Source organism: Lepisma saccharinum, chromosome 8 (assembly GCF_977018435.1).
Source record: "Lepisma saccharinum chromosome 8, izLepSacc3.1, whole genome shotgun sequence".
Classification (NCBI taxonomy): Eukaryota; Metazoa; Arthropoda; class Insecta; order Zygentoma; family Lepismatidae; genus Lepisma; species Lepisma saccharinum.
In genome coordinates this window covers 35,121,641-35,172,643 of record NC_139236.1, presented here as the reverse complement: position 1 = coordinate 35,172,643, position 51,003 = coordinate 35,121,641, and the positions used below count along the sequence as shown (strand labels likewise).

At 39.1% G+C, this 51,003-nt stretch overlaps 1 protein-coding gene across 2 annotated transcripts; it reads left to right on the top strand.

Annotated features, from left to right (window-relative positions):
• Positions 1–16,628: 16,628 nt before the first annotated feature.
• On the top strand, positions 16,629–50,577 carry LOC145990934 (metallophosphoesterase domain-containing protein 1-like). Of its 2 annotated transcripts, none has more exons than XM_083126476.1 (6): positions 16,629–16,870; positions 28,377–28,539; positions 34,378–34,522; positions 36,265–36,535; positions 44,767–44,993; positions 47,286–50,577. In XM_083126476.1, the coding sequence occupies exons 2-6, from the start codon at positions 28,417–28,419 to the stop codon at positions 47,411–47,413; spliced, it is 894 nt and encodes a 297-aa protein (XP_082982602.1). In that variant the 5' UTR covers positions 16,629–16,870; positions 28,377–28,416; the 3' UTR covers positions 47,414–50,577. The 2 variants fall into 2 exon arrangements, with proteins under 2 accessions (XP_082982602.1, XP_082982603.1); XM_083126477.1 differs by lacking the exon at positions 16,629–16,870 and adding an exon at positions 23,429–23,537.
• Positions 50,578–51,003: the final 426 nt, after the last annotated feature.

The following is a 51,003-nucleotide window of genomic DNA, read 5'->3' as shown; positions in this document are numbered from 1 at the left end:
CAAACTGCACATGAGTATTTTCATTAAATTTTTCTCTTGCACCCTGCGTGTTTTAAAGACCTGGATTTTTGCGTATGTTGGCAAGAAACCTGTCAACAGCTTTTTTGACGTTTTGTCTCAATTCTAAAGCATGGTGGCGGGCACTTTCCTGGTAATACTTATTCATCCCACTGTACAAAAGACTTCATTTTTTGTAACAAATCTTAGACGCTTGTTGTGATCACTCTATTTTATCGTTATATGTATTTTTTTTTCAAATTATATGAATTACCCTAGTGCTTTCAATATGCACATAAATTTTGATTTATTATCTTGTTATTGGTATTAATGTAAACACACATTATTAAATTAAAAGGAAGAACTTATGAGCATAATTTAGCTTTGGAAGTTGCCAAATTTTCCAATTGTACATGAATTTTGTTACTAGGCTAATCACTTTTGTAGTGATGAAAGAAACCAAGTGTTTATATCATTAGTACTTTGAGTCAGTTTGATGGAATAAAATATATTGTGCAAAATATGTGGTCATAAGAGAATTAGAATAGATGAGATAACATGAAAGCTCTTTCTGTACAGTGTAGCAATATAATGAAATGAATATTAAAATAGAATGACAGTAATGTTTAAATTATGTTTATGCAAGTATGCAATGTACTATATAATGTTTCAATTTCAGTTATTGTTAAAACTTTTGAACCCTGAATTTGATGTATTTTTAAAAATAGAAATGTTTCAAGTTTATCGTGTGTTAGAATAATACTTAACTTCACCAATTACATCAGTAGTGTCATTTATACATTACATATTTGCATTTACTGAATTTTACAATTATTTGCGTAAGACAAAAATGCATACATCAATGAGTATGTTCTAAGTCATGTCTCTGCGTATTTCAAAGATCCAGCAGGGTTGAGTTTTGGGAGTTCTTGATTACACAAAAAGTGATTGTTCTTAAGAATAAGATTTCAATATATTCATGAGATAGTAAAGAATATTGCTTTCTTTTGATTTTTGTAATTTAGCGTCGCTTTTCTTTCACTTTTGGCCAAACTCGACGATGAGGACGAGTGATGATGTGATGAAATTGATGAAGTTGATGAAGGCAGACTCACAAGAAACACCCATGCCCAGGTCGGAATTCGAACCCGGGACCCCTGGCGTCTTCGCGTGCTGTGTAAGGAATATTACTGCCTGGGTTGCTGTTTGTGTTGAATGAGCAACCCTACATCTTGTTACCTTACGCTCCGAATTCACATTCTGTTGTGGACATGAGTGTCACTTTATCAATGCCATCTATCCAAATCGCCTCAACGTAACACAAACACAAATAAAGAATATTGCGCAAGTAGTCGTAATTCGTAATCGACCTCCATGGCGTAGTGGTCCGTCGACTCACGTGGTGAAGTGGTTAACACAGCGTACTACGACTCCAGGGATCCCGGGTTCGAATCCTGGGTAAGACATGTATGTTTGTGTTTGTCTTCAATGTGAAAACGGAGAATAGAGTAAAAACTGATGCATACGAAAAAGAGAGGGATAACTACCGTAGAGCAGTTGTCCTTTGATTAAAAAAGAGGAGAAAAAGGAGTTTACCACATTGCGTTACGATGCCAGGTGTACCAGGTTCAAATCCCGGGTATGGGTCCTTTTCGTGAGTGTCCCTTCATCAATTCCATCACATCGTCACAATTAACCAAAAGTGGCGGAAAAGTGAAACAAAATAACCTAATCATTAAATAACAAGTTCCTAATTTATATCTAACTAGCTTTTGTTCCTGAATATTCTCTCGTGTGTTTTGTCCAACCAGTGTAAGAGGGGGGGGGGGGTACGGTTTCTGCCAAACTCCGGAAGCATCTCTGCACGGGTTGAATCAGGGCGATTACTTTCAAAACGGCCGAAAATATACACTTAACATCCCCAAATTTACACCCCCCAAAAAATTTTCAACACCCCCCCCCCCAAGTGAAAAATCCTGGATAAACCTCTGACGAGGAGATAGTTGGCGTCTGTGCTTTCAGTCAGCCTTGAAAAATTGGCTTAGGTGATTCCACGAAAATCTTTAAAAGTTGCCTAATGTAGCTCTTCTCCCACGCCACAAATATTCAAGTTTGCAATTTAAGTGTCGTAAAGTAACTGTTACTTGTAACTAGTTGTTTCCAATCAATGCTTCATATCGACGGAGTGTTTCTTTCAGGGTGCGACACTATTATGGGGGAATATTCCTCGATTACAATCCTTCCACGAAATATAAAACCTGCGTACGCCCATGATTATTGATTATTTGACTGAAAGCATACCCTTAGAATTACTTATATTAGAGTGGGTGGTTTAGGAGTGGTTATGTCCAGGACCCTTGACCGACAATACCCCTCGAGAATGAATTATGTCAAATTTTTAATCAATAGATTTCGATTGATTGATTTGATTTATTTATTTGGTGTTTTAAGTCCACTTTATGCACAGTAGCTAATCGGAACTGGACGTACAGTTTAAAGTGGGATCCGAACCACTATATGTGCCTCCACCGGGTTTCGAACTCGAGACAACTTGATTACAAGGCGATGACGCTACCACTGCGCCATCGAGAAGGCACTCAATAGATTTAGACTATGATGTAATACGTATAAAATGTGTTTCCGAGTGCAGAAATCACAAATAACAGGAGATATTGGATCCCAAAGTATGGACCGTGTAAGTTAAAATAAAAAGCTACCTCATAGTACTTTCACTACACAGAACCAGACAGTGTCGGCGGCAATTAGGGGGAGAGGGGGGCAGTTAACTCCCCCCCCATTTTTGATACTATTGCCCCCGCCACTATGCTAAACTTTCTCTACCAAGAGATAGTAAACTGTCCTTGCCCCTCTCAGTATTAGAACCTTGCCATCCATAGTTTTGGAATCCAATCGGGACCAGCAAAGCCATTCAATAGAGGAGAAATTGGGTTGAAGAATGCCACAAAATGGAAATATTTGTAATGTGCTCGAAACAGATTGACTATCTGAAACATCATTTTTAAAATGCTGCTACTGAAATTGTATGTAAGGGTGCCCTTACAATGTTGTTAAACCCCTCCCTATATCTCCGTGTGTATGGGGTGGGGGTTGTGGGTGGGAAGCTAGTTCTTCCCCCTCATCTATCAACTAGCATGGGTTAAAAATCGGTGCAATTGAACGAATTACATTAACAATATGCATAAATCACGTAATAAGCAGCATTAAAATATGCTGCAATTTAACCAAATATATGACTACAAACATAAGATAATAAACAGCATCACACGAGCCTCCCCAATGTCGTAGTAGTATCATTATTCCTATTATCCCATATGAGCATACAGCAACAAACAATATTCATCCCATAATATTCGTAAACTGTCATGGAATAGATTTTTGGAATATTCGTATGCAAAGAAATGAATGTGGATGGTCAAGGGAACTAAGTATTTTTGTCATAAAAGTCACCAAAGCTATTTAATCTACAACTTATAATGCAAAGTATATTCCTCATTAATTTCATTCCGTGTATTAAAAGTTAGAATATCAACTACTTTTTAAAATGTGTCTTTTTCATATTCCCCTGAAAGATACACTCTGTAGATATGAAGTTATCATGTCCCTGCAATACAATTTTAATAATATACACAAACGACTGTGAATGAAAGAAAAGGATGTGTGTGAACTGATTTGATTGATTTGGTGTCTTTAAGTCCACTTTATTCACAGTAAGGCTAATCGGGTCTGGACCTACAGTTTAAAGTGGAATCCGAACCACTATATGTCAGTGGCGTAGCATGGACATTTCGGGTGGCAACGCCAAGTCCGAAGGAAGAGTCGGCCCTTTCTTGCTTAATAATTTACTTATGGTATTAGTCGCCACAGGTATTATTTGCCTGAAGTAAGCTGGGTTTTCAATAAAACATCATCATTGCATGTTTTAGCTAGAAAATTAGATGCCTCACTATGCCACAGATGTTTTCAACTCTGGTGTTCTATACCTTTTTTATATCTTTATGCATGACGCAAGTCATTAAAAACCTACCTGAATCACAAGCGCCTCTGCACAACAGTAGACGTCATTGTTGTGGGCGATCCAACTACTGATTGATTTGGTTTATTTTACTTCGCTTTTCTACCACTTTTGATTAATTGCGAATATGAATATGAGTGATGATATTGAAGAAGGGACACCCCTGCTCACGCCGGGATTCGAATCAGGGACCTCTGTCGTCTTGGCGCACTGTGAAAAGCAGAGTGGATGATCCAAATATCGTACACTCTACTGACGTAACAGTGCCGATTAGTAATTCAGACCACTGTTTATTACATCTTGAGAATGCTGATAAACATTTTAAAATAATTTTCTCCAGAGACCATTCGATGTTAAGAGTTTTCAAATGAATGCTAAACATTTCCATTCACACAATATTAAGTAGTTAGATAATAACGAAAAAATACAATAAAAAAATAATAGTTTTGCGGGTTAAGTGGTAGAGCAGCCACAGGCTGAATTTCTATCACGAGGACTTCACCAACTTATTTGACAAAAACTGTGTTGATCTTTTAGTTTCTAATACACATCGCTGTTCGTGCGATAAATTATACAATGCAGTGGCCATTAAGAAGCAGTATATTTGGGATTGGTAAAGTTACGTCAGTCAATGTTGCGTATTGTAGCATCACACAACACGAGTTGCATGAGCGCGAAGAGCGAAGAACCGGGTAGGAATTCTGCCGCTGTCGTCTGCTTCAGAAGGCAGGAAGGGTCACATGAACCAATCACGGTAGACCTCTCGTACGCTGGCGTATGAGAGCCCATTTACGCGTGTGCTGTAGAAATGGAAGCTTTCCTTCCATAAAGGCAGCAAGGAATATAGGAGTCCTGTACGTCGAACCTGCTCGGCGTCCGGCCGGGAAAGGCATTGAAAAGAGATGGTAGAACGAGTGTTGAGAGTGGAGCGTTGCAAGCGGATCGCGAAAAATAGCCATTATAATGCCATGAAGGTCAAACATATATGAAATTAGTCACGTTTTACTTTATAATCACAGCATTTAAGCATTTTTGAAATTTTAAATCTGGGAACGCCGGGCGTACGGGCGTACTATAAGGCTACGCCACTGCTATATGTACCTCCACAGGGTATTGAATAGAAGGCAACGACGCTACCACTGCGCCATCGGAGAGATCTGAATGTGTGTGTGTGTGGTTGGCCTTCATTTTACAGGATGATTCTACCCAATGAGTACATGGAAAGGATTGTAACTCTCTTTCATCTCCAATAAGCTCATGTTTATATCCGTATAGGAACTGTAAATCTGGAGAGATGTATAATTAAAGGAAGGAACTAAATAGCAAAACTTCCAAGTGTCTACATAAATAATGTATTTTCTTGGTCAATGGGGGTAAAACCTACCACTAGAGCATGGTTTCTCAAAATATGGTATGCAGAACTGGTACACATACTATGTGTTCAGAAAGTAAATACTCGGTTCATGATGGCGTTGAGAGCGAAAATTAAAATATGAAATCAATTAAGACCAAATCGTATAATTTCACATGCCATTGCCACTTGAAGTTCTTGGAGGGACATATATACATTTCCTTTCCTGGAGTGTCTACATGTGTGCTAGAATGATTTCCGTAGGTAACAGAAAATAAAGCAATAACAGTCTTAAAATACGCACATCTGAAAGACAAAGAACGAGAATAAAAGTATTCGAGTGATAAGACATTCAAAGTAATTTATATGATTTGTTACCGCTGCCGCATAAAGTAGGAGCTGTATGTGAGTGATTAATGTTATCTATTGGATGTGTCTTTGAGCCCCCCCCCCCCCTCACGTAATGGAGTTTTTATTTAACCGCCATTTATAAAATGATGCCCGTACGATTCCAATAAAATCTGTTTTCATTTTCATCTTAAATCGAATTGATTTTTCCTAAATTTCCGAGGACAAATTTAGTACAAGAACTTTCACTTTTCCTCTTCATCTATTGTTTATAAGAATTAATGTGACAAAAGATGGACTTTTGTATGGCGTATTATGTACATAAAATCTTTGTCCAGTGTCACAGCACATGGCCGTATTTAGAGAGGGATTTTGGGTGTTCAAAGGTTCAACCCCCCCCCCCCCCGAAACTTCTGACATGTTGTATTAATGAACGTCCTGGAACCAAAATCAGTATCTCATTTTCAAAAATTTATTCGAAACCTTTCAAAATGCAAGAGGAGACAATGCTGAGACGATCGATGTACCTTTATCAATTTCATCATATCATCTTTCATCCTCATATTTGCAATCAGCTAAAAGTAACAGAAAGCGAAGTAAAGTAGGCCAAACCAATCAAATGATCGAGCTAGAATTTTCAAACATTTGCAATTCCCGAAACTTGTGCAAAACAGTTTTTTCTCGGATTCACAGCCCACCTCCATTGCTCCATTTTCACATCTGCTGTTGTCTTTCCAGTGTAGTTTTCTGGTTCTGACTGAAAAATGGGTTTGGGGCGTCCCAAAATTGCCTTTCCGACCTTTAAGTTCCCCCATTTGATAAGGTTTTAATCCTCCTTGACAGGAGTTCAAACCTAGGACCTCCAGCTTCGTAGCGCGTTACGTTCACCACCCTCCACCCAGCGGCCGATGTAGTGTATACATACAGTCCTATAAAACACAAACTTAGTGCATAGCGACTGTCGTCTATCGACTGTTTGGTAAGTATAAGAACAATTATGAGCATCGGGAGGAGAGGATCGAACCGAACCGATCCATGGACCCCCCGGAATTTGCATAGTTTATTTCAAGATACAAGACATTTTTATTATTAATAAGAGAAATAACAAAACAGTTTTATTATCAATAAGAGAAATAAAGTTAAGTTAGTACTCGAACAGAATAACAAAAGTAAAAGTTTCATTAGATCGAAAAAAAATAATGTACAGTAAAGAAACAGTTTTGAAAATTCCAATTTTTTTTTAAATAAAATGTCCAGCTGTCTCACTTTGCAAGCTTTTATTGACCAACTAATATAAAAGATATTAACAAAAAAGAATAACTACACATTTCGTGTACTCTAACTGTATTAAATGTAAAATATACAATGTAAAAACAGCTATGCTGTTCATCTGCTGGATCGAGAACGAAAGTCTTCTCACGGATATAATAACAGCAATAATAATAATAATAATAATAATAATAATAATAATAATAATAATAATAATAATAATGGAATTAAATTATATAAGTTTTATGGTATTTTGATTAACATTGTATAATAATATTTATTATTATTGTTATTTATATTATTGAAATTTGTTCAATGGTTTGATCCCTCCCAAAACTTTTTGTTGAACCCAGCCCATGTCTACGGTTATATCATAGAAGGAATTAAATTCCGCCACCAAACTGATTTGCCGGAACAGAGTTCTGTTGTATTCCTGGTCTGCTGCATATCTACTTATTTAATGAACTATTCACCATAAAGTGTAAATATTTATTCAATTTGTTCAGGTATCACTCAGGTACGGACACACGCACCGATTTACAAAGATAACGTATCACCAAATAATACATTCTGCTACTGTTTCAGGCACCTAGAAATGTGACTCATTCTTTTAGATGTCCCTGGTTGATGTGATGTGGGAGGAGTTTTTCTTGATCTTAGCATAAACAGTAGTTTCCAATAACTGGATGTTCTTGACCCATCCAACTAGAGCCCACAGGCCATATAGCACAGACTCGCGTACTTTCGACGTGGCATTTGGCCACGTCTTGTACGCTCTAAAGCGTGACCTTCGGCGACGTTGCGGGCGTAATAATATTATAGATGGGGTAAAATGTCTGCATGTTGTATTGGATGAAGGGGAACAATGTTAGCTAATTTGAAACGTTTAGAAAGTATGTATGGGCTCTAATAAGGTACAAACATTCAAAATAGTATTGTCTAATTTCTTAATAATAAACCGAGTAAGTAATAACCGTTTCAAGATAATTAGTTGGATGCTTTGCATATACGAATTCAATAGCGACACTAAATTGGAAATGCTTACATCTTTTGTCATTTTCACATTTTTAAACGTAATTGGAAAATAATTGTTTTCCGTCATTCCCCTCAAATTCCTATCTTGCCTCTGTAATAAATTCTGACGCCAGTATTTTGAAATACGAGAAGTCTAGTACAATTCACTTACAGTAGTTTTCGGGGTGTAAATTGGTTTGGTTTGAGTTGGTGTTTTAAGCCCACTTTATGCACAGTAAGGCTAATCGGGACTGGACCTACGGTTTAAAGTGGGATCCGAACCACTGTGCCATGTGCCTCCACCGGGTATCGAACCCGGGACCCCTTGACTACAAGGCGACGACGCTACCACTGCGCCATCGGGGAGGCCCGCTCGGGGTGTAAATAAACATTCTTTAAGTTCCCTAGCAACGTCTGTTTCCATGGTGTACAACAAGCACGGCAAACTCTTTAAATAATTTTTTTTTTGTTATATACCTCTAAACATTTAATTAAAACAACCACGATGTCAATATTTTTGCATTGAGTTTACCAATATATACGTAATTCTATCTGGACTGAAACTCCCTGATGTAGATGTCAGTCTTGTTCGAGGCACCTTTTCTAACCAGGAGTTGATTCAGCTGTGTGCTGTTGATCTGTGAGGAATAATATAGTTAGACAATTAAGAGTTGAAGGAAACAATGTGTGCTGCAAAAAATGCTCACGGCAACGGGTTGCTAAGGACATGCAAAAGGGCATTTTCACCCTTAAAAAAGGGCAAAGTGAGCGATTTCTTAATTTTCTCGGTCTTTTGGGACGATTTCATAGGGGGTCGTAATCGGGCATTTTTTGCCTCCGGGGCTTCCTTCATGGAGAGAGAACATTTCTGTCAGTGAGTGAGTGAGTGAATGAGTGAGTGGTGGTATTGGGGCTATATATATTGTACGCTCGCATGCGTGACGTTCGGCCACGTTGTGGACGCAATCACGTTATAGACGGGGTTCCTCAATGATCTTAATGACTTTGAAAATGTCTGCATGTTGTATTAGATGAAGGGGAACAAGTGTATAAGTTTGCTAATTTGAAAAGTTTAGAAAATAATTTTATGTGTGTACTCTAATATTGTACAAATATTCAACACATTATTGCCTATTTTCATAATAATAAACTGGGTAAATATTGTCCGTTTCAAAATAGTTAGATATTTCATATACACAAATTGAATAGCAACGCTAATTGGAAAAACAGTATTTACGTCATCTGTCATTTTCACATTTTTAAACGTAATTTTAAAATAATTGTTTTCCGTCATTCCATGAAATTCCTACCTCTCCTCTGTAATAAATTCTGATTCTCATGTTTTGAAATTCGAAAAAGTATAGCATAATTCCCTTACAGTAGTATTTGGGCTGAAAATAAACTTTCTTTAAGTGCCCTAGCAACGTCCGTTTCCATGGACAACTACAAGCACGGCAAGATCTAAAGAATTATTTGTTATTATACCTTTAAACATTTAGTTAAAACAACCACGATGTAAATATTTTCGCATTGAGTATAACAATATATACGTAATTGTATCTGGACTGAAACTCATAATTATGTAGATGTCGCCCTTGTTTGAGGCACCTTTTCAAAACCAGGAGTTCATTCATCTGTGTGTTATTGATCTGTGAGAAATAAAATGTAGCTCGACAATGAAGAATTGAAGGGAACAATGTGTGCAGCAAAAAAATGCCCGTGGAAACGGTTGCTAGGAACGTTAAAAAAGGGCATTTTCACTCTTAAAAGAGGGCTAATTGAGTGATTTTTAAATTTCCTCGGTCTTTTGGGACGATTTCATGAGGGGTCGTAATCGGGCGTTTTTCGCCTCCGGGGCTTCCTTCATGGAGAACAGTGAGTCAATGGTGGGATTGGGGCTATATATTGTATTGGATTAGAGTTAGTTCTTGAGTTAGTGTTTTAAGTCCACTCTATGCACAGTAAGGCTAATCGGGACTGGACCTACAGTTTAAAGTGGGATTCGAACCACTTGTGCCTCCACCGGGTATCGAACCCGGGACCCCTTGATTACAAGGCAATGACGCTACCACTGCGCCATGGGGGAGGCCCACGTATTGGATTAGACACACACGCAAAGTTGAAATGAACGATTGCATGGAAATTACTGCCAATACGGCAATAATAAGCACATTAAGCTCAAATATACACTAACACCTGTGATAGAAATCTAAAACGTTGCCAGAGTATCCCAAATCAAGATATATATATATATATATATATATATATATATATATATATATATATATATATATATATATGAATTAAACCGTTGAAAGCATATGAATTTTCCTCAGGTACAAATGCAAAAAGCCTATGCAAAAAATCCACCCACTAGTAATGACGTGAGAGTTGGTGGAGGGTGAGGGCAGATGGAGGGTAGTGGAGGGTGAGGGCAGATGGAGGGTCGTAGAGGATGAGGGCGGTGGAGGGCGAGGGCGATTGCGATTTCAGAGGGTGAGGGCGGTGGAGGGCGAAGGCGACTGCGATCTCGGAGGGTGAGGGCGGTGGAGGGCGAGGGCGAGGGCGATTGCGATCTCGGAGGGTGAGGGCGAAGGCGACTGCGATCTCGGAGGGTGAGGGCGGTGGAGGGCGAAGGTGACTGCGATCTCGGAGGGTGAGGACGGTAGAGGGCGAGGGCGAGAGCGATCTCGGAGGGTGAGGGCGGTGGAGGGCGAGGGCGAGGGCGATTGCGATCTCGGAGGGTGAGGGCGTTGGAGGGCGAGGGCGATTGCGATTTCGGATGGTGAGGGCGGTGGAGGGTGAGGGCGATTGCGATTTCGGAGGGTGAGAGCGGTGGAGGGTGAGGGAGATTGCGATCTCGGAGGGTGAGAGCGGTGGAGGGCGAGGGCGATAGCGATAGCGATCTCGGAGGGCGAGGGAGTTGGAGAGCGAGGGCGACTGCGATCTCGGAGGGTGAGGGCGGTGGAGGGCGAGGGCGAGAGCGATCTCGGAGGGTGAGGGTGAGGGGAGGTTGACTCAAAATGAACACCTATGCTCAGCACATGCCCCCTGCCCCCCTCCTGTTCTAGCTCTTTCAATACGACCGCTCTAGTAGGATAACTCTTTGTTTACATTACAACGCCTTGAATAACGTAGTGTGGAAAACGACCCAAGAAACTGGTTCCCCCGACGGATGAGAACATAGATGGCAGTGCGATCGACCCAGGTGCTAATTTTGTTACGAAAGTAATGCGGCTTTGTTAGTTTTTAGAAAATATTGTGTATATTTGTTTGTCTTGAAAGGCGGTACGTGAATTGATGGAAACAGTTATATTTGTGGAGTGATTTGCAGTCACGAAATGGCATTAATTTGGAAAGAAAAGTAAAATAAAATTAATAAATAAATAGCATGCGTGCGTAACACAAGAAAAAACATCGCAATGTGATTCCGGACGTCAGGTCTTGGACTGCGTATTAGAGTTTATTTTTCTATGTTATTAGAATATAAATAGTATCCTGAGAGATGTTTCATACCGAGGCGACAAACCACAAGTATCGATTGAAAGCGAGCAGTCGGTAATCAATGCAGCCTTTCGAACCGTAGGGACACAAGCTCTGACTGCGCCGTTTCCTCAAGGAGATTTTACACCAAAGCGACACGCGACAAACGATACGAGGATTTCACACCAAAGCGACACGGGTCATTCGGTCCAAGGCAACTTTCATACCGAAGTGACACATGTTGCTTGGAAAGGAGCCAATCAAGAGCAACATTTCACATCGTAGCGGCATGACGGGAAGCACAGGCCAGCGTTCGGTTGGTGAAATCCTCAAGCGATAAGTGTCGCGTGCCGCTTGTCGCTTTGGTGATCAATCTCACGAAAGCAAGACACTCATTGCATCGCGTATGCGCGAACAACAAACCACGGCAACATGTTGCAAGCTATTGAGGAAATGGACCAGTTTGAGCGACGCAGAAGCGACAAAGCGACACGTGTTGCTTATCGTGTCGCTTAGATCTGTTGTTGTAATGTGCGGTTTATCGTGTCGCCTATCTGTTGTTCGCAAGCAACGCTTGCTAATAGACTGAAGGCACCATGTCGCTTGTCACTTAGTTGGGAACTCCCCCTGTAGCGCGTCGCTTCGGTCTCAGCACCCTTCCTTTAAGGAGCTTTCCGACCGAAGTAACAAGTAGCACGCGAATACGCCATATGAACGTGTCGTTTGCTGTTTGGACCCTCATGTGCAATGAATGCTATTTTACAGTCTGGAAGTGTGTGTCACTAGTGTGACAGTGTGAACATCCCGTGTCGCTTGTCCCATTGGTTTGAAAGTTGCCTTACAATCATGTCGATGGCACTAAGAAAGTTTTGTGGGGTTCCCCTTGTCGTTTCATGCAATCATCATTATCATCATCGCCGCGATTAGTTTAAAGCGGAAGAAAAGAGACAGTAAATATCCAAAATACAAATGCTTCAGTGTGTATATATTTAAAAGAAATAATGATGATGATGGTAATAATAATGAACCTAATTCATACACAAAAATTTAGTTGCCAAGAGCATTCCACCCGTATTTTTCTCCCGTATTATTAACGAAAGTATGGCGATAACAGGACGTGGTCGACTGTCTAGAATGTTCGTTAATATCTTCGCGACCACTGTACCAAACATCATAGCAATTATCACATTCATAGAAATGCTTCATGTAAAAGAATCAGACGTTGCAGCGAAAACTCCATTTACTTCCATTATAAGCAGTCGAACACCAAGCACCGGGGTCAACACCAGGGCCTCTAGCGGATCATTTTCGAGTGGAACCAGCCACAGAGCGCAAAACCATGCCGTTTTCCACACTACGTTATTCTAGGCGCTGTAGTTTACATTCAGCAGTAGTACGAAACAGCAACGTGTTGTCATGGCTGCTATGGAGGAGAAACGTTTAAATTACGCGATATTTTTAAATATTGCGAATGCGATGTGAATTCCAGGAACTCTAACGAATGTGAAGCTGTGCTGAGAACGAAGCATTTAATTATGATAGGCAAAAATAACAGGGAAAACGCAGACGAAACTAATGTACAAGGGTTGATCAAATGAAAAGGTACAAAACGACACTGTCGGTGTAAATGAATACTTTATTCAAAGTATCCTCCATAGGCCTGAGCACATTGATCCCATTGATGAACGAGCCGAATGATTCCTTTTTCCCCAGAATTCCTTTGGCCGTGACGCGACTTCACAGCGTCCTTGAGTTCATCGTCCGAGGTCAAGCACTTTCCTTTGAGATGCTTTTTCAGGGGACCAAACACATGGAAGTCACAGGGGGATAAGTCCGGACTGTAGGGCGGATGGTCTAGCTGCTCCCACTTGAACCTGGCCAGTTCCGCGTGTGTGACCCTGGAGACGTGTGGACGTGCGTTATCATGGAGCAGAACAACACCCTCCGTGAGCAGCCCCGGTCGTTCGTCTTCCCCGTAAACGTTCACCATCCGGCGATGAATATCGGCCGGTTTAAGACCTTCCGCTGTCAGAAAACGGATAACGCCTCGCTGCTCCTCAACAGTCGAATTTGCCAATGTTAACGCCATCCTGTCCGAACACGCACTGCCGCGTCACTTGGACGGCGCTCTGTATCGAAGCCTCTGCTCTCTCCTGCGCATGCGCGTTCCCCTGCATGCTCCGATGCCGCGTGGCGACTCCAATCGCACCCCTACATATCACGCTACGTTCTCCCATCGCGGCATCGGTAGTATATAAACGATTCCGTTGTTACGACGTTTCGTACCTTTTCATTTGATCAACCCTTGTATACGCACTGGTTCTTCAAAGCAGTGCTGTATCATCTGCACCTCATGTCGTAACTGGGATTCTCGGAAATTATTTGAAAATAAAGAAATTGAAATTGACCTATACTTGAAAAGCACGCAGGAGAAAATTGCGAACATGTCGTTGCAGTTCTTTCTCGATAATATTCACGATTTCATGACCAGGCTATCCTCACTAAAAAAGGACATAGGACTGAATGAAACAGCAACATTGGCATGTCCATTTTCATTTTCTGGTTACATTTGATATTAATACATTCTCAAACTATTTTAATCTTCTCTCTTAATTGACTTGCACCTGTTCCAAATTTCACACATACATAATACATGAATGCATTGGGTAAGACGCTTCAGGACTTTTCGAAAAAGAAAAAAAGTTTTATTTATAAAGTACAATTTAAAACTTTACTTTCATGGCAATCTCTCGAAAAATAAAGTGAATAGACTCGTGCATTCTTTCGTAATTTCCTTGCCGACTTACAGTGTTATTCCCCATGCCAATCTTCTGTTAATCAATTACGTTTCCCCTGATTTATTTCCAAATTTCATTTTGTTGATTCCACGGGGTGGAAATACATGAAAACTTTTCATTTGTTCTGACTGTCAGGTTGTTGGCTACGCTGTCTGGCCGATAACTCTTCCATGTGTAGGTGTTTCCCTGGGTACAGCGCCTTGAATAACGTAGTGTGGAAAACGACCCAAGAAACTGGTTCCCCAAGACGATGACAAGTAGATGGCAGTGCGATCGACCCAGGTGCTAATTTTGTTATGAAAGTAATGCGGCTTTGTTAGTTTTTGGAATATATTATATAGATTTGTTTGTCTTGAAAGGCGATACGTGAATTGATGGAAACAGTTATATTTGTGGAGTGATTTGCAGTCACGAAATGGCAATTATTTGGAAAGAAAAGTAAAATAAAATTAATAAATAAATAGCATGCGTAACACAAGAAGAAACATCGCAAAGTGATTCCGGACGTCAGGTGTTGGATTGTGTACTAGAGTTTATTTTTCTATGTTATTAGAATATAAATAGTATCCTGAGAGATATTTCATACCGAGGCGACAAACCACAAGTGTCGCTTGGAAGCGAGCAGTCGGTAATCATCCAATGCAGCCTTTCGAACCGTAGGGACACAAGCTCTGACTGCACCGTTTCCTCAAGGAGATTTTACACCAAAGCGACACGCGACAAACGATACGAGGATTTCACACCAAAGCGACACGGTCTTTCGGTCCAAGGCAACTTTCACACCGAAGCGACACATGTTGCTTGGAAACAAGCCAATCAAGAGCAACATTTCACATCGTAGCGGCATGACGGGCAGCACAGGCCAGCGTTCGGTTGGTGAAATCCTCAAGCGATAAGTGTCGCGTGCCGCTTGTCGCTTTGGTGCGCAATCTCACTAAAGCAAGACACTCATTGCATCGCGTATGTGCGAACAACAAACAACGGCAACATGTTGCAAGCTATTGAGGAAATGGACCAGTTTGAGCGACGCAGAAGCGACAAAGCGACACGTGTTGCTTATCGTGTCGCCTAGATCTGTTGTTGTAATGTGCGGTTTATCGTGTCGCCTATCTGTTGTTCGCAAGCAACGCTTGCTAATAGACTGAAGGCACCATGTCGCTTGTCACTTAGTTGGGAACTCCCCCTGTAGCGCGTCGCTTCGGTCTCAGCACCCTTCCTTTAAGGAGCTTTCCGACCGAAGTAACAAGTAGCACGCGAATACGCCATATGAACGTGTCGTTTGCTGTTTGGACCCTCATGTGCAATGAATGCTATTTTACAGTCTGGAAGTGTGTGTCACTAGTGTGACAGTGTGAACATCCCGTGTCGCTTGTCCCATTGGTTTGAAAGTTGCCTTACAATCATGTCGATGGCACTAAGAAAGTTTTGTGGGGTTCTCCTTGTCGTTTCATGCAATCATCATTATCATCATCGCCGCGATTAGTTTAAAGCGGAAGAAAAGAGACAGTAAATATCAAAAATACAAATGCTTCAGTATGTATATATTTAAAAGAAATGATGATGATAATAATAACGAACCTAATTCATACACAAAAACTTAGTTGCCAAGAGCATTCCACCCGTATTTTTTTCTCCCGTATTATTAACGAAAGTATGACGATAAGAGGACGTGGTCGACTGTCTAGAATGTTAGTTAATATCTTCGCGACCACTGTACCAAATATCATAGCAATTATCACATTCATAGAAATGCTTCATGTAAAAGAATCAGACGTTGCAGCGAAAACTCCATTTACTTCCATTATAAGCAGTCGAACACCAAGCACCGGGGTCAACACCAGCGCCTCTAGCCACTCGAAAATGATCCGCTAGAGGCGCTGGTGTTGACCCCGGTGCTTGGTGTTCGACTGCTTATAATGGAAGTAAATGGAGTTTTCGCTGCAACGTCTGATTCTTTTACATGAAGCATTTCTATGAATGTGATAATTGCTATGATATTTGGTACAGTGGTCGCGAAGCATGCCGTTTTCCACACGACGTTATTCTAGGCGCTGTACCCTGGGTTCTCTCGTTGGGTCTCCCTTATCGTAGTACAACACATCGTTGTGTTCAGATAATAATAATAATAAATTTTCTTCCATTAACATAAATACACTGCAAATTTATTATTTATGTTAAAAAACTAAACCTAGCTAGCCTAACGTAACAACGTGGGCATTTAGTCTAAAAATAAAATAAGTGTCCAGTGATGTCAGAACGAGAGCGAAATTACAGGAGTGTTGTGCAATAAGGGAGAACCTCTGTATAATCTGTGCACTGTATGGTGTCGTTCGTCTGTCAAGTCTGATATAGTATACGGACTGTATTGTGGGATTTGTCTTTGTAAATAATTTATGTAAAACATATGAAAAAGTCTACAAAATTTGGAGCAAAACTTAAGGAGTAGTATGGATAGGTTTATTGTGCAGCATTTTCCGAACTGGATTGTATGATATTTAAAGTCGGCAGCTGTTTCTCCTCAAGAAGGTTGACCTCGTTCATTTTTTACATTTGACGAAAAAGAAAGTGAAATCTAAGGTAACATATCGTCCACTGAAAATGTAAATTTTGTGTGTCCAATTTTTCATTTTTCCAGGAGAGCCCTTTAAAGTTTGACATGATATATTTGGTGGACCTTTGTCACCATTAAGTTGAGAGTTTATATCATTTGATATATTGAAGCCCCTCTAAAAAGAAGTTATTGTTCGGTTAGGTATTTATGCTGTATTTAATAATTGAAACTTAAGATAGAAGAATTGTACACAACCCTAGCTATGATTTGAGAGTGCCATTTGCATTCTGGAAACCGACAAGGGGATGAAACAATTTCATTGTAAATTAAGTAGGAAAGTAAAATAAATTTTTACAGTTCAGATTATTTTATGATTTTTTTTTCAAATTCTCCTAGCAGGAAGATTAATTATCGTAGAATTTTGGCAAATCGTTGTCACACGAAATTTGAACTTTCCTTAACGTAATGAGCACTGTTTGGATTTCGAAAAAAAAATATTTGTGTTGAAAAAAACGGAACGAGTTTACAATACCGGACCACTCTCCAATTTCTATGAAATGTCGCCTACTCACTAATTGTGAACTCCTAAACACGAATCTGCATGTAATAATTGGCGGTCAAGTATGGAAATCGAGAAAAAAACGAAATAAACTAGGTTTTCTTAACGTAACGTAACCCTACCATAAGAACAATAGCTCCACGGAAGACACCATTTTCCCAACATGAAGAAATCAACAGGCAAGACAAGGTATAGTTCTCGTAGCTAAAATATTAAATTTTCTTTGTATTTATGCTAATGGAACCTAACCTAACCTCGTAGGCATTCCTCGTCTTACGTCAGCAAGATTGTTGTGCATAAAGGAAGACCATTAACGAATTGCGAAAGAAAGATGGTTCCGAATTGCTGTGTAGGGACAATCAGCGTGGTAAATCGCAAGGTTATTTTACAATGTCTAGACGTAAATGTACAATTTTAACAAGCGACCGCCAAATATGAACTACAGTTACGTCATCAGGACACCGAAATTAGTAAATAGGCGAAATTTTATAGAAATTGGAGAGTGGTCCGGTGTTGTAAACTCATGCCAAAAAAACAACTTAAAAATTACCTTACGCAAACGTGTACGCTTGCCATGGACAATATATGGTAAAATTTTCGTATCCCCAAAACGTATTTCTTCAATTTTACAGGAGAAAGTACTTACCGAAATGGGTTTATTTATACTTTAGGAAGGTCTTGGAAGTTTGCTTTCAACTCGTTGAAATTTTTTTGCCGATAAATCATGTAATTTTCGACATTAATGTCGCTCCGATGCACGAAAGCTGTTCCCTTGATGTCCGTCTACTACGTGAACCAAATATTTGCGAGCGTTTCATGACGTAACAACCGGTCAGTGTTTCCAAATGCGCGGTTTTGTAGCTGTGTAACAGTTCTAGAACGTAAATAAACGTGAGTTACTGTTCATCATTTCTGATTACGAACTTGCGACAACATGACGTGCACAGGATCAGTGGCGTGCTCAATGTGAGGTTGATGAGGGTGATAACCCCCCCCCCCCTTTTGCCCAGTATCTCTAAGGCTATTTATGAATGGTTTGTGGGGCTAACCGTGAATGGTTCGTGGGGCTATCCGTGAATGGTTCGTGGGGCTATCCGTCAATGGTTCGTGGAGCTATTTATGAATGGTTTGTGGGGCTATCCGTGAATGGTTCGTGGGGCTATTTATGAATGGTTAGTGGGGCTACATATGAATGGTTCGTGGGGCTATCCGTGAATGGTTCGTGGGGCTATCCGTGAATGGTTCGTAAAAAATTTCTAATTTTGAAAAACAAATTTAACTATGTTTCCTAACCTAACAGAACCTAACCTAACCTTGCCGTGCATGGTTGGTGGGGCTATTTATGAATGGTTCGTGGGGCTATCCGTGAATGGTTCATGGGGCTATTTATGAATGGTTTGTGGGGCTATCCGTGAATGGTTCGTGGGGCTATTTATGAATGGTTCGTGGGGATATCCGTGAATGGTTCGTGGGGCTATCCGTGAATGGTTTGTGGGGCTATTTATGAATGGTTCGTGGGGTTTTCGAACCCGAAAAAAAAATTAATTTTGAAAAACAAATTTAACTATGTTTCCTAACCTAACAGAACTTAACCTAACCTTGCCGTGCATGGTTCGTGGGTCTATCCGTGCATGGTTCGTGGAGTTTTCGAACCTGGAATAAAATACAAAATCAGTAACACGAAAGTAGGTATTTTTCTATGAAGGAGGTTGCAACACTGCATAACCACTGATCATGGACTACGCTAGTCAAGATTTCTTCGCCATATCGCGTGCAACGCAAGCGAAAGCGAACAAAATAAAAATACTCGATATTTCGAAAATTGAGATTATTTGCGTGCAAAAAACGAAACGAAAATAAGGGAATTAGAGACGTTTGGTGGTTACCGAAATTTTAATCAATATATTTTCCGGGTAGAATTTTGTTATCCGCAAAACTTATTTCTTCAATTTTACAGGAGAAAGTACGGTACTAATCTGATATTCCCAGGCCAGATTTCTTCATTTTTACAGAAGAAACTACTTACGGTAATAAGTTCCTGTAGCATTGTCTAACATCTGGAAGGTGTTTTGTGTGATGTAAAGGATTTCTTCAACTTTAAAAGTTTGGGGCTCATTTGGCGGCAGGTGACTCCGGCGAATTTCTAACGTGCCTTTAACAGGGACTCTATAGATAAAGCCGGGGAGCCGTAGCGGAGCGGAGGTGGGCCCACGTTAGCAGTTGGGGGCGGTAGGTCAATTACCCCAGGGGCGGAACCTGGAATCGGTGGGAAATTTGGACTCAAAAATTTGAAACAAATAATTTTTTAGTTTAAATTTCCCACCGATTCCGGTACGAAAAATGTGAATACACCTTAAAGAATGTTCCCCGAAGCAGATAGGTAAGTACAAATGTCAAAAATTGACAAAACAAAGAAGTTATAGGTGTCCGGGGGTTATCAGATTTTTACCGAAAGTACTTACCGAACTGACTTTCCGTATACTTTTAAAAGGTCGTGGAAGTGTTTTGCCGGTAAATTTGTCGTATCGGACAAACGGCTGAAATTTGCTAGCTCATTTAATTTGAATATTTGTACTTACGTATTCTGCATTGCTAAAGGTGGCATTTCGCTTATTTCACGGGAAATAAGCTCTATTTGCGACATATCGAGTAAGTTTTCTTCATTTCTTTTTGCCTTTGGTAACATGCAAAATGGCGGTCACAGTTTCACTACCGTACTCGGCATGCAGTGTTTCCACCCCACTGCACCCAAAAATACCTACGTAGCCCCATAAACCATTGATGCATAGCCCCATGAACCATTCATACATAGCCCCAGGAACCATTTCCGGTAAGGTTAGGTTAGGTAGGGTCACGTATAGGTTACAATAGTTAAAAATTGGTTTTAAAAAGAATATGCGTAGCCCCATACACCATTCTTGCATAGCCCCATGAACCATTGACACACAGCCCAACGAACCATTGACACATACATTCTTCAGTTACAAGAACGCGTGTTTGGAAACATTGACTGGGATTACATCATCACACACAGGCTACATCCACCTGGAAGTAAATGGATGCAAGAGCTTTTGTGCATCTGTCACACATTTATATCGAAAAATAGATGATTTACCGGCAAAATTCAATGAACGATGCGAGAAAACACTTCCCCGTACTTCCACAAGTATAAAGAAACTGCATTCGGTAAGTAATTTCTCCTGTAAATTTGAAGAAATCAGTTTGTCCGATACGAGAAATTTACCGCTTTTTCCCCTCGCTTAATTTATTTCGCCGGTAAATCATGTATTTTTGAAGATTAATGTCTCTCCAATGCATGAAAGCTCTTGCCTCTATGTCCTTCCACTACGTGAACCAAATGTTGTGTGTGTTCGATGATGTAACCCGCGGTCAGTGTTTCCAACCACACCGTTGTTTTGCAAGAACATGACAATTTTGAAGATGACAATTTTAACTATGTTTGCCAAACCTAACCTAACCTTGCCATGCATGGTTCTTGGGGTTTTCGAACCCGGAAAAAATACAAAGTCAGTAAAATGAAAGTAGGTATTTTTCGGTGAAGAATGTTGGAAACACGCACTGATCATAGACAATGCTAGTCACGATTTGCCCACCATATTGTGTGTAACGCAACCGAAAAACCAACGAACGAAATTAAAATTATTGTCGTTAAAAAAACTAAATCCCACCTTCAAGAATCCTTCGCAATGCAGAATACGTAAGTACCAATGTGAAAAAGAAGAAAATAAAGGAATTTCAGATGTTTGGCGGATACTGAAATTTTAATATTTTCCGTTAACAAGCGACTGTAAGTATCGTAGACTAGTGCGAATTAATGTAGATAAAGCTTAGTAGAATGCATTTAGGGACTTTCTTTTAATGCTAAGAGAACCAAACCTGACCTGCCTAACCTAACCTAACCATGAAAGCATATATTGAACAAATCTTAAGTAATCGCTAAAACTCCACAGTATGCATTAACAGATGTAGGGTGGAGGCACTAGTTATGGCCATCTTAAGGAAAATGTACAATAGTATACAACTTTTAACATGATAATAATTTTACTGATGGCTTACAAAAATTATGATCACTGGTACGAGTCTGTACATGATGACTAAGTATTAACAAATACAAACAAGTTAGTCACATAAAAGTTTTAAGAATATTAACCAAATGTGACACTATTCTTCAGTTATGGCCACTTAAATTCACTTATGGCCACCTTGTCTATGAACAAATAATGAATTAGTACAGGCGAAACACAATTTGTTAAAGGTAAATAACATAGTGTAAATGTAATTGAACAACATAAGTTAACATTTCCAGACTTCTCAGGTCACTCCGTAGTAAACTAAACAACAAAATGTCGGTTCCAAAAATAAAAATAATAAGAAAAAAGTTTTCACACATTAGATAGTAGCTTCATATCACAAGGAAATTATATGTCTAATGCAAGTTCACTGGCAATAATGTTATACAGAAAATTACTTTTTTTTCCAGTGTGTTAACAGGACCAGGAAATTTTGTTATCAAGTGTCACCCTTCTTGCATTAGGATAGGCTCCGGCAGTTTTCCCATAATGTCATTCATATTTATTGTTGAAATATCATTTTCTACATAATCAAAGCAATCATTTTCTGCAGTGGCCATAATCAAAGAATCTTTACAAACCTGCATCTAGTATGGCCATGTGGTCTACACATACTGTTTTCTGGTTATTTCTATTTAAATCCTGCAATTCTAACATTTAAACTTACCTCTCAACAAATTATATGTTCCTGATATATATAACAAATGTGGAAAACATTATTGTAGCTCTCTCTTTTCTTAGGAAAATGCATAAGAAATGCTACTGTAACAAGCAGCTTCTTCCTTACAACAAGCTTACTTCCTACAGGAAGTACAAAGAGGAAACATGGATATCCAATTGGAAAGCTTATTTTACACTGATTTATGTAAGCTGTTCTCTGATTGGCTTTAGATCACCTGGTTAGCTACCAATTAAATATAAACAGCAAAGAGGACATAAGAGGGGTAGCGGCCAAAACTAATGCCTCCACCCTAATTAAAATCAAACAATGCAAAAATTGCATTCGTAGCATGATGCTATCTGAATAAAACAAAAGGAACTTGGGCCATATAAATAATTCATATTTTGGAAAATCAATGAACTACTTTGATTCCACTATTATTCAAAACTTTTGTCTGTTAACATCAAAAGTATGACCCGAAGACCACTACTACTGCTAAGCAGCTCCCACAAGTGACTGAGGTTATAATGCAAGTGGTTTATCTCATACTCGGATGGCGCTTTTGGTTAGTTAGGAAATTGTCGAAAGGCCAATGAAGGCTGTTGCAGTTTGCATTCTCGTGGCTTCTTTCAAATTCTGTACATGGACCAAAGAGACTCAATGTGTCAATATTGGTTGTATGAAGGCATCAGACAATGTCAGACATGAAACAATTACATCCTAGATAGACCACAGCCAAAATATCTCTATTTGTATTCTCAATAGACGAAATAGAAAATGTTGCTGACTAGTAAATTATCATGTTTCTTTTTTTTGTAACCGAAATAAAGTAGGAAAATCACATAACTAGGAAACTGACTTCCTAGTTTTTTTTTAAGAATAGAAATCTGTATTATTATTATTAATTGTCGGTGTTATTTTTCCAGAAATTCGTGTATTCTAAAAGAAAAAAACTAATTGTATTCAGTATCAAATAAAAAAAGGTAAAGTGCTTTACACAATGCCATGAAGGTGTATAGGCAGTGTGGAGTCAGCACCATGCCCCTGGCTGCCTTTACCCCCCAGAGTTTCCTCCAGGTTCCCACTTTATACGACGCTGGGTGGGTGCCAGAGTCGCTTGAACAGGTGGAAAAAAATCCTGGTTCTCCCCTGCTGGGTCTCTTGCATGGTAGTCAGGTGCCCTAACAACTGAGCTACCGTGGCTCAGTATTAAATATATATTATATAATATAGTATTCAGTATCAAATGCTAGTTTTAAATTCGTAACTGATTCTTAGCCTTTTGGGCCACGGTTCTGATTATGTAACGATTTTTCCAAGTTAATCCTAGAATACAAGACCTTGTGTGAGAAACGTAAACAAAACCCTCTTAAATTTCACAAGTCAGTTTTATATTTTTTAGAATATACTTAATTATTAATCTTTTTTTAGTTTTTGGTGCTATTAGTTTACATTCTTATCATTTTAAAAATATATGTTTTTATAGTTTTTAAGGCCATTTTTTAGAAAAAAAAATTAAAATAGGATTTTTTATTTATTTTTTAAAGAAAGAGACACATTTTTTACTTGTTTGATAGTTAGTTAAATGTTGTAAAACACATATAATATCATACTAATCCAAAACCAGTTTTACAAGTAGAAAATCAGTTAAAAGTATAGTGCTACCCTGTGCTTTGCACCATACCATGGAGGCGTATAGGAGGTGTGGAGTTAACACTTTCTTGATCACGACCAAAGGTGGGGGTGATGTGGTCACCACAACCCTGGCTGCCTTTACCCCCCCCCCCCCCAGAGTTTCCTCCAGATACCCATTTTATGGGATGCTGGGTGAGTGTTGGAGCCACTTGAACAGGTAGATAGAATCCCGGTTATCTCCTGCCAGGGATCGAACCCTTGTCTCTTACATGGTAGTCAGACACAGTTAGGTGTGATACATTTGGAGGAAAAAGCTGGAGAAGAAACGTTCACAGATGGTTAGTTTTAGAAACTTCCCTTTCTTGAATTAAGATAAAATATGGATCTATATCTATTGGATTTGTGTGATTATCATCAGTCTGGACAGCAACATGTGCATCAGCAATGGGTGGGATTGCTGGGCACTGTTGCATCGGGTTGGATGGCAAAGTATAGATCTGTGATGGGAGGAATGTCAGCTGCAGGCAGCTTCACTTGACACTATCTTCCTTTTTAGGGGGGAGGGGGGTAGCGAATCACTTTCAGACTCGCTGTTGGATTTTTCTGCATAATCACAGTCAGCATCTGTTTTGTCATTGTATTTAATGATGTTTTCTTCAATACAATCAAGTTGCTCATTACTTTCTTCATTACTTCTTGTCACATCAGTATGGTTCTTCTAGTCATTTTCTAATTATAGCATTTTGTCGTTCTTCATCTTTATCTGTCCCAGGCTCGATACTGCACGGAGACACTTACTGGTTAGGATTCCGCTTTATACTTTAGGTCCAGTCCAGAGTAACATTTCTGTGCATAAAGTGGACTTAGAAACTAACTTATTTTTATATCTGCCATGATTTTCTATTATCTTCCTTTCAGCAAACACACAAAAATATTATTTAGAACAAAAACATGCAAAAAATGTAAGTTCACATCTCACGATAGAAACTTATGTTGTCACGAAACACTTGTAGAAATTAGGTGCACATGAACAGGGTAGACAATTGTCCAACTGTTACAAACCTCATGTTGGAAAACTAGGGCAGGGGATGTGTGATTCACTCTGGAAAACTACATTTCCTGCATTGTTTTGTAAAATTTATGAAATTTTTGTGATCTATTATTAAACAGGAGATTGAAGAATGCTTGCTGGAAATAAATTTGGAAGGTCTTATTGATAGTTTTGGAGATGCAGAAAGTATTAATTTGTGAGGAATTGTATTGGTTAGTGGCGGCTCATGGTGAATCAAACTGGAGGAGTGATATTGTGTCGACTAAACTGTAATTTTAGATAATGAATTTCTAATTCATTTAACAGCCAACATTATAAGAAATTGTGATATTCCTTTTTATCGAATAGCACCTAATATTTACAGTAATACAAAGATTATGAAAGATGGAAGAAGAAATATGATGCTAGCAGATTTAGACGTAGTGTTGCCTAACTTAGCAGATGGAAAGAAATACAGAAGGGAAGTTGCCAGACAACTTTGCCCCATTTTCAGGAATTTTAATCTAAACATGTACTAGATCTACATGATATAAATAGAAAGTAAAAAGAATCTGTAGCTGACCTCTGTGACAGAGTGGTTAGCACAGTACATTATGACACCAGGTGTCACAGGTTTAAAATCCAGCCTGTAAGTGAGAGTTCTTTCTGAGTGTCCATTCATCTTGATCTTTGCAAATATCCAAAAGCGGCAGAAACAAGAAGTAAAATAAATTCAATCAATCAATCATTCTCATCATCACGATTAGCCAAAATTGGTAGAAAAGTGACGCTAATAACCAGGGCCGTATCAAGGTTGGTGGAGGCCCCTGGGCAAAATGTTCAGTGGGGGCCCCCATTTTTTTTTTTTTTTTTTTTTTTTTTTTTTTTTTTTTTTTTTTTTTTACTAGTAGCTTTTTTTTTATCAACATGTTAACCACCAATTTTGAGCAGTTGAAATGGTAGACCTGATTTTAGAATCAGTATTCATTCACAATCGAACATATCGCAGATAGGTTTGAGGGAGAATAGTGCAGTAAAATAAAGCTATAGCAGCAGTAAAATTCTGCATCTAAATGTGGCTCTTTGTCGTTCGTGTGCTTCAAGCCAACTCTTCCTTTCGAGCCCTTATACTCATATCTACTGAGCAATAGGTACATCCAAAATTGTAATACTGATCTCTTTCCTAGAACTTCCCCATAAAACACTTTAAAATAGTCTCAAAATTTCTTACCGAACTACTAGAGCAAGAGGTATCAATGTTTACACAAAATTTCCATGCACCATTTCAACATATACCCTGAAGCTAAGTGAATATCAAGTAAAATGTTCACACGTCGCCACTGACAATCCACGACAATTCAACAGCAAGGGAACTAAGATGCAATAACCAAAATATTTAATTGATAGAGTAGCAGTATGTTTCATTATTGTTAGGAACTGGAACAGCATTGCCAACTTTTTACAGTTATTCGTTATTCAACATCACTGTTCTAAATATTGAAGTTAATCGCGATGATGAGAATGAAAAGATGATAAAGCGCTGCTTAAAGTTAGGTGTCCCGTAGTTCACTGATACACCGAGAGAGACCTCTAGTATCTCCACAATTTTTTCCCCTAGAAAAACTCATAGTTCTAATACGATGTTATTTACGAAAGATAGATATGTATTTTGTACGATTATTTATTATCTTAATCATATCTGAGAATTGATTGTTTGAATAAGTTTGCCTTATTTCCACATCAGAGCCAAATCATTCCATGGTATAAAGTATACTGAGCTTCAGATATCTACAAACAGATCGACTGACAGCTGTGTTACAATTGGAACCAGAAGAGTGTAGAGATACGACAATATTGAAGTTTTTTTTTACTTTTAAAATACAACTTCTTATGTAATTTTTCACAAGCATAGCCAGCTGGTTAAAATATTTTTTGGTGGAGGCCCTTCACAGCTTTCTTTTGGTGGGGACCCCTGGGCAATTGCCCCAGTTGCCCATAGGTTAATCCGGCCCTGCTAATAACGAAAATCAAACAAGAGTCCATATTTTTTCACTTACCGATAATTTATTTTTCCCTCATTGGAAATTACGTTATTTATTGCTCTACACTTATGTTATAAGAGAATATGATTATGGAATACAGATTTTTTTTTATGATAAGGTCCTTGGCAGCTCTTCATTCATGACAGTTTTTTGGAAAAAGAGTCCAGATTTTGCTAGGGGATTGGGTTTGGGACAATGAAACAGTCGTCCTTCTATGTGTGTTATTCTCCCCATCTGCCTTGCCTGGCCTCGATAGAGAATGCTGGCAGTCAAAGAGTATATGCTCGTAAAGTACATGTGTGGTGAGAGTGTGGCACCCTGCCAATTTCTCTCACTGTAAAAGCCAAGTTTCATATTTTTGCACAGTGGCCTTCAAACTTTACAACTGTCATGGAAGGAAAGAAAACAAAAACAAGAACCGAGTAACCAATGATCTGTAAGCAATGAAATATTTGCAATTCAGACAATGTGAAAACTACATGTAGATGTTAGTGTAATGTTTATTTACTTGTGGTTACACAACAGTGCAGCCAGCACCTGTATTGTCCTTATGAGCGGCTCCTTTGATATTGATTATAAGTCACTGCTGTTTGAAGCATCCTTGTCACATGAAAAAATTAATTGTATACATGTGCAAGATGTAAACAATTGGAACTGTTACCTTACAATGTTAAGACCTAACCTTACCCACATAAACATATAGGAGCGGGTTATCAGAAAAAAATGATTGATGTGATTATAGAAATGTATAGAATTCGCATCGTGTAGAAAACACTTGTGTATCATGATAATGTCGGAATGACACAGTTGGAACCTTGGCTACTTTTCATGCTCTGGATGAGAGAAATTCTGTATATGGTGGGTATAAAAGGTATTCGTAATATAACTAGAATTATTTATTTGGCAACCTGATAGTAAACACTGCATTATTCCTAGTCAAATTTGATGAAACATGCATCCTAGAACCTAGTTGCTGCCCACCCAATTGGTGTAATATGCTGAAAATTTACATTTGTCATAAGAAATAAACAAACTTCCTACAAAACAAACAATAAAATAAGGTTTTGCACCCCTAAGTTCTCACATGTCAATTCATACTATTCATGGAAGGAAATACATTTCAAATGTACTTTTAACGCATTAACTGCCATATGTATGGAATTGGAATTTCATAGTCCCAACTCCGTCTTACAGAACCGCATGTGTGATTTTGCATACAGAAACAATATCTATTGTTGATGATGAAATGAATGTACATGGAACTTTATACATATGTGTAGAAGCAAACATTTAATTTAGATGATGTGTGTGTGGAAATTTATACACACCACAAAAACAGAATATCCAGCTAACAACAGGCACAAACCAAAATTATTACTGTCATACATTGGTTTCAGACACAACAGAGAGAAAGCCCAAGATGTTAAACTACTGAGTTTTTAAGCTCAATAAATTTGATATTTGATTTTCAAGCAAGTTTGTTTTGATTGTGGTTGCTTTACTTTTATTTCCAGAATCCAGTGAAATCATATATTGTTCAAGTTGTTGGAAGTTATGAAAGTGGAGGTTCATCCACTGACCAAAAATCCTACAGCAGCATGGAGGGAATTGGCTAGAACCCAGAAAGTGTTCCGACTTCAAGTGAAACCACCAACAACTCCTGTAGGACAAGACAAGGTATATAAGATAAATTTTCAATAATGTAGACTAGATGGTGAATTCATGAGATGTTACGTTATGCAGTGCATTCAGTCAGTAGGCTTGCCAACCCTCTGGGAGTCTCCTGGAATCGACCTCTCTCTCCTGGTCTCCCAGACAAACTTTGTTATCTCCCGGAGTAATGAGATTTACTATTGTGTTTATTTTCTTTTGGTATACAATTGTTTAAGTAAGTGGGAGGAGGGAGAATACAAAGTTTAAACACATTGTTGGGTTAAAGCATAGTCGCAAAGTCACAGAAAATGAAAGTAGGGGCATTGTTTCATCAAAATCTCGAGACTTCTTTATTTCTCCCAACCAGTATTGCTTCATAGCAATTCCATACATATGTCTCGAGACATAATGAAAGCATTACTGTACGTTCAATGCCACGTGGAAAAATTCTTCTTATTGGTTACAGAAAAAGAGTGAGTTTGAAGCAGAATGTAGACACTGTCACCAAGTATTTCCGTAAAGCTAGAAAGTATTGGTGCAGTAAGTGTACATGCAAATTCTGTTAAGCACTAACGTTTAGGAAAACAAGGACAAAATGCTGTTTTCATGCTCTTTTTTAGGAACAAAACACAGATAACAGCTGATATTCAGGACATTAGTTCTGCAAAATGTTATTTTTTTTTCTTTAAAGTTGGCAAAGTCTGTCTGTCAGTCACTGTATATTTGATAGATTCTCATATATCATATTTATGCTTGGTATTATAATGTCCACTAATAGCCCAGTCAAATTAGACAAAAAGATGGCAATCAAGGGAAAAAAATCCAAGAGTTTTGAAAATTGGTATGGTTGTTCGTTGGTACCTGCAGTACAACATACTAAAAGTCCTGGAGGGTGGGGGCGAGCAGGGGTGGGGAGCTGTTTAAAGTTGACTTTTCCTCGTTTTTTTGCTTATATCTCCGTAACTATCAACCCTACGGAAAATTTATCCATATACAAAATTCAAGTAGACAAAATTTCCTACAAAAAAGGTCCTATTCATTTTTCTTGTAGGAGGGATACTTTCAAAGTTGTAGGATAGACAAAACATGAGCATTTAAAAAAAAGCCTTTATTGGCACTTCATAAGTAAATTTACAGAAAATGTGTACTTGAATGAAAGTATGACAATTACCGAGCACCATATTTATATTATACATTAACTTTAAGTAAAATCAAATTGTTTTTGTGGAAACTCATTGGTCTGGGTCTTCGGCTACATCTTCATTGAACTCTTCTTCTTCTGGTGGAGGGCCATTCGTGCAGCTTCCCTCACAATTGCCACAGACTGAAGTGCTTGTTATCCCAGCCTTAGGACATCCGCATCGTACCCCCCACCACCGGCTGTACATTTGCAAAACATGGTTTTCATGATTGAGTCAGGAGCTGCAGGATCATTGGTCATGATAGTTTCAAGGGGTCCATCCACGCCTCGTTTCCATCCCCAGGCCTCAGGTGTCAGCTGGTTGCCCAACCATATTTGCACTTGCAGAAAGACTCTACATGCTGTTGGGCAGAGCCTCTTGTTGGTGGCAAAGACACAAGGTCTGGCTTCAGCTTGTTAGCAGATCTTAAGAAAGTGGAGTGCCTGTGGTTGATCAAGTCTGTTTGACGAGCATTGTACATTTTTAGAAACATCCGCTCACCCCCTTATGAAACCGCCTCAGGTGTTTATGTGTGGTTGTAAAAAACATCTCCAATGGCTATGAGGCTTCCATCTTTCTCAAACAATTTAACAATCATTGCTTTACCTTTTCTGTAGATGGATGAGGTGGTGTCTTACCCAATGAACCCATGAATGAAGAGAATGCTTTTGGCAAATCCCAGCTTCTGTAACTCCAAGGAGAAATATGTTGTAGTCTCCACTTTCCCTCTTTCTGGTTTAACGAAGAGTATATTACTTTGTGGTGGAGCTAATGCAATCAATAAGACACCAACAAATCAATGTCTTCACCTATTATTGCTACCTTGTCCTCAGATGATGCTTTGTCAAGTCCACATCGCACAATGGTAGTATCAGCATCCCCCTCAGCTGTTTTGTTTCAATATCCTCCCTATTTAATTTCTGAGACAACATATTAATGAACTTAGTCTTGTTTCTCTCATTAGCGAGGAAGTGTTCTTGCTGACTGTTCACCGTCATATCTTCGCTGAAATCAATGTCAACTGAGGTCTTTGTCGTACCTGTACGTTTTTGCTCAGCACGTTTTGTGCTGTTCATGTTATCTGTGTATCCATCAAACACAACAGTACACTGATTACTGTAGTGTGTTTTAATATAAGCCACATACTGGCTGAATATGAAGGAGAAAGTGGAGCCTGCATTCCACTTAACGCGATGAAGGAGAAAGCCACCATCAATCATATTTACGCTGAGCTTGAGATCTGCCGCTATCTCATCAACAGGGAAAACATCATACAACACAGACTTCTTTGTCTTTCTCATGCCACATTCGTTGAACAGAGCTAGTGGAAAAGGTGCCAACTCGTACTCTAGAAGGTTCTGCAGATCGGTCTCACTCTTCTTGGAAATTGCTATTCTTTGGAATATCAGGAGAGGGTCCACCACCTCGACTACGTTTTGAATAGTGACGGTGCTGCCCATGGAGGCCAAGGATATTACTTTATCCTTTCAAGCCTGTTTCATTTCTCCAAAATTTTGCCCTATCATCTTTGCCTTCGTCACCTTTCCTACTTCCAGGGCTTGGTGGCAAATCACGTTGCTCTTTCCAACAATACCAGTTGCAAGGGATACCAGTGAAGGAAGTTGTGGAAACGGGGGATGCTGAGTGAACCAATCAAACAGCTTCTTCCTGTCTTCTGCATTTTTAGTTTGCCGTGATGTATGATAGTCTACATGCTGCTCCCCTGTTGAGAACTGCAGGCCAGCAAAATCCTCCAATGCCGAGCAGATTGTGATGGATACGGATGCCCCACCAACCCACTTTGCCAGCACAGAATCAGTGATCTCTCTGCCACTTGTCAGCCCTCCATGGGTCTTCATGCCATGCTTTATTGTCATATCAGACTAGTTTTATGACCCAGGAGAATCTGATCTAGCTACAGTGAAGTAACTGCTGTGGGCAAATTCTTGGACATGAGAGGGGTGAGCAGTCGGAAGAGTGCACATATCTTGCAGATATAAATGGGCACATTTGGAATACTGCAAGTGGCCACTTGCATGGAAAAAAGGGATCATTTGCTGGACAGAGCAGAGATGCGACTCCCAATCACCAGAGCGTTCTGCTTGAATAAACTGTTTGATGAGAGAGACCATGTGAAAATATTGAACCCATAGTGCAGCAGTGGGACCATTACTTTTTAAGGAGTTCACCTCATGCATTTTTTCTTGGAGACGGGCCAGTACAGCGTTTTGCTTCATTTCATCTAAGGTCAGGGTCTTGCTTTTGAACTGCGACAACAATTTGATTATTTCATTCTTCTCTTCATCTGAGACGTCGATACTGTTAAGAATAATTTCGGCACATGTCCTCGTACAGCTCTGCTGAAGGCATGGCCAGTCAGCTTTTATCAACTGAATTAGCGGCAAACACAGTGGTCAAAACTTCTTAAGACCGCTACCAGCCATTATGTGACCAATACATCCCAAAAACGACATACCTTATGAGTAGGTGAAATCTGCCTAATCTTACAACGACTGACCTCAGCAAAGGGTCGTTTTGACATGAAGACACAATTTCTTGGCCTTTTATATACAGTGGCTGGTCAAAAGTCATGTAAGACTTTTTTTTTTTTAAGTAAGACTATAATTAAACATGTTTAAATCGTTCATTAGAGTAAAGAAATACATATCTGCCTTACAAATAGCGAATTTCGAATTTCTTATTATTTATAAAATAGAGGGGAAGGGAGTGAGGTTTGTAATATAAAAAAAACACTTTTACTCTCAAATATACCTTTTCTCTTTGTGGTTTAATTTTTTAATGTTTTTGTGTGTGTGTGTGTATATATATATATTAAAAAAAACAATATTACCCACCCCCTCCTTTAAACAGTCATCTTTAAACAGCTCCCCCATCCCCCACTCTCCCCCCACCCTCCAGGACTTTTAGTATGTTGTACTGTAGATGGCTGGGGATTCGGGTGCAGAATGTTTGCTTCCTAGTGTACTTCTCGTCCGGTTTCCTCCGTCTCCTGGAATGCTCCGACTTGCAGAGGAGAATTCCACAGGAAATGGAGGTTGCAAAGTACAGCGGAACTGGCTACTATTTAAGCGAAGGGTGTCTTGTCACCAGGCACTTATTTCAGTTGTAATCAGTTGGTGGATCATTGATAGTAGCAGCCAGTGCCGCCGCCAGGAAGCAGAGGTAAGTGCTGGCGCATCCCTCAGCCACCTACCCTTCTCCTCCTACTCTTATTTTGTTAGCTCAGTAAACGGTAAAACACCATCTGACCTTATCTCATTTCTCCCGAAATAAGTGCTCTATCAATATGGTAGACGATTTAAGATACCAATGAACAACCGTACCAATTTTCAAAACTTGGATTTTTCCCTCGATATGTCTAATTTGACTGGGCTATAATAACACTATTGGAGTGTGTGATGTGGGTAGTCAGTCAGAAGAGAGTGCTGGCAACTTCAGCCTTAATTTTGTTGTTGTTGGATTGTTGTCATAGTTGCAGAACTGTGAAGGATACAGAAATTTTATTGAAGAAAATTCTGAAAATAAGTTTGATGTCACACAGATGAAGCTTAGTTCTGTTTGTCTAGATACATAATACATTAGTTCCCAGAATACATAACTGTAGTTGTTTGCAGTTGTCCTACAGTTGTATTGAATCAATATTGTTGCGTGTTTGCAAATGAAATCTAACAGTAACCATTTCTGTTTATACTTTTGGCAAGTTGTATTAACTTTTCCACATCAGTGATGATATAAGTTTTCCAGTGGCGTGGTGTGACTTTTTCAAAAGTGTTACCGGCCATCAGACGTTATCATCTCCACCCTACCGCCCCCCCAAAAAAACGCCTTTGATCTGGATTTTTTTTTTTTTGCATTTTTTTTATGCAATCCACTCAATGATTTATTTAGCCACAATCACTCCTAGAAAGAACTACCACTCATGAGAGAGTTACCGCGAAAATCCAGTGAATAGTAGTCGAGCCTTGTCAACCATCTCTGTTTCTTTGCAAAAAGGTGGAAAGGGGAAGAAGAACCACACATTCAGGTCAGTTTGACGTTTCTGCGTTGAGCAGACGACAGAATTCCCCTCCTCCAGGAGGAAGTCCAGATGTACGTTCTACTGTTGCCAACTTAGTTTTTTGGAGCAAGGTTTGTCCAAATCACGAATTACATCAAGTACTTCCCTTTTCGTCTATTACTAAACGGTCTCAGTTGTAGTTAAATCCAGCTTTGGCTTTCCAGTCTAGCTCTTGTTACTTCAGAGAAATAGTATCCCCGTTTTAGGCGGGATTTAGCTCTTTTCTGGAAATCCAATGTGACAACACTTGCTGATCCGGTAGGGCGCTGCAGCAACAGGGCCCCTAAACAGGCATAACAATAACCCCCTAGCACACTTGCCTTCAAGTCTTTCCCAGCTGTTCCCTTGCATTGGCTGTTCCCATTCCTCTTGTTGCCTCTTGAGGGAAGCGGAACGGCCTGTCTCTTCACTTTTGTCGGCTGCAGAAAAAATGTCCTCTGCAATATACACTCAACTGCAACGCTGTCGGTTAACTTATTTAACAATGTTGTTATTTTATTGAGGAAAAAACTTTTTAATTTCTTTACATTTTGCTGTTACCTGCGGTAACACCAGTTACATGCATGCCACGCCTCTGAAGTGATCTGTGTCCTTGCATTGCAGGTTCGCTTTGTATGTATGAGTGACACCCATTCCTTGACCACACAGCTAAAGTTTGATATCCCAGAAGGAGATGTATTTGTTCATGCTGGAGATTTCACAAGATGTGGAAGCCTGGAGGATGTTACTGAATTCAATGCCTGGTTAGGTACGTGCGTGGACGTTCTTTTACGGCAGTGTACTTCATATAAAAGTAAAATACGGTGCAACCTCAATTTTACGTTCATGCATTCAGTTTTGATGGTCCCAACATAGCAAAGTGTTATAAAATATTCCCCGATTTTACATTTTCCACATTTTAAGTTTTTTAAGCTTGGTTCCCTGAAAAAGTAAAATCGAGGTTCCACTGCATTTCTATATTTTAAGTCAACTTGATGCAGTTGTTCTCAACAATAAAATAGATTAATGAAACAAGATTTGTCTATTTTGAAACAAGAATCTGCATTATGCCTTGTTCATGAAAATACATTATTATTAACTGTATTTATAAACAGCACATTTGGGTTCGATACTTGGTGGAGGCACATAGTGGTTCGGATCCCACTTTAATCCAGTCCCGATTAGCCTATCTGTGCAACATCATATCTATCAATCAATCAGTAAACAGCACATTGATTATTTTAGTAACTTGTAACATTTCACAGATTTATGTTGTGAATTACATAGTGAATATCTTATCTTATTTTGACCAAAATGAAAAGTTTACAAATAATCAACTGAGCAATTACTTCGAGTTGAGAACAATGCATATGTACATAATCACTCTTAGGAAGCTAACAGTTTAAATATAACTAAACTACTTTATAAGTTGCTTTAATCTAGATAAGTTATAACTCCTGTAACATGTTTCATGTATTAACTACAAGCTGGTTGAAAATATAGATTTAAAAAATTCAAAGCAATCCAAAATATCCTTCTGTCTAAAACCATAAGTAGAACTATTAAGTTTGTTACTCATTACTGAATGAAACTAATCAAGTTATAGTTGTGATTACTTGAAAAAAGTGGCTTAGTGACCGAGCAGTTAGTGTAATGGTGATAGTCCATATGTCCACTTTATGCTTAGATAGGCTAACCAGGATTCAATTCCTGGTGGGAGCCTGAACAATGTGGGTGTTGATAAGAGCATTGTGAGGGCAATTGGGAAATTAGTTGCAGAACAATCAAACAAGCATCACCCAATGAAATACTTCTTTACATGGCTTGGCAACCTGTTTGGTGTCCCCTATGAAGGATTGGTAACACTGTCACTTTGTAACCAAGGGATCCCAGGTTGCAGGCACATTGTGCAGTGTTATATTCCCACTTTAAATTGTAGGTACAGTCATGCTTAGCCCATCTGAGCATAATGTGGACTTGAAACTAACTTTTTCCTTGTCAAAGGCATGTTGTGCCGTGAAGCATTTTTTGTGATGACAAATGAAGAATGCAGGGTCCTTACCTGAAAATCCTGGAGAAAAGTCATGAAAATCAGCTTAGGGTGTGATAGACCAGAGAATTTGTAAAAACATACAAAAGCCTAGAAACGTTATGTGACATTTTGGAAACTGAAAACACATTTAAACTTTCTCTCAACTGCTTTTTTTTGGTGGTGTGGATGATATGTCATATGAAATTTCCTTTTATTTTATTTTTCATAATTTATTTTCAACAGTGTTGAATAACATTGATTCTTCTAATTAACATGCAAAGTTTAGGACTTAACACTTATTGATTAGTATCTTAAATCAATATAGAGTGGTCTGGAAAGTTATTTTGAAGTACTGTGGAAAGTCAGGCAACTTTGTTTTGCAAAATAAGTCAGAATCCTTCAGGAGCCTTCACTGAAATTAACTGTAAATGTATTTAACATAGCCTAACTTATGCAGTGTTTGTTGCTATCTATTTCAGGAAGACTGCCTCACAAACACAAAGTTGTGATTGCAGGGAATCATGAGTTGAGTTTTGACGCAACCTTCTCCAGTGACTTCAGTGTTCAGAATAACAAAGTTACCCACACAGGGAATAGCCTGATTGATGAAATCCCAGATTTGGGCATTCCACGGGAAGAACTGTCACAGGCTGTGAAGGCTAGAAATATTAAAGACCATTTGACCAATTGTGTTTACTTGGAGGATTCCGAGATTACTCTCTGCGGAGTTAAAATTTATGGTACACCCTGGTAAGTATTGAAAAAGTTGTACTTTTTTCTTCAGTGTACATGGTGTGAGATGTTATGCTCAAGCTTCTGCTGGTATCCTGCTATTATTTTATTATTTTGAGCAGGGAAGGAAAAGTCTTGTACAAAAAAGGAACAATTTGCATTGTATAGGTTTTTACATATTCAAAACCAAATATTTTATAGTACATTGTGTTCATACATGTTGCCAAATATAGCAAAAAATTTAATATGAGGTTGTTGGTATTTCAGCGTAGATATGTCAATATTATTTGGTGCTAGAAATATATCTAGTAGTCTATAACATCCATCTCAAACCATCTGCATAATCATAGTTAAAATTTACTTAAATTTTTAAAAAAATCTGTATTGCCTGTGGAATAACATTTTGATCACCTAGTCTGTCAATTTTGGATAACTCCGACACAATTCACATCATTCTTACCTTTCACTATAAATTGTATCTGGGTCAATCCATATGAAGTGGTACAACATGGTTGCTTGACCATTTTTAAAAAAAGTTTATTTTCTGTGTGGTGTGAGCTTCATATGTTGACAGTTCAGAACCACTTATTTTATTTTTACTATCAACAATGTGAAGATGGCGGGCATTTTTTTTATCATGGCGCACGTCATTTTCTCCATTTGTAAGCATCAGCGGCAATGTTTTTATCTCATCTCTGGTAAGTCCTACGACAATGAGACAAAATCTGTGATGTTAATCACATTATATGCTACAATTATATTTGTGTGTAATTTTCTAAATATTATTCCTTCATAATAAATTTTAAGGTCAAAATTGTGTATTTTAATCGCTCAAAATGACATTTTTGAATATTTTTTCTAGGGGGAAGGCAGTTTGTTTGACACTTGATTTTTTTTGTGCAAGTGCCTGTGTACCAATAGTGTGTGTCAAAATTATTTGAAGCTTGAGACTTTAATTCTTTTTTTTCTACAGCGTCAAATTCAGGGTTAAATATCTCTGGTGGGCAGTTGTTTAAAAATCTGAAATTTGTGCACAATACAGTACTCCATGATAAGTAACTTCAGTAAAAATTTTAAGTTTGATATTCAATTGGTTTAAGAGATACAAAACTCGTGAAAAATTCAATATTTTGCATTAAATATGGTATGCCTAATTTCATTTCTTATTAACATTTTGTGTTAAAATTCTGCAAACTGTAATTTGGAATGTCAATCAACAACATTACAATCCTGAAATGACTGCAATAAAGTAGGGGGAGAACCAGGACTTCTTCATGCAGCTCCGGCACCCACCCAGCATCGTATAAAGTGGGTACCTGGAGGAAAGTGGGGGGGAGGGGGGTAAAGGTGGCCAGGGGCGTGTCCACACAGTGCACAGGGGAGCACTTTACTTTTATTTTATGCACTTGGATTCAATTTTCTGGACACATTTTGCTGAGAAACATTAATTCAGGTGAGTACTACAATTAGTGATGGGTCGTTCGTGAACGAGTCGTTCAAAAGTAACGACTCTCTTTTGTGAGCGGTGAACGACTCGTTCACCAGAATTGAACGACACATTCAAAGAGTCGTATGTGTGCCACGACTCCTCCGCCCGCCAAGCAACTATTATTCCATTATTGCCTTTCCTTTCCACGAATTTTGCGAGGAAGGCGCATGCGCAAGTGTATACTCGCCTGGCGGCCGGAATTTTTTAAAGAAAGCAAGTCGATTCTGCGGGCAGCAAATGGGGACTGGAGAGGAGAGGGAGGGGGGGGGTCCTCTCTGTTCCTTTTCCCTACCCCTAGTTGAGTAAAGCTGGCTGAAACGTGCCGTGTACGATGAGAGGGGAAGGAGCATGCTCGCGAGTCGACTCTTTCCTTCATTCAAAGAGTCGTGGCACACTTTAGCGACTCTTTGAACGAAGGAAAGAGTCAACTCGCGAGCTCGCGACTCGCGAGTGTTGTTTGCAGAGAGAGAGAGCGCGCAACCTCAGCCCATGACGGGCAGCGAAGAACAGCCAACAAATTTGTCCTGTAGTTTGAAGTTCGGCCAAACCATTAGCGCTAAAATTACAAGAAATTAAATTTTAATAAAAAATATTAGGGGAGTCTTGTAAAGATTTTGGGAAGGTGTTAGGCACAGACCTCTTGATTACAATATTCCGATTAGCCTATTTTGAGTTGTTATTGTTTAAGTCCACTTTATGTGCAGATAGGATAGTCGGGACTGGACCTACAGTTTAAAGTGGGATCCGAACCTTCACTTTGTATTGAACACGGTATCCCTTGATTACCGGCGACGTTATAACTACGCCATCAGGGAGACCCGATTAGCCTATTGGAGCATAAAAGTGGACTTATAACAATTTTTGCCAAGCAAACCATTTTAATACATGACAGCATTAACCACTATGCTATTAAAGTGAATCAGAAAAGGGAGGCAGTAATTTATAATTTGCAACACAAAATACTTAGTGTGGAAAGCGATTGTTACTTTTAATTATTTTCTAAAGTGCCGGCCTCCATGGTGGAGTGGTTAGTACACCTCATTACTCATCCTGATCTTCGCGATTACCCAAAAAAAAGTGACAGAAAGGCGAAGTAAAATAAACCAAATCAATCAACCAATCATTATTTTCTAAAGCAAGATCAAAGACAATAAACACCTTTTGTTTTATGTTACTCCAAATCCAAAAATGACGTAATACAAGCAGCAAGCACAAGTTCAAATGATAAACCTTTAGTGAAAATAACAAACATGTATTAAAACAAAAATTATAACTTACAATTTTTTATATTCAGTTAAGAATTACCTAATAGAACAAACCACATGATAATGAATTAATTATAAGTGGACTCGTGAAATGAAGGTCTTTTTATATTTGAATACTACATTATGTTCTGTTTTTCTGATTTTTTAATAAAGAACCTGAGAGACAAACACACGCTCACACACGCAGTTATACATAATTTCTTATAATCCGATCTATAATAGATATTCAATTTGTTATAACATTAATTTAATATATTTTGTGTAATACAAGGAACAAATTTGAAATTATGCGGGGAACGGTGGGGATTTCCCCTCTAACGATCATATCATGCAATTTCCCTCTCTTTCTCTCTGTATGCATGTGTACATACATATACTTATATATTATACACGTGAGATTAGAAGATTAAAATTTAAATCACATTGAAATGATAACGTTATTAGAGACGAATCACAAATTTACACCAATAGAAACACAGCATTATATACAAAATAAAAGTAAAACACAAATGAAAAGCAAAGATAAATATGAAAATTCAGTGCGCAAAATCATTGCAGAACAAAAATGCAATCAATAAAATTAATATTGACAAAACTAACTCAAGTATTCTATAATGTATGCCGGCGTGGTTAGCACATCAAGGGTCTCGAGAAATATAGTTTAAGGGATGTAAGGGATGATCCTTCCACGTAGTACACCCAATTGTCAACCTCAGTTCCACATAGTACACCCTGGACTGCATTTTGCAGACTAACGAGGCTCTGGCGTCTATACCTACGGCCAGTATAATTTTCGTAGGAATGTGTGTGTGTGTGTGTGTTGTCCTGTGTTTTGTCCTTATGTGTGTAGAGTGCCTTTCCAGCCTCAGCTTTTAACCGGTCAGATTATTTTAATATTTTAGTTACTACAGGACATTACAGTTATGTTATTTTAGTTCTGGTAAGGGGCTGGATCCCGTATAAAGTGAAGGGTGCAAAATAGCCTAAGTGACGCACACAAAATTTTAAATTCATATTCAATCATAGCCTTTAGTATAAAACAGAGATGTGATGGGGAGGGCCGGCCCCCGTGGCGGAGTGGTTAGCACATCGCGGCACGAGGGCAGGGAATCCTGAGGCCGATATTCGGTGGAAACACATAGCGGCTCGGGATACCACTTTTGCCCAGGCTTTGCTCTTCTGCCACTTTGGCTAATCGCGAACATGAAAATCAGTGATGATATAATGAAATTGATGAAGTGACACTCAATTCCGAGATTCCTCTTAGCGCACTGTTCTAACCACTCCTCCACAGAGGCGACTGAAATTGTTGGAAGTGAATCAGTTTCACAAGTAGCAGGGCATTACAAAATCGCAATGAAAACAGGGCCAACCCTTCCAAAGTTGGTGAGATGATGAGAGACACTCTGTGTAAAATGTACTGTCCGAGAATCTCGTCTCATTGGAGTAACGATACCGATTTATGCTTTGAAATCGATAAGCGAACAAGACCTGACAGGTGTTTTTAACTTGAAATCAAATCACGAACAAGATATGCATTCTCATTCACGAGTTGAAACGATGTGCCAAGTCATCTTGTCTCACCACGATACTCGATCGAGTTGCTCTTCCGCTTCGTGCACATGTAAACCTTTTAATTTACACGTTCAATTTTATTTATCCAAGAAAACAAATCTGTTAACATGAGAATGAACAGAAGAAATAAGCTACTAGTTATTTTCCCATTAAGGAACAAACAAATTTTAAAATGCTATAATTTCTTATAAATTAGCATCAGTAATTATATTTTATAATTTATTAATTCAGTTTTAATATTTTAACTGCTTAACACGCTTTGTTGTATTTTATGCATCTTTTATACCTAATTACTTAGTATTGACAGCGAGGATGAATGAATTTTACGTACAGATAAGCTAATCGGGACTGGATCTACAGTTTAAAGTGGGATCCACCAGGTATCGTTACAAGGCAACGACGGAGGATGGATGGTGATTAGAGTAATTGACAAGAGGTTAAATACAGATTACCACTCATCTCTGGGCTGGGGTTCGAACCCGGAACTTTCGGTGTCAATAGGCTTACTTTGAGGAGGGCGACACTACTTATCTGTCACTCCAAGATTATTTCAAGCTGGCCAACATAGAAACCAAGAAACAAAGAACATGCACCATTTAGTATGTTTTATTTATGTTATTCAGCCATCCTTTCATTCCTTGTTAAATCCTGGTAAGGAAATCGCTTCCTGTCTCGGATTCGATCCTCTGTGGAGGCACCTTGCCCAGTGATTTAGACCCCCAGTTTAAAATGTAGCTTCAATCCCGAGCATAAAGTGAACTTTAAACATTGTCTGACAAAATCGTTTTCATATGACGTGAAATATTTCATTAACATTAACGTGTAAATATTTTACTAATGAAAACAGCATTAAAGAATAAATATAGAAGTTTAATCATAAATCTCATCGTACATGATACTGCAAAAAAGCTTTTATTGAATGACTGCAGAATTAGGAACAACTACGTAAGATGGACATGGGTCATGTTCACGAGTGATATAAACAGCTGTTGGCCATCTGCGGTGAGCCTACGTGTTAAGGTGTTTTACTAGTAGAAAGCAACATTAAAAAAAAATACATACGTATAATTTGGCCCGCTTTATAGAAATTCGATCATACATTATGATATTGGCAGAAACTTATATTGAATGACTGTAGAACAACAAAAACATGGATATGGGTTGGACATGGATAATGTTCAAGAGCGATATATATTTCTTAAACACAGCTGTTAGCCATTCGCAGAGAGCGAGCGGGTGGATCCTACTTTAAACTGTAGATCCAGTCTGCTGGCGAGACTGCCGCCGCCGCGCCTTGTGTAAGAGAGCTCGCGACTCGCGAGCGAACGATGAGTGAGGAGAAGAGTCGCTAAGGCGAGCGAGTCGTTAAGGTGCTCAATGACTCTTCGTGCCGACTTGCGAGTCGTGAACGATGAGGGAGGAGAAGAGTCGCTAAGGTGCTTAATGACTCTTCGTGCCGACTCGCGAGCCGTGAACGAATGATGGGGAAAGAGTCGTGGGACTGTGCTGTGACTCTTCGTTCTGTTTCAAGAGTCGTGAATGAGCGATGCTCGTGGAAATGCAAGCATGTGTCGCAGCGCAGATCTGTAGTGCATTTTGTTATGATATTAAAACCAGTGATCGAATGCAAAAAAGGAAGAATATGTAAATGCACGTTATTACTAATAAAAGGTTGATATAATTATATAGCATTTCTGTGTATGCTATCGTACTTCATAATTTGCATTATCCGCAGCATGAAATGTAAACTGAAACAAAATACAAATATAGAAAATCTCACTCATGAGGCAGAGTAATGAAAACAAGTATGTGTATAAAAAAAGTATAAATTTTGTTTGTGTGTGTGTGTGTGTTTACTGTTTACACATATATGTATATCCACACACATACAGAATCGTATTTGTATTTTTCTTATTTTATGCTGCTTTTCTTCAAATTTTAAGTAATCGCGACGATGAGGATGATGCGTGATGATATAGATGAAGGGACACTCGTAAAGAATATCCTTGCCCAGACCGGGACTAGATCCCGGGAACTTCTGTGGCAAGATCAAATGTCGATTACTTCAGAATCTTGGCCATCTAGTCGGCTACACGCACACACACATACACAAAAATGCAATACAATTTATTAATCTTGAAGGACGTACGTTGTGTTCGTTTACTTAAATACAATCATCTGCTTCAACACCACCTACCCCCTTCCCCCTCTTCAGGCATGTGTTTCGAGAAAAAGATGCTTGGCGACTCTTTTGAACGACTCTTCTCAGTGAGCGAGCGCTCATGAGTCGACTCGCACAAATGAACGGCTTGAACCCATCACTAACTACAATTGAAGAAAACATACCAGAATCCGTAGTGGTATATAAAATGAATTTTATATATTCTGAAGGTTATGCTTCCTAGTGTTACTGGAAGTGATTCCATTCCCCAACCAGGATAAGTCTATTCATACATGTCTTGTAGACACCACTGTCGAACATTCTAGAAGAACAAGCATTGAACTTTGAGCATGAGTGATATGGGCACTTTAGGCAATGCTTCTGTAAAAACATACCGTGCGTTCATTTCGATCTTCAGCCGAGAGATCGGGAGAAGCGTGGAGGGCTGCGCTGACGGAGATGCCGACATTTGCAGCCTGTAATGCCCGCTTATTTTTATGGACATATGCATACATTTATATAAATAATGCAAAACGAGCACTAACCTGTGTTATAAGAGTACGGTTTTAATTTTAGTAGCTTAGTGGCTGTATGTGCTGATGATTTTGACATGCCCACCTCTTGTGAAACACGGCGTAGAGGTTTGTTTGGAGAACGTTCTAACGATGTACCAATATCATCAAGTTTTGCTTCGGTTAGAATCCGTCGTTGTTGCTTAAATGTTTTAAAATTTAACGATCCAGTTTCTCGTAATTTAAGGACAAGATGTCTAACCGTATCTCTGTGTGGAGTTGAAACGCCTGGGAATTTCTGTACAAATTGATTGATTGATTGATTGATTTAGTTTATTTTACTTCGCGTTTTGTGCCTCTTGGCTAATTTGCGAAGATGGGGATGAGTGATGAAATGATGAAATTGATGAATGGACATTCACAAACAACCAAGCCCGACCGGGATTCGAACCCGGGACCCTTGGCGTCGTAGCGCGATGTGCTAACCACTCGGCCACAGGGTCGGGCTGTACAAATTGCCTACACACGTCTCGACACGAGTCTGTTTTCACGTACGTGTCATACATAAAAAAATCTTTGTTCTAACGTGAACCTTGTGGCTGGCATTCCAATCGTCTCACTGACACAACACATATACACACTGCAATAACACAAACAAGTAACTGCAAGTAACCAAGAATAACACTCTTGCGCACAGTACGAAATTAACACACTCTTGGTTACATTGCTCGCCTGTCATCATCTAGTTGCGAAGCAACAAAAAAAACTCGAGCTCAGATATTTCGGATTGCAAGGAAGCTCATGAAAACCATTCACTTTTAACGGTTTCATCTGCAGCGTAATCTTGATACAGTGTTCCACATTCGAAACCTCCAAACGATCCCCATGGCCACAAAACTCTTTCAAGGATATAAACTTAAGCAGGATGTTACTGGTCAAAACTATGATTATAATGCTTTGTTATCTGTGGCTCTTAACATCGTTTCTATAGCGTATTTATTTGTGTATATAAGAGCAGAACTTGGATGAATTACAGAAGAACTTTTGCGTGTTATAACACAGGTTAGTGCTCGTTTTGCAATATTTATATAAATGTCTGCATATGTCTATAAAAATAAGCGGGCATTACAGGCCGCAAATGTCGGCATCTCCGTCAGCGCCGCCCGCCACGCTTCTCCCGATCTCTCGGCTGAAGATCGAAGTGGACGCACGGTACTATGATGACTTTTCTTTCCTTGTTTCCACAGGCAGCCAGAATTTTGTAACTGGGCATTCAACTTGCCGAGAGGAGAGGCATGCTTGCAGAAATGGGACAATATTCCTGAGGGCACGGACGTCTTGGTTACCCACTCTCCACCCATAGGGCATGGGGATCTCTGCTGTACAGGGGTGAGAGCCGGTTGTGTTGAGTTGTTGACAACAGTACAACAACGTGTAAAGCCAAAATACCATGTATTCGGACACATACATGAAGGTAAGGATTTGACTTCTAGATTTCGAAATAGTAGAGCCGTAGAGATACATTATATTACGAATAATGACCGAATACCTGTACGAATGTGCTCACCAGGATCTGGTCCAGTGTCAGTGTGGGTAGATCCGCGATTTGCTACTATGACAGCCTCTGCCCATCGATAAAGACTTTCCACTAGTTTGCGATAAATGTTGGCTAGTAGTCAGTTCGATTCCTCCTGCAAAATGATGAGCAGCTTGATGGTGGTGTTTAGGCAGTTTGACCTAGATCGCAACCGGCACTTTACCTCATTTCACAGATGTTCGGTGGGGTTGAAATCAGGGCTCTGAGGTGGCCAGTTGATTTCATTCCCTCCCATGTTGTCAGGCCATTTGGGTTATGGCCCTTGGTTTATGGATGGGCTCGTTGCGATGCTGGAAATGAAAAGGGCCACTTCTGAACTGTTGTCACAAGGTGTGGGTGCACAGAGTTGTCTATTATTGCAGGATAGGCATCAGCATTCAGGGTTCCAGGCACCAAAACCAACAAACCAATAGCATACCATGAGAAATAGTCCCATGCCATGATTCCACCCATGCTGAATTTCATGGTGGGGACAATACAATCTGGAAAGAACCGCTCCCTGGGCATTTGCCACATCCATCAGATCTCCACAACATGTAGCATGATTTGTCACTCTATAGGATATTTTTCCATTATTCTATAGGCCACAGCCACTGTCAACGTGCTGCATTCCGGATAGTAATCATTGACTTATGTGCTGCAGCTCTTCAATGGACTCCCCAGTGCCACCACCTCTTGCTGGATGTATGAGTACTGTGTGGCCGTACAGGCTAGCTCTTTTACCCTGGGCCGCTTGGTTGAAGCCACACAATAGGTGGTTGGGGACCAAGCCGTCCAGGATTCGATGCCCGGCCATACCTGCACGGTGCACATAAACAAATAGAAAATACTATTGAAATGATGGAAAAGGAGGGGGTTGTATGTGAAATTATAGGGATTCTGATTGTTGAACTGCTGTAATTATGTGATTATGATTGTATCTACACAAAGATTCTCTACATATGTCTTCCTATTGTGAGTGTGTTAAGTCCACCACTTAATTTTGATTTTGGTCACTTACTCCGATGTACTGGTACTGTCCACTGATGAAATCCATTGTCGGCCGTTATGGAATCTGGATGTCCCAAGTGTTTGTGGTGTCTGTCACTGCAGTATGGAACTCGGACCGACGTTCATCTTCTCCCACTGGCTCCGTTACACAGTTCGCTGCTTCCTGGAGTGTCAAACGCACTGCCCTTGGATGACATGGGAACACACTTCCTTCTCACCAAAGTTCTGGACACTGACTAGTTACATATATACTTTTATGTGTAAAAAGATACATATTTGTTTCGTAACGAAAACTATCCCGTTCATCATAACTCAAATGTTATATTGCTATTGTTCAGACACTGACCCTTTTTTCACAAGTTCTTAACACCGACTGTTCGCTACAACTTCTTGACACAGCCAAAATTCACAGTTTGGTTTGGGTTTTGTACATGTCCAGTTTCTATTGGCTGACGTGGAGGAGGGGTTGGTTGCAGGGAAGAATGGAAAATTTTTGGACATTTGGAGGACAAAGGGGTTTGTAGGAGAGAAAGTAGACAAATATAACCATCCCCTTTTGTGGGCTCTCAAAAGGGGACAAGGCAAATGACCTTTGTTTGGCTTCACTGGAACTGATGGGGACTTGAAGTCACTTCCTGATGCCTCTAATCCCTTTCGGTCAATTTGTTTAGCTTCCCACATCGTGGTTGTGGTTTTTATCGTACCCGCACCATTTCCATTTCACCACTACATCGCCGATGAGGCACGACCATGACATCCTACCTGGTAATACTGCCCAAATATCCTTTGCACTGCAGTCACACTATCACCATTCTTATAAAACACTTTCACAGCGAATGCACGTTCCGCACCACTCCAATGCACCATCATTACTAAATGCAAAGCCTTCTTTGCTGATGTCACATCAGTCCGGAGCAAATGCCGGTGCTACAGTGTTGCTAATCCTAGATTCAAAATGTCTTGTTTCCCTCCGCCACCTTGTACAAACAGTAATATATACTTTGCATTTTCAGTAAACTGACTTCTGCTTACCCCTGTACATGTACCATATGTAAAGATCATAGAGAAAATTGTTCTAGCTTCTCACACTGTTAGAAATATTCATTGTTGAGATATACTTATCTGACAATTTGTTTATTGCAACAGGCTCTTGTTCATGATATGAATTTATGGTTGCAGGTTATGGTATATCATCGGATGGAAAAATAATTTTTGTTAATGCTTCAACGTGTGATATTAAGTACCGACCAACAAATCCACCTGTGGTGTTTGATGTTGCGTTGCCACCTGATGTTGGGAAGGAGTAAGCTTTGGAAATTGTTTCTCATGTATTGTCCGTAAGTGATATTGATATTGATAAGTCATGCAGACTTAGTTGTCTGTTGAGGTAGTTCACAACTCCATTATTATAACAAAAAGACAGGAACTATGGGAATTTTTCAGTGAACTTTGAGAACATTGGGTAAGTTTCATAAGAAACATACAGGCTTCATTTGTACATATAAGACATTTGAGTATGGTTATATGCTCATGTTACATTGACAGATGTGTTGGTGCTTTCATGTTTCATAAGAATTGTAGAATAATTTATGTTTTTTATGTTGTCAATAATTTTTATTGTTTAGAAGTTATATTTTTGTTAATGTATGTTTTAAAATGTAGAATGTGCAGTTAATCTCAGGAATATGTTAAGTATTCTATTGAGAAAATTATCACAAGTAGGGGTTAACAATTTCTATCATACTTTCGAGATAAATGTTAAAAACATGAAAATTGCATATCTCTGTAGCTGTACTTTGCATTCAGAATTTTGCCATAAATATTAATATAATTTGAGTTTTTCAAAAAAATATATTAATTTCAAGCAGGGGTGCCCACAGGCCTGAGGGGAGGGGGTTCAACTTTTGTAGGGGTATTTTAATGAAAATTCGATTGGATAAACGATACAGCATTAGATAAAAGTTGAAGCATTTAAAGCATCAGTTTGAGGTTAATAGCAATTATTCGAGCTGCCAATTGAATTATAACAGATAAGTGTGCGCTTGGGGGAGGGGGATGACAAATATGTTGTTCATGCATACCAATACTAAATTGTACATCACCACATGAATTCTAATGGCAGATCGAGCATAAAAATTGGGGGCAGAGGTGCATTATTTAGCAATCTGCCATAAAATTGTTGTTCATCAGTATTTGTCCCTCTTCTTTATCAACAGTAATTTGTATACTGTTGGATGATGGACAATACAAAGAGGGATCATTTGGCAGGCCAATTTTTCCAGATCTCATGAAATTATGTGAACATAACATAATTATTTTTATATCCTTCGTCTTTACAATATCTTTCACACTGAATAGAAGGTAAATATTATGAAAAAGCATAGTCTGTTAAAGAATTTCTATACTCATATGCAATATATGCAACCTTAAAATTTTGAATCTGATGTTTCGGAACTCTAAACCAAAAATGAGTACTTCTCATGATATATAGCTGATCAGAGGTCATCTGGAGATGCAGCGATGACAAAGTAAAATAATAAAAATATTGCATTTTAAATATTTTAGAGAATACGTAAAAAATAAGTCAGAACATTCCCATATTTGAGCGAAATTAGTGAAGTGACATCATGAAGCAGCTAAAAATATGCAAGAGATTCGCTAAAGTTTAGCACATTGAAAGGAGAGCTCAGTCCTACCTCCCGTGCCCAACCATCCTGCTATGTTTCCTGTTGGGTGCAATGGTGTCAGGTGGCTCAACTCATCCCAGAATTCTGTGAATCCAAGGTCAATCAACCGCTAGTTTTCTCCACTCTTGAAGGAGACCTTTTTTTTTCAGCCCCCATACTTACAAACCCGACAGAGTTTCTGTGATGTCATGAAGATGAAACTTCTCAGAGTGTCTGCTATTTCCAGCACTGTAGAGCATTCAACGATCTTGTTTTAAAGAGGAAAAACATATTGAAGAACATCGCAACACAACTTACATAGAATACATAAATGTAATAGTGCATGGAAAAAATTTACCCACAGTTAGTGCTGGAAAAAGAGTAATTCTTCATGCATTGTATTTCCTTCATAGTATTTCTCATGTTCATTTTTTGGATCCTGCTGTTCAAATCAGACAGAACCTTTTTCCTAGCACATCTTACCTTAACACTAGGGATGGCCAAAAGTATCAGAATTCCGGAAAATTTAAAATCTCGATTCAGAAATTTTACTATCCAGATTTCGGAAGCAATCTGATTTTCGGATAGAAAGGTGTAACAATTTTTCCATTTTTGATGTAAATTTATTAACAAAGTTTCATCTTCCTCATCTTACGATTATATACTCCGTAGAAGAAAAAAATCTGGATTTGACGATCCCTACTTCACACGTCATGTACGAACACTGTTATCGTCATCAATGTAGGAATGGCACCTTTTTTTCAGTATCTTGTTTGGTGTTCATTCATTCATTCATTCATTGTTTTCTGCCTAATTGGCAGGTTTTTCACTGCAATCTCCAGCTTTCCCTGTTCTCTGCCTTACGCTTCGTAATAGCATACGACCCAGTTAATTTAATATCATCCATAAGCTGATATCTCTTTCTTCCACGGACTTTTCTTCCTTCAACCATTCCCTCCAAGGCATCTCTTAGCAGGCAGTTTCTTCTTAGACAGTGTCCTAACCAGTTTCTTTTCCTCTTCTTGATGGTCTCCAGTATAGATCTTTTTTCACCAACTCTTTTCAGTACGGCTTCGTTTCTTACCTTGTCTGTCCATTTTACACGCTCCATTTTCCGCCATGTCCACATTTCCAAAGCTTCGAGTCGTTTCTCTTCATTTCTTCTCAACGTCCAGGTTTCTGCACCATATAGTGCTACACTCCACACAAAACATTTCACTAATCTCTTCCTTAGACCTATGTCCATGGGTCCACAAAAAACATTTTTTCTTCTATTGAAAGCTTCTTTTGCTATTGCGATTCTCATTTTCACTTGGTTGCAGCTCATGTCACTGCTTATAGTGCATCCGAGGTACCTGAAGCTATCCACTTGCTGGATTCTTTCACTGTTTGCTCTCACATTAATATTCCTTGGTTTCCGTCCTATAACCATTGCCTTTGTCTTCTTTACATTAATCTTCATTCCATACTGCTCACAGCTGCTGTTTAACTCTTCTAACATACTATTTATGGTTATTTCATCCTCAGCGAATAATGCCATGTCATCAGCAAATCTTATGCAGTTTATTCTTCTTCCTCCCAATTTGACACCTCCTGTGCCCTGGAAACAAGTTTTCACTATATCTTCTAAATAGATATTAAACAAAGTAGGCGATAGGCAGCATCCTTGTCGTACTCCTCTTCCAATTTCACAGCCTTCTGTCATTTCGTCTCCTGTTCTCACTTTAACTCGTTGATTCATGTATAAGTTGCTTAGAAGTCTTCTCTCTTTCCAATCTACACCAATTTTCTTCAGAATTTCTAAAAGTTTAACCCAATTCACTCTATCAAAGGCTTTCTCCAGGTCTACAAATACTACAAACACCTCCTTTCCTTTCTCTAAATATCTTTCCCCAATGGTCCTCAGTAAACCAATTGCATCCCTTGTACCTCTTCCTTTCCTGAAACCAAACTGTTCTTCCTCTAACTCGCCACTGACCTTCGAGTATAGGCGTCTGTTCAGAATTCTTAGAAGAATTTTTGCCGAGTGAGATATCAAGCTGATTGTCCTGTACTCAGAACATTTTCTGGCATTGCTTTTCTTCTGCAGAGGTACCAAAACAGTCTCCGTGAAATCTTGTGGCCAATCCCCTTTCTCATAGATTTCATTGCATAAGTGCAGTATTTCTCTTTTTCCATCTCCAAGGCATTTGATAAGTTCAACAGGAATTTCATCAGTTGCTTTCCCATTC

What these genes read in the sequence shown, in the direction of transcription:
- LOC145990934 (XM_083126476.1), top strand. Translation starts at nt 28,417, where the DNA reads ATGAAAGTGGAGGTTCATCCACTGACCAAAAATCCTACAGCAGCATGG. An exon ending in CTCCTGTAGGACAAGACAAG is followed by an intron (nt 28,540 to 34,377) that starts GTATATAAGATA and finishes CTTGCATTGCAG; the next exon opens with GTTCGCTTTGTATGTATGAG. An exon ending in ATTCGGACACATACATGAAG is followed by an intron (nt 44,994 to 47,285) that starts GTAAGGATTTGA and finishes TTATGGTTGCAG; the next exon opens with GTTATGGTATATCATCGGAT.